This window comes from Chenopodium album, chromosome 6 (assembly GCF_948465745.1).
Source record: "Chenopodium album chromosome 6, dcCheAlbu1.1, whole genome shotgun sequence".
NCBI classification, from domain to species: Eukaryota; Viridiplantae; Streptophyta; class Magnoliopsida; order Caryophyllales; family Amaranthaceae; genus Chenopodium; species Chenopodium album.
The window spans coordinates 3,200,962-3,269,095 of NC_137839.1; the positions used below are offsets into that span (position 1 = coordinate 3,200,962).

A 68,134-nucleotide genomic window follows, 5' to 3' on the forward strand; every position below is an offset into this window, starting at 1 on the left:
ATACATCTCGGGATCATTTAATAATGTCGTTTGGAACCATATATGATCATTATTTGTTGTCATAATTGTTCATGGTAGGTTTGAGTTAATGAAATCGGTGCAGGTTGTAAACCGGTAAATTGGTCGTTTAAATGCAAATTGGATGGTTCCACCTACCCAATGGGACTCCCAGACGATATTAGGGATCATAGTAAACATTTCGTCAATTTTTATTTTCGGGTGAAAAAAAAAAGTCAAAAATTTCAAAATTGAAGGCTAATATATATCCGTGATTTTTGAGAAATTTTCGAGGATTCGAGGCCCGGTGTCGAAAAATCTTAAAATTCTAGGGGATACATCTTGGGGTCATATAATGCCATTTGGAACCATTTATGATCTATCATTATATGTTGTTATAAATGTTCGTGGTAGGCTTGATTTAATGAAATCGGTGCAAGGTGTAAACCGGTAAATTGGTCGTTTAAGGGCAAATTAGATAGTTTAATCCACCCAATCGGACTCCAAGAGGGCGTTAGGGACCATGGTAAAAATTTCGACAATTTTTATTTCCAGGCAAAAAAAAGTAAAAAAATTCTAAAATTGAAGGCTTATATCCACGTTTTTTGAGAAATTTTAGAGGTTTCAGACTTTCAGGGCACGGTGTCAAAAAGTCTTGACATTTTAAGGAATACATCTCAGGGACATATAATGACGTTTGGAACCATATATGATCACTATATGTTGTCATAAATGTTCGTGGTAGAATTGATTTAATGAAATCGGTGCTAGTTATAAACCGGTAAATAAGCCGTTTAAAGGCAAATTGGAAGGTTCCACCCACTCAATTGGACTCCAGAAGGGTATTAGGGACCATGGTAAACATTTCGGCAATTACTATTTTCGGGCGAAAAAAAGTCTAAAAAATCCAAAAATAAAGGCTAATATCCACGATTTTTGAGAAATTTTGGAGGTTTCGGAGCCCGGTATTGAAAAGCCTTGAGATCCTGGGAAATACATCTCGGGGTCATATAATGTCGTTTGGAATCATATATGCTCATTATTTGTTGTCATAAATGTTCGTGGTAGGCTTGAGTTAATGAAATCGGTGCAATTGTAAACCGGAAAATTGGCCGTTTAAAGGCAAATTGGATGGTTCCACCCACCCAATTGAACTACCAGAGGGTATTAAGGACCATGGTAAACATTTGAGCAATTTTTATTTTTGGGCGAAAAAAAGTCAAAAATTTCCAAAATTGAAGGTTAATGTCCACGCTTTTTGAGAAATTTAGGAGGTTTCGGAGCCCGGTATCGAAAATCATTGAGATTTTAGGGGATACATCTCGGGGTCATATAATGCCGTTTGGAACCGTATTTGATCATTATATGTTGTCATAAATGTTCGTAGGCTTGAGTTAATAATATCGATAAACTTGTAAACCGGTAAATTGATCGTTTAAAGGCAAAGTGGATATTTCCACCCACCCAATTGGACTCCAGAAGGGTATTAGGGATCATGGTAAACATTTTGGAAATTTTTCTTTCCGGGCGAAAAAAAGTAAAAAATATTCCAGAATTGAAGGCTAATATCCACGTTTTTAAGAAATATTGGAGGTTTAGGGGCCCGGTGTCGAAAAACCTTTAGATTATTGGGGATGTATCTCGAGGTCATATAATGCCGTTTGGAACAATATATGACTATTATATGTTGTTATAAATGTTTGTTGTAGACTTGAGTTAATGAAAACGGCGCAGGTTGTAAACCGGTAAATTGGCTGTTTAAAGGAAAATTTGATGGTTCTACCCACCCAAATGGACTCACGGAGGGTATTAGAGACCATGGAAAACATTTCGGAAATTTTTATTTACGGGCGAAAAAAAGTCAAAAAATTCCAAAATTGACAGCTAATATCCACGGTTTTTGAGAAAATTTGAATGTTACGGGGCCCGGTGTCGAAAAGCATTGAAATTTTAGGGAATATATCTCGGGGTCATATAAAGCTGTTTGGAACCATATATGATCATTATATGTTGTCATAAATGTTCGTGGTAGGCTTGAGTTAATGAAATCGGTGCAAGTTGTAAACTGGTAAATTGGTCGATTAAAGGGAAATTGGATAGTTCCACCCACCCAATTCGACTATCGAAGGATATTAGGGACCATGGTAAACATTTCGACAATTTTTATTACCGTGCGAAAAAAAAGTAAAAAACTCTAAAATTGAAGTCTAATATCCAGGTTTTTGAGAAATTTTGGAGGTTTTGAGGCCCATTGACGAAAAGCCTTGATATATTAGGGAATACATTACGGGTTCATGTAATGTCGTTTGGAACCATATATACCATTATATGTTGTCATAAATGTTCGTGGTAGGCTTGAATTAATGAAATCGGTGCAAGTTGTAAACTGGTTTATTGGGCGTTTAAAGGCAAATTGGATAGTTCTACCCACCCAATTGGACTCCCGAATGGTATTAGGGACCATGGTAAACATTTCGGCAATTTTTATTTCCGGGCGAAAAATAGTAAAAAGTTTCCAAAATTGAAGTCTAATATCCACGCTTTTTGAGAAATTTTGAAGGTTTCGGAGCCCGTTGATGAAAAGCCTTAGAGATTTTAGGGAATACATCACGGGGCCATATAATGCCGTTTGGAACCATATATAATCATTATATGTTGTCATAAATGTTCGTGGTAGGCTTGAATTAATTAAATCGGTGCAAGTTGAAAATCGGAAAGGCAAATTGGTTGGTTCCTTTTACCCAATTGGACTGCCATAGGGTATTAGGGACTAAACATTTTGGAAATTTTTATTTCCGGGCGAAAAAAAGTCAACAAATTCAAAAATTTAAGGCATTATCCACGCTTTTTGAGAAATTTCGAAAGTTTCGGGGCCCGGTGTCGAAAAGCATTGATATTTTAGGGGATAGATCTCGGGGTCATATAATGCCGTTTGGAACCATATATGATCATTATATGTTGTCATAAATGTTCATGGTAGGCGTGAGTTAATGAAATCGGTGCAAGTTATAAACCGGTAAATTGGTCGTTTAAAGGCAGGTTGGATGGTTTCACCTACCCAATTGGACTCCTGGGGGATATTAGGAACCAGGGTAAATATTTTGGCAATTTTTATATCCGGGCAAAAAAAAGTCAAAAAGTTCTAAAATTGAAGGGTAATATATACGCTTTTTGAGAAATTTCAAATGTTTCGGGTCCGGTGTCGAAAAGTATTGAGATTTTAGAGGATACATCTTGGGGGTCATGTAATGCCGTTTGGAACCATATATGATCATTATATGTTGTCATAAATGTTCGTGGTAGGCGGGAGTTAATGAAATCGGTGCAAGTTTTAAACCGGTAAATTGGTCGTTTAGAGGCAAATTGGATGGTTCCACCTAGTCAATTGGACTCCCCGAGGGTATTAGGGACCATGGTAAACATTTCAACAATTTTTACTTCCGGGTGAATAAAAGTAAAAAAATTCAAAAATTAAAGGCTAATATCCACGTTTTTTGAGAAAATTTGTTTCGGCCATATATGAATAAATGATGATGTTCACCTTAGAAAACTCCAACATTATTATTATAATATGACAAAGAAATGATTATGTTATTATTCATATGCAATTTTTTATATATATATATAAAAAAATGCATACAAAAATTAGCATGAGATAGTAGGCTAAATTAGTAGTAAGATTAAAACAACATTGACGTGTGGAGTAGTGGGAAATTGACCTACATTTTTATGTTAATTCTACACACCGTTTGGCACGCTGCGTTCTCATCGTTGTAGCTGGCACCCGCGCCTATTGGTCGCGTAATCTATTTCTTCTTTTGCGTGCCTCGCGAGGTCTTTAGCTCTACAATATCCTATACATTAGTTGGCATTCTTGGCATTACACCGGTCACGTACTTGTAGGACAAGGTCATTTTTAAGTCGGGTCAAAATTTATTATGGGTTTGAATTTTTTACCATGATTAAGAACGCTCGTTTACTAAGCGATCAATTAGAACAAGAATTTTTTTGCTATTTCAAAGCTTATATTTTTGTTATTTTTTTTCCTTGACATAGAAAAAAAAATTAAAAAAAAAAAAAAAAAAAACTTTTTTATACTTTAAACTACTCTTACTATTCTATAAAGATAGCTTGGTTCCAGTGCTCCACCAATGCACGATTTTTCCAATTCTATCACAATGTTTAAAACATTAATCAATTATCACCAATATATATATTAGAATAAATATTGTCAATGCACTTATCTCGTGTACTTTGTTAAATTTATCTCAAAGTGTCTTTTAATACTCTGATTACCGAATGTTATTTTTTTTCAAAATTTACCTACACAAATTTGAAGATATAGTCATTACACATGTCTTTTGTAGACCATAATGGGATGATCTTAATTCTAGAGCTTAATATATATGGTATAATCTTTCTTAACCGTGTTAATGTCTTTTAATTTATTTACTAATGATCTTCTAATATAAATCCACTGATTCCTCAATATGATGCAACGAATGATCATCGTACAACAATGAATAACTTGAAGCTTCAATTCAAACCAATTGGCATTCGCTTATTGACTAAGATTAATTATTGTTATTGAAATGCTTAATGAATGATGATTATAAATACAATCATTTCTTTAGCACTTGTGAAATTTAAACTGGTAGTTGGTTAGGACTTTTTTGCAAGTCACCTTTTTCTAATCCCATTTTATTTTACTTTTGTAATTAGTGAGATCAACTTAATCTAGTAGTTGAGCACACTTATGCTCACCTTATTTTACTTATCTTGGAAAAAATAAATTCAAGTAAGGGTCTATAAATCTTAATAAAGGCTATCAAGATTTAATTCAATTAACAACTTAAATAAATTCAAAAAAATTTAATAATAGAAAATCAAGTTAATATAACACACCCAATTACTTAAAACATACACATCTATAATTATAAATGTTTGATTAATACTTGTATAATTAAACAGATGATTAAAGAATGCAATCAAGGCTCAATTATTCAAACATCAATATATTTAACATCTAATATGCTTATTAACTATTAGCTTAATCATTCATTCCGATTGACATGTATCATGGGAATAAGATTATGATAAGGATTGAGTTAGAACAAGAACAAATTAAAGGGAATATAAATATGTAATGATAAGATGATTATAAAATAGAGACCATATGATATGATTTTGTTGAATGCGTATGGTAGGAATGTTATTGACAAATTGTGTGACAAATAAACCTTATGATTCGAAACCTCTCAATCATGGCATGTGCCTTTGAATAATATGATGGTCTTTTTAGATTTTGTACTCCTATTTTGTGGCATCCTTCATGCTTTTGGTCCATTCATAAAATTCCATACTTCAATATGTTTCATATAGGTTTGTACTAGCTTAGCCTTTTTTTGTTGTTGTTTTTGTTTGGAAAAAACAGTGAAAATGGTTTTAATTAAACTTCGTTTAACCTACTCTTTCGGCTATTAAAATAATCTGTAGCTTGAAATACGATTAGAAACATATAGCACGTGTAAATTTAGCTATATATTTATCAACGATGGATAGTTATTTTGAAATAATTCTTTGAAATAAAAATAACGGTTCTTCTAATTATCATTACCTATATAGATTGCATGTTAAATTAAGGTATTTAAATGAATAGTTGGGTTTGTTTAGGGGCTATTAATCATTAAAGATGGTGTGCCAATTATTTATCGATAAGCACATAGATTATATTTTAACATATGCACACCAACAAACACCTTGTGTTGTGTCATAAGGTTGACAAAAAGCTAAATTCTCATCCATAAGAGCTTCTCATATCCAAGCTGTAACAACATATGATGTGGAAGTTGGGGCTTATAAATTACCAATCAGGCAATCATACATAAAAAGAATAATACTATTTGCATTTTGACAACTTTTTTAGTCAAACCACATAAGGTGCCAAAACTAGGCCTTTAATTAACAAAGATATATTTTGCATATTATTATATTAAAGTAATTTACAAAAGTTAAAGTTACACCTCCTAAAACATATTTCTTTGATTCGAATTTAGTTGTTACTTTATATTATTATCAGTTCAAATTAAACTATCAATGTGTTAAATTCATCACTTCAAATACCATTTTAATCTCTCAATTGACAAAAAGAGAAATAAAATTGAGGAAGTAGTAAATACTCTTAAATGAAGATTTGAAAGTAATTTACTTTTTTTAAGGAAAAAGAGGGAAATAGTGATACGCAAACGCGTAGAAAATAGAGGGCGGAGTGCAGCACAGCTAAAAACGGGCCGAAGAGTATGGGCCGGTTGGGCTGGGCTTTAAATGGGCTCCACAGCATATTGGTCGCCGACGATCCAGCCGTGCAAGACGTGACATGTGGACCCCCTACTCTTTCTATTCTGTCTTCAATTTAAGGACTCATCCTCATACAGTCATACTCATTCTTCCTAGTTCCTACACCTTTTACGATTTTACTACATACGTACTAGTAATTTATCATCTTTGCCTTTTTTTTTTTTTTTTTTTGGTAAACATTTTTGTTTAAAGATATATATTTCCTCCATTCTTTTTTACTTGACCCGCTTTGACTTTTACACTATTCATCACCCCTTTTTTGACCGTCTTTTGTGAATAATATGTGAGGAAAAACATATTCATGTAGGATCTTTTTGAATTCATCTCAATAAGTACTATCATAGTATATAACTTTTATAATTTTTGTTTATGTAGAATTATAGTTATTGATCATTAAACTTTTGCATTGACAAACGTGATAAAAGAAACAGGTCAAGTAAAAAAGAACAGAGCAAATATATGGTCTGTTCTCTTCAACTTAATTTCAGTTCATTTTAGTTCAATTTCAATCAGTTCAGCTTCTAATTTTCTTCCCTCATAAACCGTTCGTTTCAGTAAATCAAAACAAGCCCTATCTCTGATTTTTTTTTTTTTCCGTAAAAAAAAAAAAAAACAATATATTACATAGTATTATATAACTAAAGTAATAGGAAGTACATACAAATTAAAGTTATTGCTAAATACTAATGCATTCGTTCTATTCGATCTACTTGCATTATTTTTTGAGTTTTAGGTTACTTTTTTAATTTAAAAATAAAAATGTATTTTCTCAACATATACTTCATATATACTAAAGGTCTGTTCTCATTGACTGAACTGAACTGAACTAAACTTATTAGAGCTGGACAAAATTGAACTGAACTGAATTGAGCTGAAATCAATATTTTATGAGAGAAGGAAATAAGGAGCTGAACTAAACTGAACTTATTAGAGATGAATTGAAATGAACTGAAAATAATCTGATGAGAACAGAACCTAATAGTGTTGTTTGAGATCACCTTGAGAGACATCACTAACTAAATTAACGAACGGTTTTTCTTGAATAAAGAAAAACCCGAAGGTAGCTAATCTATACTGTCTGTGCTAATATCAATTAAGACAAGAGTTCGTTGGGAAATTTTATTTGTTGACCCATTGAAATTGTAGGTGTAGTAGTGTAATAATATGTTCTTTGTAACGCTTTGCATGCATGTTCATCTTCCATATATGGTTTCTCGTAAAAATTATCAAAATAATTCAATGTTACAATTAAATAAGTGTAATGGTCTACGGGCTATAGTATTTAGTAGTGCATTTAGTTATAGTCCTTTTGATTTAGTTAAAGACATTTAATACGGGTCACTAAGATGGGATTGAGAGAAAATGAGAGTACTTACCAATTTGCTATAATTTCTCAAGCATTGAATCATACTGAATTTATTTGTAATCTCTAATAAATTTCACATTCATAATTATAAATAAATTCTGAATGCGAGGGACCATCTTACATATTCTAATGTATAAAAAAAAATTACACTAAACAAATACGAGTATTATAGAAATAGATTGATATCAAATTTTAGGTATCACCCTAAATTAATGAATTTAACCAAAAGGTGCTTGACATCTACTGATCTAAACCAACTTTCCCATAGTGACAAAAATTGAAAATTGTAAAATGCGAGTAGTAAAACATAAACCCTTTTATATGATTCTATATATAGACACTCCACGGAGTCCACGCATTCACTTCATTATATTTTTCCATTTACCTAACGTCTTTGAGAGATCATTTGGATGGTTGCACTGTCCACTTAGCTTTTATCATTTAACACTCAATTTATTGGTTTACGTAGACACCCCCCATTCATAAATTCAAAGCAGCAACAAGTTTTTATGTGTTCGACTAGTAACTAGTCAAATATGTATTACACAACATATTATATGATCCCATGATACATTTCTCTTAGCTACTACCTCTTAATAAGTTTTTAGCACTGTATTAACTGCAAAAGACCAAACTATAGCATTTAAAAGAAACTAAAGGAGTATGAGATAAGAGGTTTGTGGGTCCGTTCTTAATAATAGAAAATTATTAATTAGTAAAAAAAAAATCAAAATTAGAATACACAGAAAGAAATTTGAAAAAGAAAAAAGTCATAACAAAAGAGAAGTATCATACGTTCACACTAGCAACTTCCTAGACGCGATATCTTTTATCAACAACTTTATTATCTTCAATTTTTTCCGTAAATGAAGCCTCAATGCAATTAAATAAATTGAGGACAAAGATTGGAATTAACATCTTTAGAGTTATATTATTTTACTAGTAACTTAGATTGCGTTATAACAACCGTATGATTACGTTAGGAATTGGGAATATAAAGGAAATGTAGCCTTTGATTATGCCAATATATGAAAATTATAAAATTATATCTTCTCATGGTTTCTCTTACGTACTTCGTGTGCTTTAGAGTTTAATCATCAATGCTTAATATGAAAGATTAAGAATGTTAATACCGTAATTAAAGCCATTGAAAAAGTTTGCTTGAGAAGAAAGATAGTATCTAAAATAGTTTGTCTTTTTTAATTTCTCTAGAGATCCTCTTAGATTTTACTTTAAAAGTAGCTCATCATATACCCCTACTACATAGTTTGGGAAAGATTATTTGTATATTTACATGCATGCATGGAAAAAAATACACACACACAATTTTTGATACTATCTTAGCTTAGAAAATCGCTTGTTTTTTAATCCTCATGGTTTGTTTTCATATACTATATAGTCAATGCTCTTATGCTCATCAATTTTTGTTGTTTACAAAAGTCGTCAGTTGTGATGGCATTTTTTTTCGACCTTTCATAATTGTTATTATCACATTATTATAAATTTAAATTGAAAATTGCGTCTAACTATGAGAAAATAAGTGAAAAATAATTATGAAACAAAGAGTGTAAGTTTTGAGATCAAACTTATTAGAGTTGTCAAGCTTTAAAAATCGAACTTCATACTTTGTCATCACTGTAATGTCACAATCTTTTGAACGTCTAGGTAGAGCAGAATAGAGTTCAACAGAGCGAATTTCAGTATAGTAGAGTAAGTGTTAGTAAAGAAGATTGAATTAGTCGAGCAGGACTCAACAAACTAGATTTCAGCTAAGCATAATATATAGCTCTAGAAAACAGGGCCTTAAGTTTATCTTAGAATTGAAGTTGAAACAAACAATTATAATCATAAAACTCACTTAGTATAATATGATCATCAAGCTATCTGTAAATTTAGGGTTTGTTCTCTTCAGCTTAATTTCATTTCAGTTCATCTCCAATCAGTTCAATATAGTTCGGTTCAGTTCAATTCATAATTTCTTTCTCCCATAAATAGTTCAGTAATTCAGAACAAGCCCTTAGCCCACAAATCAATTTTTAAAGGGGGTACAAATAGAAGCATATTGTCCATATAAATTTGTAATTGAAAAGCTTTTCAACCACCAGACACACTCACCAGTCATCACTCTTTCACTTGTACCCATTGAGTAGGGGGGTACTTTGGAATTTAGGAGCTGTTCATCTTAATTTCAGTTCAGTTTAATTTAGCTCCAATCAGTTGAGTTTAATTAGCTCCTAATTTCCTTCTCTCAAAAACAATTCATTTCAGCTATATTCAGTTTAGTGCAGCTCCAATCAATTCAGTTTAGTCTGACCCCAATCAGTTCAGTTGTTTTCAGTAAATCGGAACATGCCCTTAGACCTTGCCTGAATGCCAATGAGTTGATAATGTGTTTTTTTTTCCTAATAAATGACTACACTTTACTTTTCCTATTTTTAAACATGAGATTTTACAAATACGAAGTATAATAGCAAATAATGTATTATTGTATACGGAGTATATTTTATTGGTAAAATTGATTCAAGTTTAATGGATCAACATAAAAATACTTTAAGTTCCATCCTAAGACTTCTCCCAGCCAAGCACGCTTAACTTCGAAAAATCTTCGCATATGAGCTCCCTAAAAAGAAGATGCATTTTGTGGATATGAGTAGTATATGAAACGCTCCTTTAAAGCAATCATTAGGGGTAATACAAAGCATGAACTAATAACAGCAACATTGATAGGGAGAGTTCTCCCTTCTTTGAAGTTATGAGTAGTTCATAATTAACTAAATTGATGTGACTATCAAATAAATCTTATATTTCCATTAACAAAACAAATTTATAGAGCTTAAATAATTGTTTTCATTACCGTTCATTAGAGGTTAATAGTCATTAGTTAATTATTTCATTCATTAATAAATCATGTCTAAAATGCCACAATAAGTATAAAAATTACAAGCAAAAAATATCATTTATTGTACTCCAAACTATAAACTCCAACAGAGAGTTTCAGAGTCCCAAACTAATTTAAAAAATAAATAATTATTTAAAACTTAGCATTTTGCTAGGTACTTTGTATAATGATGTGCATTTGTATCTGCAGATTAAATAATTATTTACAACAAAAATTCATGGCACACTGATCACATTTTCTGACAATAATCATCCAAAAAAAGATGACTGTTTGTTTAAATTTTATTTATAAAAGTCATTTGGGTTAGGAGTACATGAAACTGCTATGAGTTGAGCATGTGAAATTGGCAGTGCACAGTCATGAAATCGCAATATATACATTCACGCAGGTGCAACACTATTTAAGAATATCACAACGTCAAATTTTCATTCTCCGAAACTATCCGTTTGTCACCTCTTAAGTAAATATCGCAACATCAAATTTTCATTCTCCGAAACCACTCCCAACATATATATCATTAAGCCATATATAGAGCACAATATTAAAAGTATTATCATTAATTTATATTTGCTATCCCTGAACGTGAGGAAATTAAAGGTAGAGGCAAACAAGTGGTGAAGTTATATACTCGTACATATTAAAAAAAATACACATACACAATTACACACAAAAATACTCATTAGAAAAAATGGTGAAAATATAATAAATACTCGTACTTTTGTAAGGGAAATTAAGGGGAGCGTGGCAAAAGGCAACGTTAGGAGAAAGGTTAATCATGTGAATTCAGTAGACGTTACTATTTACTAATACTGGCAATTCATTGACTCTACTCAGCTCCTTTCTTTTGACAATTGGCGCCTCTATTCTCTCAATTTTATCCATATTTTTTTTAATTATCTTTTCTTTTCTTTTAACGGGCAAATCATCCTTAAATGGGCTAATTTATTTGCTTTTTTATGTACTCCATCTGTTTCGAATGGTTTGACCTCATGCTGTATTGATGAGAGAGCTTATTGTTTGTGCTTAGTTGGTTTCGTAAAAAAAAAAAAAAAATGACAAAAAATGAGATATTTTTACCAATACATATGGTTGAAACATACACGTACTTTAGTTGTTTAGTAAAGAACTAATTTGTGAATTTGTTGTAATTAACCTAATAGAGTCCTCCGTGATTTGAACAAGTTTTGGTGGAAATTTTCATATGTCATGGCTGAAGGTTACTTTTTTATAGTGCAAACGAAGCAGCACAATCTTTGTTAGCTAGAGTAGCAAGTGTAAATACGCCCTTGAAGAGCTCTTTACAATTGTACTACTCCATTTACTATCTTTGTAATTTTTAAATTTTAGTATCTTGTGTCAAAGATATAAATTCGAGTATATTTTGAGTTAAACCGCATTATATGTTAAAATTCTAGATAACCTTTTTAGATTAACTAGCCTTTTGGCCCGTTCGATGCACGAGTTCATATTTAGGTTATTTCATATGTAGGTATGTTTTTCAATAGTTGAAACTTTTGATATGAAATACGAAGTAATTGTTTCATTGCTAAAACTTAAATGGAAAAAAAGAATGAGGGTAGAAATGGGGAAAAAGATAAAGGAATTTAGTTACATATATATACATGAAGATTATAGGATATGAAATGACATATTGGTTTAAGTTATATTTTAAGTCTATTAGTTGAAAAGACAATTTTAATATAATTCAATTCATATGTTTATGTGATGTATATTAATTGGTTCAACTTTATTTTATTATGATGGAAATGAAACACTTCATTTTCTTAATTGAATTTGCAAGTTATAGAATGTATAAAGACTTAAACAAAAAGATTAAAAGGGGTGACATGTGTCATATGTGGTAGTGAGTGACTTGTGATGACATGTGTCATATGAAAAATTATGGTTTGTGTTTTTAAATACTAAGTATAGATATAGATATATACCCTTAACTCTTTTCTTTTATGGAAGAATAAAATCCTTTTAATAAAGCAAGAAGCGCGAATTTTTGACAAAATATACTACTACATTGAAAATGAAATTTCAATGCTGAGAAATATTTAATAACGTGGTCCTTATCATTAGTAGACAAAGACTTCACTAATAAAATGATTATGATGATAATTACTGAAGCAAACAGAGTGATACATGCATTACAAACAAATACTAAGCCTCAATTCTAGGAATAAAACTCTTTAGACGCGTAAATTAAATAAAATTTGGCACTTATACAAGAAATTAGAAGAAAAATAATAAACCAAAAAAGAAAGAAAAAGATTTTTCTTTTTGAAAATGCTAACCAGCTAATTTCTTGGTGGACAAAGGTTTATTAGTTCTTGGAATGTTTCATTACCATCTCCGCTAGTTAGTAGTGATAAGACTAACAAACATGTATTATTGGCAATCATAATTCTAACAAATTCTCTATAATCATGTGATTAGTTTATTTTAGAACATTTTATTACGTGTTTGACTTATTATTACTATTATTAAGGATTATAAAAAATTACTATTCAACTCTACACTTTTTTTTATTTTTCATTTTTTCTAGCATCTAAACGTGAAAATTTCAGCCTTCGCATGCAATTATATGATTGGACAGTTTTTCACGACCAAATTGTTTTAGGGGGCCTAACTACATGATTCTTCTAACTTATTTCATGGAGTAAGCATTTCTAACCACAATTTTTTGTAAAACAAAAACAAATAATGTTCTTTTAGAATATAAAATTTGTCTAGTATTTTCCTCAAAAAATAATAAAATAAAATTTATCTAGCAAGATATTTTTAAAAATGACGAGCATAGTTAACTTATCCTTACGATGAAACCGATAATAAATTAGTAGAAATTATATATAAACAAACTGAATTTTCATAAAAATGCCACCTTTCTAAAAATTAAATTCTTTTCTTCTCCTTTCGGTTGGAAGGGGATTAGAGTTATGATTAGATTTTGTCTTAATATCTAGGTAGCTCAAGTTCATAATTCTACTAAAACATTTAAGTAATGTACTCATAATTCTACCTAATCAAATTTATCTAATTAAATTAAATGAAAAGGAACAATATTTTGTCTTCCTTCGGTTGGTCCAATATTATTTTATATATCTCATATTCCATACACCCTTAACTTCCAAGAGCTTTGAATACCAAAACCAAAGCTAAAGAAGAAAAGAATAAAGTCGCCAACCTTGTACTATAAATAAATATATATTATTAATTTAATTAAATTAGATATCAATGAAGTACCCTAAAAAAAACTACTCCCCCTAACAAACACGTCCTTAATTTTTTTTTTTTTTTATAAAAAAAAAAAAAAAGAAAGAAAATTCAAGTGGGCTTTGAGCTGTGATTTAGCTGGCCCTTGATGTAATATTTTCTCTCTCATCCTCACTAAATATACACATACAACTCTCCTCACATTTCCTACACTACCTACATTACATAGAAACCCCCAAATTTTCCCTTACATTAATAAAAAGGAAAATTCATTACTTGAAAACACAAAAACAAAAACCCTTCTCTTCTTCTTCACCTCACACTCCTAAATCAAAATCTCCTCTCTTTTTTTTTTTTCTCTCTTGTTTCTCTCACTAAAACAAGAAAACAAGAACAACCCACATTATTTTTTTCTTCTCAGATCTGACTGCTCATTACCAAAACCAAAATCAGTGAGAGAATTTGAGAGCAGCTCACTCTCTTTCCACACATCCTTGTAAAAAAAGGAAGACTGTTCATTTGATTCTATAATTTTATTCTGGGTTGTTTTATAGATGTCTCATATGAGATGATGAAGAAAACAACCCATATTTCAAACCCTTTGTTACTTTGTTCTTCTTATTTTGTTATCCTTCTAAACATTGTTTCTTTACTATCGGACACCTCCTCAGCTTTCATCGGACATGGGAGGCTCAGCGAAGCAGAGGTGAGGTACATTAGCCGACGGCAGCTTCTGTATTACAAGGATGAGTTTGGCGACAGGGGTGAGAAGGTAAGCGTCCCGCCTAACCTGAGTTTCGCCAACCCAAGGTTAAGGGACGCCTACATTGCTCTTCAAGCATGGAAGCAAGCCATCTTATCCGACCCATTTAACTACACGGCTAATTGGGTCGGATCCGACGTGTGTCATTACACAGGTATTTTCTGTGCTCCGGCGCCTGATGATCATAACATTGTGACAGTAGCCGGTATCGACTTAAACCACGCGGACATCGCTGGGTACCTCCCGGAGGAGCTGGGTCTCCTCCGTGACTTGGCGTTGTTTCACATCAACTCGAACCGATTCTGCGGGACTGTCCCGCAGAGGTTCCGCAACATGAGATTGTTGCACGAGATAGATCTGAGTAATAACCGCTTTGCTGGGAAGTTTCCGAGGGTTTTGCTATCTTTGCCCAGCTTGAAGTACCTAGATCTAAGGTTTAACGAATTTGAAGGTACTGTTCCACGAGAGTTGTTTGATAAAGATCTTGATGCTATTTTCATCAACCATAATCGGTTCCAGTTCGAGCTTCCGGATAACTTTGGGAACTCGCCGGTGTCCGTCATTGTTTTGGCGAACAACAAGTTTCATGGGTGTGTACCTGAGAGCTTGGTTCACATGGAGAATTTGAATGAGATTATTATGATGAATAATGGGTTTAGATCTTGCTTGCCGAGTGACATGGGTTTGTTGCAAAATCTCACTGTTTTTGATGTTAGTTTTAATGAGTTGATGGGTTCTTTGCCGGAGTCGATTGGTCAGATTACGACTTTGGAGCAGCTCGATGTGGCGCATAACATGTTCTCTGGGTACATTCCGGCTAGTATTTGTAAGTTGCCCAACTTGCAAAACTTTACATACTCTTACAACTTCTTTACCGGCGAGCCCCCGGCTTGCTTGCGCCTGCCTTCTACTAGTGATAGACGGAATTGCATTCCCAAACGGCCCGTCCAACGCTCTGCTTCTCAGTGCAGAGCGTTCTTATCACATCCTGTTGATTGTACCTCATTTGGTTGTGGCTCATCTACACCTTCACCTTATTTTCCAACTCCCTCTCCATTTTATCCTTCACCACCTGTTGTGGTTTATCCTTCACCACCTCTTATCTCGTCTCCCCCACCTCCCGTGTTTTCGCCCCCACCTCCACCACCTCCCGTGTACTCCCCACCACCGCCTCCACCTTCTCCACCACCGCCTTCACCTCCACCACCACCTCCACCAGTTTACTCACCACCTCCACCCCCACCCTCACCACCACCACCTTCACCACCACCACCCCCACCACCATCTCCACCCCCACCATCTCCACCACCGCCACCACCACCCTCCCCACCTCCACCTTCACCCCCACCTCCCTCTCCTTCACCGCCACCGCCTTATCTATACAATTCACCTCCCCCGCCCCCGCCATACGTTGAGCTTCCACCACCTCCAGCACCATTATCACCGCCGCCTTGTCCCGAACACCCTCCACCATTTATGCCACACCCTTCGCCGCCTTATGTATATGTATCACCACCCCCACCTTCGCCGCCACCAGCTCCAACCTATGAAGGTCCATTGCCACCAATCTTTGGATTGCCATATGCTTCACCTCCACCCCCACCTTTCTATTGATGATTCTTTTGTTGAGATGAAAATTCAAATTCTCTTTCCTCTAACTTCCCCTCTCTTGTTGAAAATCATGATCACATTCTTAGCTACTACCATTATTACTATCATCATCACATTTTACTATTTCGCTTCTTCAATTGGTGTTTTCTTTTGGGCAATAAAAGAGGTTGTTGTAAGCTTGTATCATAGCTTATATAGTCGTCTTGTATCAACGGCGATAACAACGACGGCGACGAGTCAACAAAGAAGTGAAAAACAAAGAGGAGGAACAAGTCTATATTCCACAAAATTCATTCATAAATTGTTATGGATAATCTGAGTTTGTCAAATAAAATTTGGTGCAGCGGAAGTTCAAAAAAAGAACCAAAAAATTCTCAAAAAAACAAAAAAAAATTAGAAATTGCAGGGGAAAAGTGTATGTATAGGCTTTTGTTATGCAAAAATTGAGGAAACAATCATAAATGTGGATGGATTAAGGGGAAAATTTGCAGCTATAACACTTATCCCTGGTGTTGCTGCTGCTGCTATGTGGGTTTGTTATTAATTTCTTTTTTTTCTTTCTTTTTTTTTTTTTTTTTTTTTAATTTATGATCATACCTTTTTTTTTTTTTTTTTAATTTCATTTTGATTCTCCATTTATAGTATAATTTTGGAACAATTTTTACTTTGTATTCATTTTTCAGAATTCATATCACTTTTGTCTCTCTTTTCTTTCATTTGTTAATTTATGTTCTTATAGTTCTTTTGAAATTGGATTGTTAATATGAAATGGGTATATATGTGATTGCTATGTATACAGAAGAGAATTGATTGATTCGATTTCGATATGGTTAACTCATATATGCATGATATTCTGCAGAATTTTGCAACTTTTAGATTATTGTTATAGTGCTACATTGTCAACCAGAAATTGAGCACAAAATTGGGTGCTCCATTTTAGTCCAAGAACTAAAGTCTACATCAAATTCCCAAGATTGGGAATCCACATGGGGTTGGTTATTTGGTGATCCAATTCTTTTCAACAACTTGGATCAATCCATTTTGTTCTAGGATTAGGACATTTGAGTACATTACATACTCTGCTAGTTGTTTACAGCTTTTCATGTTCGCGTCTAATTAGTGTAATTTTATTCAATTCATTCTCTTGAGTGATTACGATATGATTTAGGTGAATGATTAAGGGAGGAGTAACATGAAGGGTGTTAGTATAGAATTGTGATCCGGTGATCCATAATTTTCGACCGAGGCGAGCAATGGGAGAGAAATATAAGTAAGAAATGAAATACTAAACATATAGTAGTAGTAGTTCTGGATTAGAGTCAGAGGTATAAAGTATTTAGGTTAATTAATTAGATTAGTGTCACGAGATCCCACCATTATTTGTTCAAATTTCAAACTTGTGGTGAGTAGATAGTTGGCCTTGACACTTCTTGCTTCAACTATACACTTTAAACACCTCCTTGAATTTCGGGAAATTATGACCCCTAGAAAAGATACAGAGAACTATGGTGCACATTTTTATAAGAAATCTTGCCATTTTTTTATCTTTATTTCAAAGGGTTAATTATTCTCTTAAGTCTTCTTTTTAAAAAGGGTTTATCTCTGTTGATTATTCAATTACAAGTTAGGTTTGAAATTATTTACCGATTGAAACTTATTTTTACTTTTACGAGTTATACTTAATCTCACAGGGCCTTTATTTACTCAATGCTTTTGACTATTGTTAAAAGTAAAATAGAGGGTTAATTTTCTTATAATTTTTGTTAAATTGAAATTATTTTAACTCTTCTAAAGACAAATTATTTACTTCTACTTTTAGCTTCTTATACTTTGTCAATAAGAATACAAATATTCTTTAAAAAGTCATTAATTTACTCAATGCTTTTGAATGTTAATGAAAGTATGAATCTTGTTTTTATATATGAAGATGTATTGATTATTAAAGTAGGAAATGAAATAACGTGAAAGAGTTCACAAGTGGAGGTGTAAAAAGTCATTGCTTTCATGTTTTGTTGTGCTCTTTAGTCTTTAGGAGAGCATTATAAGGGATGGCTAGGTAGTGAAGGAGAAAAGCACAGTAGTACAAAGAAATATAATAAAGCAAACAAATGGTTTTCAACAATTTACCGACAATAGGGGATGGGAGTTTGAGAACTTAAAAATTTTCTTTTTCTTTTTTTTTTTTTCTTCTTTTTTGGGTAGGCTGATTGACGTCTTCTATTTGACACTTGTCATCAATCAGTTATAGAATAATAAACTATGGAGTAGCTAAAATGTCCTTTATAAATACACAAATTTTTAGGTAAAATAGCTGTATTGTGTACATATGGAGTATAAAATACAAAGAGTAATGTATATTAGGAGTATATAATTTCAAAACCATATGCAATAGGAGGAGTAGCCTCTTACCTTTATAAAATGTTTAACTCGTTTTTTTTTTAATGTAGGACATTTATATGTGTCGTTTGAGAAGTTTATATTTCAACAAGTTAATTACCACTTATTTTTACTGAAAACGATTTATCATGTATTATACATACATATGTACCAATACAACAATAACAAGTTAATTAAAATTTGAGAGGGTAGTTAATATGGGAGTCTTACTAGCTAGAATAAACCCCTCAAAAAAAAAAAAAAAAAAAAAAAAAAAAAAAAGCAAGAATAAACAATGGAAACAAAAAATGGCCGTTAAAAATGGAGCGGGCAAACGACGCACCACCTTATCTCTCGTGCAACTGATGATCTCTTTGAATAAGTCACTGCTGATCCCCACTAATTAAGGGGTAGTTGGATTTGCCATTCACTATTTCTACTTCTACTATTTTGCATGTGACCTCAATATTAATTTCTCCTTCAAGTGTCTTTTTCTTTGCTACAAAATATTAAAGTATAAAAGTAATAAACAATGAGTAAATCAAATTATATTACACGGCTATGCAACCCTCTCACAAGTCACAATATCAGATTAAGGGTCTGTTCTCATTTACTGAACTTAGCTGAACTGAACTGAACTGAACTGAATTGAGCTGAACTGAGCTGAACTGAACTGAATATTTATAAGTGAAGGAAATTAGGAGCTGAACTGAACTGAACTGAACTACACTGAACTGAGCTGAACTGAACTGAACTGAACTGAGCTGAACTGAACTGAACTACACTGAACTGAGCTGAACTGAGCTGAACTGAACTGAACTGAATTTCAACGTAAGAGAACAAACCCTAATAAGAGAATTTTAAGAAATTAATCCAAATGATCGAAAATTAATTTTAAAATATGGTAAAAAAAAAAAAAGTGTGTAAATAGTGCTAAATTAAAAAAATGTCAATTAATTAAAAAATAGAGGTAGTATGGAGTATTATACAAGGGTTGTGTAAGATATTACTGCCTATTTGCATTTCATTTTCCTAATCTTTCGTACAAAGTTTGTGTAAAGTTGCACTAACGGTTCCAAGCCGGCATTGGCCAGAAAATTGTGCCAAAAAAAACAAAGAAAATAACGTATTATTATCTGATTTAATTATTTTTTTGAAAGAAACGCATTAGATAACTGAAACCACATGCATTTTTAATTTGCAGGTGTCGCTTTTTCACATACTAGAATGATAAGATAATAAGGCTTTTATTTTAATTTTCCAAATGACTTGAGATTGAACATGACTTTGTTATCATTCCTAATCATTTGTCTATATTTGATGTTAACGATCTCCGATGTGAACCTTCCTTTGCAAAGGGTGATACGATAGTTATCTTATAAGTTGCATGAAAAAAGTTTTTACATATTTATTTTTTGGAGTAGCAAAATTAATAATATGGATTTAGAAATTTAAAATATGTTGAGCCTATAAGAAAATCCACATGTGAGTGAAAGAGTTGTCCCACATTAAAAAAAAGTGTAAAAAGTAAAAAAAAAAAGGAATATTGGGACGGGTCTGTATCCCACATTGAAGAAAAGAAAAAGTCGTATCAACTTTATAAAGGTAAGGGGCTACTCCCCTCATTGTCATATAGTTTTGAGGTGGGACCTCCTTCCTTGGTTGTATAAAGTGGACACTCGTGACGAGTGTGGCCCAAGCCTGTTTATCAAAATATTATCTTACATGAGGAAATTACAATACTCATACAGTCATACTCAATACTAAAATGTTTCATTAATTTTTTTTTACCCTTGGCGCATTAATATATAATGTGTCAAAACCAAAGTTAAATTTGCATTATTATGTTCTTAGGAACACCTAATTAGATGTTTCAAAGACTAAAAGACTATTTCCGATATACATATGCTCGTCTAGGTATACTTTTTGCTCAATATGACCATACCATATTTGTAAATTTATAGCTAAAATGCACTCTATGAAAGTTAAAACAAAGTCCCTAATTGATTACAAATAACAATTAGAACTTTTTTGTAATGTAGACATATTCCCCCGGCCCAAAATATAAGAAGTACAAACCTAATTTTAATATACTCCGTATTATTTTTGATCTCATAGACTTTTAAATTTTTAATCTCTCAAACGTATTCAAAACCCTATGTATTTGCATATTTTTCCTACTTTAATTTCCATCTCTTATTTCACTTTTTAAAAAAAAAAAGAAAAAAAAAAAAGAGTTGACCGATGTACCAATTGAATGTGAAGAACCGTACAATGAGTTTAAAGACGAAATGAAAGTTGACCGATATGAAGTAGCACATAATGTCCATGATTCAATTCAGTTGTTCTTGTACTTACTCAAGGTTAAATGCAACCTCTTTCAGTAAACGAATCCTAGGAGTTAATGAAAACATTCAATGATATGATGATGGTTATTATGCTCACAAATAATTGATTCAAAACTACATAAAAAAAAAAAGTACAACTTTTATTTTTCGTTAATACTCTATCTTGATTATAAACCAATCTTCATGTGATTTGCTTATTGATCAATGTGAGTATTATGTACGTATTTCACAAGTTCACAGACATCACAGTGAAAAATAAAGCAAAAAGTTTGTATGTAATTCAAAATGGCTATTAAGGTATATTCTCTTCAGCTTTATTCCAGTTCAGTTCAATTCAGCCCAATCAGTTCACAGTCCAGTTTCTAATTTTCTTCTCTCATAAAATATTCAGTTTAGTAAATCAGAACAAACCCTTAATTATTATTTGGTTTGAAGGTTAAAACCGTTAAATAAACATCATTTGTTATTTGATCTATGATAGTGGAGTCTTTTTATAATCTTATTAGTTTCTCTCTATCTTCAAGATGTTATAAATAAATATAAAACAATACAATATATCATGCCTAATGACAAAGTAAGTTTATAATCAAACTATGCTTACTTTACAATTAGAGTGAGTTTCCTCGGCTCACCATTAAATAGACCCCACACCATATATACACGGAAAAATTGACTCTATGATGTATTCATTTGGATTGAGTTTATTGTTTTTGAGTTTTCTTTTCAAAATAGCTCATTTATTTTCCATTAGTAGCCTCTCTTGAACATTTTCCCATAGACAAAAAAATCCATCTGTCTAGTGTAGAAAAAACTAAACGAAAAAAGGGCCCCTTAAAACATAGCTTATCACATGGGTTGTTAGATTATTTCTCAACTTAAATTTTAATATCATAGAGTATATATGATGATGTTTGTATAATCATACAATATATTGAAAAATGATGCACATATTTATACAATATAGTTTGTTTTTGGTATAAAATAATTTGACTTTTTTTGTTCCAACGCATCACAAAAAAATTGATTACTACTACTGTATATCATTGATACTGTGTAGTCATGTAACGTAGCTACTTTCATACATTAAATTTGTAGGCTCATCTTACAGCCTGTTAGTGTGAGTTAGTTCGAATAATTTAATGCTCTTTTTTTGTAATTGGTGATGCTCATGCTATTGACGTCAACTTATGTTTGGTCATGTACTAACCACTTTATTCATCACTTTGCATTTACCATTTTCCATTTACCACTATTCATATTTTAGAACCTCATTATCTATTTTAACCATATACTATACATTTACTACTGGTAATATAATAACTGTTATGCTTTGAATTTGTTGTTTTGGGCATCATACACCAAGGTGGTTTGTAGTCTTTGATGAAGAAGTAAATTAAAGCACCTGTGAATACTGAATAACGGTCTGTTCTCATTGACTGAACTCAGCCAAACTGAACTAAAATAAATATTTTATAAGAGAATATAATTAGGAGCTGAACTGAAATGAATATTTTGTAAGAGAAGGAAATTAGGAAATGAATATTTTCAATATAAAAAGGGTAATGTACTCTCTCTATTTGGTAATTAACATATCAAATTGGAAAATGTTTGTTAGATCATAAACATCTTTTTTATGGTTAGTGAGCTGTTGTGGTGACTACAATCATGGATTTAAGTTCCATAATTCCATAAAGGTCAAGGATATAGTCGAGGATGTAACACTACAGTAAAAATAGGAAAATGATATAGACAACCTCAAGAGCTCTCCACATATAAGGAACTAATAAAAGTAGAAAAATAACAAATATACAACATTTATTACTTCGGTTTAAGCGTACGTGATCATATACTGTGTATCATGTAGTCCTAAACTAATATTGTACTTTACAGAGATTATATATATCATTACCCTAATAAAATCTTTGAAGTATAAATAACTTAATAGATATTCTTTAGAATAAAGATCCATGAACTCGAGACATCAAATTATGCATAAATATTTCTATGATGTCAACTTATCCCATAGAGTATTACCAAATTTTTTGTTGCTAGAATTGTGAAGACAACGTTGTCAACCGTAGAGTGTGCTTCTAGAAATGTGCAACTTATTTAGTAGCTAGACTAGTTCCATACTCCCATACCAAGGCTATTATAGAGTCATAGTTTCCACTTTCCATAAAATAGTCTATACGACTAGACCCACCAAATCTACCAAGTTGTTACGTATTGTATTGTTCAACATTCAAGTTTTAGCATAACTTAAAATAATATGCTATCTATCAACCAACCATTCGTATTTTTCGATCAGATTATATGAATTTTGCAAACTCCCAAACAACTACCTAAGTTAGCTAGCTTAACTCACATGCACGAGGAAAATTACCTAGAATTTAGCTCATTAATCTCCTAATTAGGGTGTAAAATAATGCTAATTAAATTGTTTGGACTTGTAGGAATGTCAATGGCCGGTTGTGAAAATTAGAGGCCAATGCATACTGCATACATTATACGTTATTGCATGCATAATTGTTACATAAGTACATAGAAATAAGACTAATTATAGTAGCATCTATAATGTGAACAAAAATATATTAATTGTCTAATTGAGTCCGAATTTATTTAATTAGTGATCAAACATGCATGATTAATTATTATAGTAGTTTAGAGAGATCATAAGTCAAAGAAGACTATTAGGGGACTTGAATTAAGAGGTGGATCGAAGTGAATATTCCAATGTCATAGTGATTGGTATTTTTGAGTTTTTGGATTTTCCCATTCGAAGTTTCAAATGAGATCAGATGACAAGGATTTTCAATGGTATTAAAAAAAAAATTAAAAAAAATAAATAAAAAATTAAAAAAATTATATTCTATTTCCTCTATCCCTAAGAAAATCCTTATTTAACGCTTTAAACCATTACAGTCTGAACTCCAAACAGTAAAAGTAATTAGAAATAGAGGGAATATCATGTTATTTTGATAGCAATTAGGAAGTAGATTTCAAAAAAGACAGATTTATACATACACATATCCTCCAAAACTTGTCTCAATTCTCTCAAAGGTATATATATATAGGGAAAAAAAATTAATTTCGTTAAAAAGTGAGAAATTGTCCTGAAATGTTAATAATGGTCCTACAAATAGAAGGCAATTTCGATAATGCCCCTCCAATGTTTAGTCAACTCTAAGGTGAGTTTCTAAGGTGTGATTAATTAGTGAAAGTAACCTAAATAAAAGAAATGACTACCTATTTATAAGGGTAATAATGTAGTATATACTACAGTGGATTCAAGGTCGTCATTGCACTAATGTATCCATCTTAAAGTTTATATAATTAGAGCATCTTACAATATTATTGGTTGGTAAAAGGTGAGATTAAGAAATTTGTTTAAGTTGGATTAGTATTAATAATACGTAAAAAGGTGCGGAGGTAAGGGCTTAATTTGCGGAGTCCACATGGCCCACCTTTACTACTACTCCTTTCGGTCATCCTCATATTCGCCATTTCCTTGTTTGCCTTATTTTGCATGTAATAATAACGGTGAAGTATGTGAAATGTGTTCCCTCAAAAAAAAAAAAAAAAAAAAAGGTATGTGAAAAATGTACAATACGGGGTGTTTCTATTTTATTTTATTTTATTTTTGGCTAAATTTAATAATTTAAAATTTAATTAGGTGGTAAGATTGAACTTAATTTCTAAGATTCTAAAAAAAGATTGAACTTAATTTCTCTTTATGTTTACACCGTATTGAACTTAATTAATCATCATAAAGGTGATGATTATCCATTAATACATCCTAATGTCATATACTATTCACCTTAAATCATTTATTTCAAGTCTATAGAAATCTAGATAAGATAAGTTTAGGAAAAACAAGTTACGATAATAGTTATCTAAGTTCAAATTGTAGCTATGGATGATTCACCTGATTTTTATTTTATCAAAGCTTATTTCATCTTATTTAATCTTATTATACAAACTCTTAAGTAGACCTGGTTTACACTAGTTTATTCTGGACCACTAACATTAGAGACACTATGATTGAACTTGTTTTATTGATTAAAAAAAGATCACAATAAAAATAAAGGTTATTTATGTTGAAATAAAATTCATTTTGGTGTTATAAAAGTTATACAAGGTTAATTATTTTTTATTTTTTATGAAATTTTTTATGTATTGGTCAATATGTTAAAATTAAGGTCACTATGTTTAACGTAACATCGTACTTCAGATACACAATAATATCAAAGGCCGCTCAAGTTTTAAACTTTTAATAAAGGCTATCATGTTAAAATTAAGGTTACTATGTTCAATATAAAATCAGTTGCGTGCATATAAACCTTAAATCTACAATAGTATTGTTGTGAATCAGGTATACCGTCTACACAAGATTTTTCCACCGTATTAAAACTTATTTTGGTTGTATGTAATTAAAACTTGAATATTAAAGTCAAGTGAATGGCTAGAACACACTAAATTATCCAAAAGAGCCAAAGCTGCATGAATACTAAATATAAAATGATGTCTATATAAGAACTACTATGAATTTTTATATTGATCTCAACGTACCCTAGAAGAGGATAAAAGTATTGTAGATTAAAATATACTACGTACCACATGAATTTTATATTTGTATTTGTTTGATTGTAATAGATATAATAGATTAAAATCATAGACATTCTATCTTAACACTTGAAGTATCTGAATTTATTGCAACTTCTGAAATCTTATTTATAAGAAGTATGAATGAAATAAGCATATCATAAAATTCACACACGTATTGCTTAAAATATACTCCAAGTCTATGATTTATCGCAACTTCTTTGGAAAACAGCATAGTTTGTTTAACATTCAGTGATTCATGACTTATTTGTTTACCTCTTCAACGGCCTTTAAAATTTGTCAAGAGGATATGATGCCATCATGCCATTTCGGATCACATAATTGGCATATTAAATTTTCATTATAGACACACAAGATTGTTACATATAAAACCTCTACGGCACATTTTCACTTGATTACATATAGTCTTAAAACTATTATAAATAACATACACTGTTTGGGTCCAATTTATGTCAATTGGGTCCGGTCTAAAAATGATTCAATTTCAAGCCCATGGTCAAAGGTTCAACCTTTCAATCCATGTCAAGTCAAGTCAAGGGTCCGGTCAACGTGGCAAGCCCACTTGGCTCCAAGCCCATTTCTCCTTATTGTGCTAACTGCTAAGGTATAAAAGCCTTCACTTCTCTTACATTGCATCCATTCACTTCTCTTACATTGCATTCATTCACAAATAGCCTCAAGCAATTAATACTCTTGCATAGCATTTTCTCTCTCTACATTGTACTGACTTCGGTATCGGAGGGACCTTCCTCGGCACAACCCCCGAGGCTAGTTTACGTGTGTTTGCTGTGCAGGAAGCCCTCGGCCCATCATCACTTGGATCGAGTTCAGCCTTCGGCCCACTTCAAAGGACCTTACCGAAGGTCCCATTGTTTTACCCGAAACATGCACTATGACAAATCCAATAATTAAATAATATATTACGAATTTTTGGCTTGGTATTTGCGATTAGACACTTTGAGAGTAAGGGTAGAAGGGTAAGGGATCTCCAGCCTCAAAGTATTTGCAGTTTAGACACTTTAATTGTAAGGGTAGAAGGGTAAGGGATCTTCAACCTCAAAGTATTTGCGGTTTAGACACTTTAAGAGTAAGGGTAGAAGGGTAAGGGATCTCCAGCCTCAAAGTATTTGCAGTTTAGACACTTTGTGAGTAAGGGGAAAAAGGTAAGGAATCTCAAGCCTCAAAGTGTTTCTAATAGGGTTCAATCCTTATCACTAAACCAAATTTAACTTGATAATACATCTCTTTTCATCTTATACGAAGTATATTGGTAAAAAAAAATCCCGATAAAAGTCGTGTATGTAAGTAGTATACAAAGTGAAAGTGACTTACAACTAATACGAGTTGGACAAAGCTCAAGGATCTGTTTGAATCTGCCTTGTTTTAGGCTTTTAGCAGCCTTATTCTGGGCTAGAAATCAACGAACAAATTTGCATAATGGGCCATACATAGTGAGATGCTCTTTCTTCATATCAGCTCAGATTTGAAAGAAAGGCCTATTAAAAAGCAATTTATGACCCAAATTTTAAAAACAGTTTTGTTTGGGCCCAAAGATCTTTTTAAGTTCATTTTTCATGTTCTCCATTTTTGCAATATGTTCCGATATTTGTCAAGAGTATTTAATTTAAATGCTCGAAGGATCATCTTTAGGATTCATAGGATCGTGTTCGCGTTATTATATAAGAGCCAAGGTTTGGTGCATTTATTTGGATATGTGTGATAGAGTATAAAACATATTCTTGAGCTTCAACCATCAACTTAAGCTTTTGGTTGAGTAGGTCCGTTAACATGGTATCAGAGTCAACATGATATAGAGTTCACGGGTTCGAATCTCATCCACCCCTCTTTTAAAGTGGAATTAATTCGCGCCGGGTATGAGAGGGCCTGTGCTGCATCCACATTTCAAGCCCAAAGGGCCTTTCATGTGAGGGGGAGTGATAGAGTATAAAACATATTCCTGAGCCTCAACCATCATATCAGCTTAAGCTTTTGGTTGAGTTGGTCCTCTAACAATGTGTATTAACAATTTGATACTCATTGGTCCGGTCCATCGAGCAAAACTCTCCAAGATCCGCCACTGGGTACATGACAAACTCTTGGGCCGGACAACCTACCTTAGACATAGAGGCTCAACCTAGTTACATAATTCATAAACCACCTTACCTTGATGAAATGTAACCTAATGGAAGCTGATCGAACCCGTATAAGGTCCCTCTTCCTGGTTCTATAACTCTATAAGAGAGAATTAGTCCTATTGGACTAGGCGTATAAAAATTTACATAACTCGTGAAACTGAAAATCACTATATAATGAATAGCTAATCAAATGTTTATAACTTAATGCATTCTTGAGACGCATAGGCTAACAAGATTACCATAAATAATAATACCTCAGATTCTCAATACACGCAACAAATTCTCTATAACATTTTACTATTTCTAAACACTAATATTAAAGCAATTTATTTTCCATATAAGGATATAACCTACCCCAACCCATCCAATTAAGTAGGGGAGTTTGCATCTAGAGAAAATGAAGTTGGTACGGTGATGTTGCCCTAGCACTAAAATTTCATGCCAATAATATAGTATATGCTTTTCATATGATTGTTGGATGTGCTTTAATAATAGCTCCTAATAGTGCTTGTTATGGCCAACTTATCGTCACCAACAAAATCCAAGTAGCGTAGCTACATTAGAATCACAAGAACTATGTATTATTTTTCCTTTTCCTATCTTAACCCCTTTTTGATCAAGATAATGAATAGCTACCGTACGCATTCTTTTCTCAAATAACGTAGTTGACTTGATTTTGATGCCCTTTTTAGTCCATAGCATATAAAGTCATGACGCATATTGTAGGTTTGATCTCAACCAGTAAAATAACATACATACGTTTCATGTGTGCTAGCTAGCTAGCTAGGACTCAAGTAATACCACAATAATGGATTCGTATATATATGCGACTTTTCCTAGTCCCGAAACAATAATCTGTTATAATAATTAATAACCCATATGCGAGTTGAGAGTACTTGTCTGCACTAATGAAAAATAAAGAGGAAGCTAGGATGACATAATTATAAGCCTAATAGACAACTTCTTCGATAACAAATTATCTTAGCTAGGATCGATGATAAATACTTGTTATGGCCTGTTCTAATACGATTATTTTCAGTTCAGTTCAATTAAGCTCTAATAAGTTCAATTTAGTTCAGTTTAGTTCAATTCAGCTCTAATAAGTTTAGTTCAGTTTCTAATTTCCTTCTCTTATAAAATATTCAGTTCAGTTCAGTTCTGTTCTGTTCAGCTCTAATAAGTTCAGTTCAATTCAGTTCGCTCTAATAAGCTCTATTCAGTTAAGCTCTAATAAGTCCAGTTCAGTTCAGCTCAGTTCAACCAATGAGAACATGCCCTTAGTCTAGCTTGTAGAGTATGTGGTCAAAATCTCTTCTGGTGTGTAATATAATGTGTTTAAATTAGCGCAACAAAGATTTATCAGTGTTGTTAACGCGTTGATCTAACTCGATTTTCAAGAAGGGTGTAAACTAGCTTGAAGCTTAGAACATAATCTTACAAAAATCAGTAACATAAATATTCATGTGTCTGTTTTCAGACACATACAAAACATACAAGATTATGTTACAGTAATTTTATAATGTATCGGGGGAAGTATGTAGCAATGTAATATTTTAGTTTGTGTATTGGAATACGTATATATACATATACTCTGTACTTTACGATCAATCATTAATATTCATGCACGTTAATTATTTAGGACTAGTAATAAAAAGGCAAGTAAAATATACGTCATTCATGATCAACTAAGCAACTAGTTTCTGAATAGTAAACATCTATCTTCAATCCTCATCCTTTCTTTAATTTAGTGCAAGGGAAACTATGCCGTTTAAGCTTTTCTTGTACACAATTATTGACTCAGCAAGTTACAATAGAAGAAATAAAGAGATACACGTATAATTTTTATGTTAATTTGTTTTGCGATTTTTTAGCTAGGAAGCTTAATTAACCCTACACTTATAATAATTGACATATGTAGGTTTGCCTCGCCACGCAAGAGTTTGTAAGCTTGTATAAATGTGCTTATGATATGATCAATAATAAGCTAAGCTTTACATGCCACCTTAAACTTAATAATCTTGATTAATTAATATCATTAATTAGTATCGCTTTGCCCTTATTAAATTCAATTAAGTTTTACAATGAATGAAAGTGAAGCTAAGGTCAAGTTTTCTATAATGTGATTAATGATGTATTATCATAAACAATTCTTTAATTTAGAAGCTTTGATGACTAATAATGCTCCTTGGATCGGAACTCTTAATAATGATAACTCCATGATCTAGCTTAGAGCTAGTGGCCACATGTACTATATCCATTTTGAGCAATATAATTAGGGTTTTTACTACTCTTAAGTATAACGTCTTAGTGATGAGTTGATGATGTAAATCATTATTTAACTTAGAAGTAAGATCACATTATAATTCCAAGTTATGGTATAATGTGTAACATTTCATCAAGGCTTGGAGAAAGAAGTTATCCATCTTTGTTATCTATCAATTATTCCAAATTAGTGAATAATTTTAGTGGTTGCTAGAATATGATGCTAGCTTAGCTTGATATTTCATTTGTCCCATAATATCTTCCAATTCTCAGTTTTGACCATTATTTAAAATGTTTCAAGTTTTTTCATAGAAATATTAATTGATGCAGGTGAACTGAAACTTAGCTATGTAATCGAGTTGATTAACATTAATATTGTAGAGTTAATCTTCTTAAATTATACGGTACATATTTTTTTGGGACATATGTACATAGTATATTTCATATCATGTGAAGTAAAATGTCACTATCGGGCAAACAAATGATCATCATATAAAACTGAGCAAACAACCTTGCATTATGTAGGTTTGCTAACTTGCTGATATAGAATATACGTAGAATATGCTCCTCTTATATAGGTTTAGGATACACGTAATCAGTTGTAAGATATGTCGATCAACAAGATAGTTGCAATCTTAAGCTAGCTACGAGCTGCAACAACTAATTAGAGTCGTCCTATATACGAGCTATATATGGTCCTACCTTATGAACCATCTAGTGTGTACATGTAACAAAAACCCTGAAGAACATTTATTAGCTTTTATCAATCTAAATGCCAAAAAAACATGCACAGAAAGTCAAGCAAGCAGTATCCATCTATTTGGCATTGCATGCGTAGGTTATGGGCAATCATAAATTGCGTCTGATCTTTTGCAATGATAGCTTAGGTCGGAGTGTTTATATAGCATTATTAGTATATGTATCAACTAATAATCATCTAATTTGGTAACACGTTATAAATTGGTGGTTTGACATTTATAAAGTTTACTTACTATATTAGAAACAAATCATTATGTATGGCTCCTTAAAGAGAATGTGGAGTTAGTTGGTATCTTAGTTAAAAAAAAGAAAAAGAAAAGAAAAGGTCCTTTTGGAGAAATGGGATAGAGCTTATATTAGCTTCTTCATGAGAATAAACATGGTATGATTGCTCCATGAGACAATGCATATGATTATGTAATGTTGTACTTATCTTGTATATACTCGATTTGTCTAGCTTATACTAGCTCAATCGAGTTAACTGTTACAACACAACGAATAATAATATGTTTGATATCTCTATTCTATATTAACTGTCGCTTTTAAGTTTTGAGATCAAATATTTTTGAATATCAATTTCTCTATGGATAAAAGAATCAATGATCAATGTGAATATATATTCAACTAAAATGTTAAGTGAATTCACATGTAACGTAAGAATTATCGGTTAATGTTCAGATAGAGTACATGTAAGGGACAATAGATTTACTTTGGAATTGAGGGAGTAAAAGATTTCCATGGTTGTAATTTGATTACTCCAGAGTATAATACAATACTGCTAGCTGGACCTTAATAATAAAGTCAAAATTTCTTGAAATCTTCGAAGCTTTAGAAAGAAAAAAGACAAGCTTGCGACAAGCAACATCATCAGATATATATGGTAGAAGTGTGAAAATTTAAAATTTATTAATATATATTCTGATTTGATATACTATATGCAATGAATGTTAGAATTAAATTACAAAATTTACGATAATAAGAAGCCTCTTTCAACCACTAGACCTAATACTACTTGATACGAATTAAGAACTTATGTATACTAGTAATATGTTTAGTACTTTAGTTGTTTACATTATAGTACTATATATAATCGAATAGATATGTTTATTTTTCTTTTTGACAAAAGACATATACATAAATAAGTGAAAAATTTGTTAAAAATAGCTCTTAATATACAACAACTAAACAAATTCCTTAAAAAGAGAGAAAAGAAAGAACTTTAATGATTAACAGTGAGTCCAACTAAATGACATCTCATCATTAACATCGTTAATAGGAGAACAATCAAGCGGAAAAAGTGGTAAAATAAAGATGCAAATCCCTGAACCAATTAATTAATTATTTTGATCAATCTTTGATTAGTTTATTAAAGCAACGACATCTTGTCCTTTGTTTCTTCATTACTTTGGACTTAATTGTCCACTTACTTTATATTAAGATCATTTTTTATTTTTTTAATACTATACTAATTCTACTTTTATGTACCCATTTTAAGAGTATTTATCTATGTCTCTCTTTATTATTTATCTGGGGTCTTATTGATAGAGCGCATTTATATATTAGTTAGTATAAGTTGTATAACTGTATATGAAATGATATTTAAAGCAAAAATAGTTTCTAAAAGAATTGAAAAAAGGAGCATAATGATAATTAGTATGGAGTATTCTCTAGTATTTCATACTCAGTAGTAAGGGTCTGTTCACATTTACTTAATTTCAGTTCAGTTCAGTTCAGTTTAGCTCTAATCAGTTCAGTTCAGTTCAGTTCAGCTCCAATCAGTTCAGTTCAGTTCAGCTCTTAATTTTCCTCTCTCATAAAATATTCATTTCAGCTCAATTCAGTTCAGTTTAGTTCAGTTCAGCTCCAATCAGTTCAGTTCAGTTCAGTTCAGCTCAGTTCAGTAAATGCGAACAGACCCTAAGTTTAGATACGATAAGAAGTAGGTAAATATAATATAGAACGTACCCTAACTTTAAATTTATTATTCGTAATTTAGATAATTTACTTTCCTCCAATCCACAAAAACATTTTTTACATTCTATATAAAATATCAAAACTAATGTTTCGCATGATTTAAAAAATTATGTGTATGTACGGTACTACATTGAAAAATATCCTCTAAATAATTAATAAGTTTATAAAATATGAAAACAAATTATGTACACATGCAGTCTGGATTTGGGATCCATAAAATCATGAATTATTGTGATTTTGAAAGCTTATCATCAATAATACACCATATAATTATAATGTGATGTCTTTCAATTAGTTGAATTATTATTGAAAGTTGAGCATCCTCGTCGGACTTACAGTGAAGTCATATGCCTTAGTGCTTTATCATTAAATACAGTTCAATTTCCAGGCAAATGCCAAATCTAGTACATCTTACAACTATAGTCTAAACTGTTACGTTGAGGTATTAGCACCATACATTATTTGAATGGAGTATTAATTTATTCCTCTTCCTGTGTTAGCGGTTTTAAATTTTTTATGATATATAATTGGGTAAAACTACTAACGGAACACCAATAGCTAGATTTTAATTTCAATTATATTGTTATGCACGGATTTGCATTATTGTAATCTATATATTGCGCTGGGTTAAGTTATACCATATAAACATACCCAGCGTCCTAACATTAGGGCTACAACTAGTGCGTTGTATGTTTGGACCTGTTTAAACTCGATTTTAATATAATAATATATATATACACAGAGTTATACAGAATAAGTAGTTATTTGTATAAAGCTAAAAGAATATACTTCGTATATAACCATTCTCTTGTCTTTCTCAAGTGTTCAACATGCATCTAGATCTGTATTAATTTTGTTATTGCACTTAGCTAGTGAGGGAGCAGGAAAAGAACACGTTGACTAATTAATTTGTTTAATCTAATTAGGCGGTTTCGTTTCTTTCACATAATCTATCATTATGTCTGTAATCACCTTACACTTAATTGAATAGCAAGTTACTTTCTAGACATACATGGATATAGTTTATATTAGTGAGAACAACATTCACTATTATTACTAAGTGCTTATTAGTGCATCTACTCACAAACAATTCACAAATTTCTAAGGTTTTAGATATGTTTTTTTAAGCTTACAATTGTTTAATAATCTTAAGAGAAAAAAGAGTGGAATGTTGATGTAACACCTAAATCAAATCCCTTAATTCTAGCTCATTAGTAGTTAAAGTGTATTATTCTCAATTTTTTTTAAGTACACAATGACAATGAATAAGTTAAGATGAGATTATGAAAGTCCTGATAATATAAGGGCCTGTTCTCATTGACTGAACTCAGCTGAACTGAATATTTCATAAGAGAAGGAAAATAGAAGCTGAACTGAACTGAACTGAACTAAATTGAATTTCAACGTAAGAGAACAGACCCTAAGTTTACATAATACTCTGTATAAGTTCAAGTAAACATATGTAATTAGTTAAACCGTTCTCTTAGGCTTCTTTGTCAATATTGGGATGAAATTTTTTATGTTTTCATTTCGTTGCTAGTGATCATACATATAGTTATGCATTTTCTATAAGTAACAAGAAAATAAATACATACAAGTAGATGTTTTCAAATAGGATAATGTATACTAATTATAAATAAATTATAAAATATATTAAAAAAAATAGTTATTTTTTGGTGTTTAGAGAAACAAAAGGGCGGGGTGAAAATCAATCCCAAGACTTAGGGTCTGTTCTCATACGTTTATTTTCAGTTTAATTCAATTCAGCTCCTAGTTTCCTTCTCTTATAAAATATTCATTTCAATTCAGTTCAGTTCAGCTCATCCAGTTCAGCTCAGTTCAGTTAATGAGAACAGTCCCTTGAAACCGATAGGAAGTCTAACTATTTAACCATTTGATCTATTTCTCACTCTTTAGAAAAAAGAAATATAAGTGAATTGATACTCATTTCATAAAAGCTCATTATATTCCATATTTATCACAATATAAGTGGATGCATGATTATTTAAAAACAATGTTAATATATGAACCCTATCAAACACGTATATGGTCAATATACTCAAATCCACCAACATACTATTCTCTTTATACATTCAACCGAGTTGATCTAGATACACATCAACTATTCCAATTCAAAATTCCAATCCACAAATTAAAAAGCAAGTGCATCTCTCATCATCTTCTTATCTAGGGACCTCCATTTTAAATAATTTGGTATGTGAAACTATTCCAACTTATCACAACTCTTCACCATATAATATGACATAAAATAAAGGTGTAATAATATGAGAAAAAAATTGGCCACAAGAGAACTCTAAAATGCCCTCTTTTATTTGGTACTATTGCATCTTCTTTTTAGTGGGCAACTCTTTTGATTTAAAGACAAGTGCCCCAAAAATAAAAATAACAACCCATTTTGAATGGACTTTCGTCACTCCAACTTCAAATACGATGCCGTTTCGTACAATCACATTCAATTGCCTAAAAGGCTCAAATCTTTAGTTGATGCTACGGCGGGAAAAACAATAATTAATTTATAAAATAAAATAATTAACATTGTATTTTGTGTATAGCGGATCGTTTGTAAAATAACAAAATAACTTAACACTGACCGAGTAAAACCCCTATAAATTTGTAATATTAACCGAATAACCACTGTAATATTATATGAGTAACCCTTATAACACTGATCGGGTAGTCCTATTAACAGTAACAGAGTAATCTCTATGACACTTATCAAGTACCCCATTAACACTAACAACATAATTTCAATAACAATGACCAAGTAATTCTAACTGGTCACATATAAGAATTTGTAATTAACTTATTAAATAAATAAATAAAAGCAAAAAAATAAAGTTAAAATAAAAGCTACTCAATTCAATAAAGCTAGCCTATATATAAAAAGAATTTGCAGAAACAAAATCATAAACAGAAACAGAGAAAACTTACTTATAACTTGATCTTTCACACTTTCTCTCTCCTCATTTTTTTTACCCCAGATTACCAAATTGTCTTAATCGCCGAAAGTGAAAAAGAGATAAATAAATTGAGCTGAATGAGCTGAAAAAGGTTGATTCTTGAAGATACTTTTACAGAATTACTGCATAGATCTCTGTTTTCTGAATGGCTCATTCTCTCTCCTCACATTGCAATTCTTGATTTCTGGTAATACCCAATTCTAATTTACTTCATTTTTTGCAATCACTTAATTTTCATGTTAATTACCACATTTTTGCTTCTGGGTAGTTCAATTTTTGTTTGATTTGCAATGCATGTTGCATTCATGAAGTTACTCTGTTTCTGGGTTTTGGGTTTTTAAGTATTTATGATTATGATGTTTAATCTTGTTTTGAGTAAGAATTATGGTATTATTTTGTGCTAATATGATCTGATACCTTTCTGGGTGTTTTGGGTTTTACTGATTTTGGGGTAAAGTTTCAATGGCTTGCCATCTGTTTTTTTAGATTCTATTTTTTTTTTAAATAATAATAATGTTGATAGAAATGACAAAAAAAGAATCTAAAATATCTTTTGAATCATAAAATTTGTTACAGTAGATTTTCTCTCCAGGTAAATTGGGAAGAAATTTTACTGTTTTTGTTTTTTGTTATGAAAATGGCTAACATTTGTTAATGTAGTGAAATGTGAATTAAAGGGAATAATTTTTATCACACTAATAATGTTTGAAGATGAATTAGTAAACCCATGAAATTATTATTTTTAGAAGGTGTTCCTTGAAAGCATCTCACCCAATTTAGGGAAGTCATTGGAAGTGCCTTATAAAGTAAGCAACTACATGAAAATAGTGGTGTAGGATAAAAGCTTTATCAACTAGGAAACTATTCTTGCATACCAAATGTATTTTTTTCTTGTGAAATTGTTATATAACAATGTTTTGTTTGAGATTTTTATGATTAGGTTGATGATATGCATGATATGCTCTTAGGTAAGCTAGGGCTTAAGAATATTGTTCAATGAGTCTTGATTTTCGTCTTATTGTACTAGTTTGATGTAATAATTTGTCATTAATTAGGCTCTTAATTGTGTATGTTTGTAAGGAAATTCTATGTTTTAGGTAACATTAATTATGAACCTCATTCGATTTTGCTAGATCAAGAGAAGGGGAGTTGTGGAGGAATATATTGGAGTCTTATTTCTTGCCTTGATGAAATATCAGATGTGAAGGAATTGTTGCAATGGCAATGGATATGGAGAGTGGTATGAGCACGAGCACTGCCACCGCCACCCCCACCACCACCGCCATCATCACCGTGAAGGAAAAGTATCCTGGAGTAATCAAAGACGGGTCTTGGTTTGCCCAATTTCGTTATGGTTGTAATCCATGGATGGCTAGATATGTATATGGATTCATTTTCCTCATTACAAATTTTCTAGCATGGGCTGTTCGAGATTATGGCAAAGGTGCAATGAAAGAGATGGCAAGTAAGTCATTCTTTTGATCCTTTCTTTTTTCTTCATTATTAGGGGAATCAATTTGTGTCCAAGTTCAACTAGCAGCATAATTTGCCCCTTTTATTCACCTCAAACACTAATAGTATATCGATTTACATTAAGAATGTCCAATAAAATCTTATGTAAAAGCATAAATTCGAGCTATAAACAATAATCAATTCATCTGAACGCGCAAACATGCTGGCTTGTATGAAAACTATTTATGACTTCATTCTATTCATCTGAATTTTATCTGAATTAGATTAGCTTTGTGTCTCAAACTTGGCTAGGCCTTATCTAAACATTTTGGCCCTTGTGTGAACTTACTTTTACATTCAGTTACTCTTTCAATTGAAATGTCATGAAATAGCTGAAGACATATGTGATCTTCAAACTTCATACCAAGAAATTTTCTAATCCTTTAACCTTTATGTGTACACAGGATTGAGAGGATGCAAAGCCGGTACAGACTGCTTGGGCACTGAAGGAGTATTGCGCGTGAGCATGGGATGTTTTGTATCCTAATCAACCTCTTTAGCTTCTTAAAAATTATATAGAATTTGAGAATGTTCATTCTTCTTGCTTTGAGTTTGTCTAAACTATTGTTTTCCTTAACCACAAATTAGTTGTTTTTCTTCGCAATGTTCCTATCCACTGTCGGTACCTCAAAAGTGCATGATCAAAGAGATACTTGGCATTCAGGCTGGTGGTCTGCTAAATCTAGCATGTTTTTTGTGCTTATGATTATTCCATTTCTCCTTCCAACCCCAATCGTTGAGATGTATGGTCAGTGCTCTCAAATAACTTTTGAACTACCTTGTTTTCACAATTCACATCTATGTACTCTTTTTGCCAAAAACTTATCATTTTTTTTTCTGTATGCAGGAGAGATCGCGCATTTTGGTGCTGGGTATATATCTTGTGCCTGTATAAGTAATTTGTGTATCGAAATATTTTTATTGAACTTTCCTTATTCTTTTCTTTATGTTCTTACAGGATCTTTCTCTTAATTCAGCTTGTAAGTGTGATTAGTTTCATTTTCTGGCTGAATGATAGTTGCCAGTCAGAGAAGTATGCAGATAGATGGTGAGTACGATTTTTTTGATCTTTTGTCCTCATATAACAAGTAGAGATCATTAGATTGTTCTTAATATGACCACAAGATCATTTTGACCTGTGATCCTACACTGGGGGGAATGACAAAGGGGAGTGTTAGTAATCTCCCCTGGAGGAACAAAAACGAAAATCCTGTCAATTTAAAAAATGCACTCCTTAGCTTCCTGGTGGCATTGAAGAAATATTTTTTAACATATATGCTTGCTTTTGCAGCCGTGTCCATATGATGTTTACTGCCACCACCGCGTATGTTCTAAGCATAGTTGGGATAATTTTGATGTACATCTGGTATGCACCAGAAACATCATGTCTCCAAAACATTTTTTTCATCACTTGGACTCTCGTACTTCTGCAGTTGATGACAAGCGTCTCCATGCAACCTAGAGTAAGTTATTCAGATAAAGAATAACTAATGCTTGGAACAGTAATACAATATCTAATGCATCTAATATCATAGCTTATTTCCAAATTCTGCAGATCAGTGCTGGATATCTGACTCCTGGGTTAATGGGACTTTACATTGTGTATCTATGCTGGGGTGCAATCCGAAGGCAAGCCCGATATCTTAGTATATAGGTTACTTCTGATTACCAAACTTGTGCTTAAAACTCGTGTTCTTACACAATTACATTGTTTTGTTTACAGTGAGCCTCCAGGAACGAAATGCAACAAGAGGTCGGAAGGTTCAAATCAAACTGACTGGCTTACCATCATTGTAAGTTATCAAGAAATTCTTGACATCTCTAAATGACAATTTCAGAATAAAACTGCGAGTTATAAACTCAAAATTAAAGAAAACAATACTAAGTTTTGTTTGTTCATGCAGAGCTTTGTTGTTGCACTACTCACCATAGTGATCGCAACCTTTTCAACAGGCATTGATTCCCAATGCTTTCAGGTCATTATCTTCTCTCATTTTCCCTTAATTAGCCGGAATCAATAGCTATTAACTTGAAAATAACAAAACAATAATGAACATATGCAGTTCAAGAAAAAAGATAAACAACCAGACGACGATGGTATTCCATATGGTTATGGTTTCTTCCATTTTGTTTTTGCGACTGGAGCCATGTACTTTGCAATGTTGCTCATCGGTTGGAATACACATCATGCAATGAAGAAGTAAGTTTTCTTCGGTTATTTTATTTTTATAATGTAGTTTTTCTTTAAGTTGTTTTCTTACAATAACTTGCAATCAACAATACTTTGATCTTGAATTGGAAACAAATAAGTAAAAAGAGTTTGTAGTGACATTTGATTGACCTTAATGATATTACAAGTAAGCTTTATACATCTCATTTGTTACAAAACCTACCTTAGTAGGACAAACGATGGGTGTAATTTTATGAGGGCGGACTTGCCCTAACAATTTTTATAAACGTAATTTCATGCGACATAAATCTTTTATTAGGATGTAAAAAGATGACTTGTTTAACGGTTAAGTCATGACTTATTGCGCGTCTCACTTAAGACAAACAGGTCCGGAATCAAACCATTGTTCAAATTTCAAAAGAGACTAATGCTTGTTTTGCAGGTGGACAATTGATGTAGGTTGGACAAGCACTTGGGTCAGAGTAGTGAATGAATGGATAGCAGCTTGTGTATACAGTAAGTATCAGAACGGCAGAACCCTTGACATTGTCTTAATTTCTGTGTTTTAAATAATTCTTTTTCCAAAAAAATACTACGTATAAATATTCTTACAAAATTTAAAAATTAAAAATCATGTTTTTGATGCAGTATGGATGCTTGTAGCACCAGTAATACTAAAGAGCAGACAAGCAGATGAATTCCCCTGAACAAAAAAACAGCCTTATTTATTCTTTATCAAGACAAGATCTGCCCATCTAAAGCTGTCTTCATTTGACATTGACAAGAGAAGAAAAGACAAATATCAGAATTCTGGAGGAATTTGACTATTTGTGTTGGCAATTGGTATATATACAGCTCGTGGGGGTGTTCAAAATTACCCGACCCGATTGACTCGGTATACATACAACTATACAGTATCAGTAATTTGTACTCTCCTTGTGACTGATGAAATGACTCTAGTACAAACTACAATTCTACAAAAGGGTTTCCTGATGATTTTTGTGATATCACAATATTCATTTGTACATAGGGTGCTATATTTATTCTTATTTAGAGATGAAAGAAAAATATACATTTAGTGTTAGGTGTTACCAAAACAATTTTGATCTCCCTTTCTTTTAGAAGCTTAGATTTTCTAGTATGGGATGAGAATACATGTAAGTCTGATTCAAGAAACCGAGGATGCGCATACCAAAATAAGCATTAATGATTTAAAGATGGTTAGGAGGTGCAAGATCTCTCAAAGTCATCAAGCAAGCCGGGGAACAAACCAAAGATCAGTAGTGACAATAAAATTTTCGAAAAACTTCAGTAATGAGAAATCTCAGCTGTTTATCCCCTGCATACGGAAGGATGTGTGATTCTGAAGGGCGTAATGGAAGCGAAAGGCGAGGAATGTTGGAAATAAAGAAAGGAAATTCAAAGGGTCATATATGGGCGCCCGACCGAGCGAGACCCGCCTGATCGGGCGCGAGAAGAGTCGTAAAATTCTGGAGTTCTGCCGCCCGATCGGGCAAGCCCTACCCGACCGGGCGCGAGAAGACGTCCGGAAAAAGGGAGTGCCCGCCCAATCGGGCGAGCTCCGCCCGATCGGGCGCGTGTTTGTCCGTTGGACTCCAACGGTTCCCTTAGATTCCTCTTCTTGTTTGATTTCTTGTAACCCCCCATTTAAGAGGTTGATTATGGTGTTTTTAATCACCATAATATTTCTGATTTTTTTTTTGGTTCATAGAAGATTCCTCCGTGATCTTTCATCTTCTTTATTCATCTTTAGAAATTGGAGGATGTTTTCTGATTTTGAGATATACAAGAAATACTTATCAAACACAAGTTTGCTTAAACACATACTCTATATTGGGCATAAGTTACTTGGCTCCAGCCTTCCACCCAAAAGTGCCTTTGTGTGGAAGTGGTGTGTTAACCTTAGGAAACGTGCCAGCGAATACAATAATGCACCCCGGTTGCGCCAGAATTTCGTTTTCAAGTCAGTGATTTGCATCACGACACACCGTACTCTTTCATTGTCTCAAGATCATCTTTTCGATCTTCTTATTTTAGAATATAGCCTTGAAAATACTTCTTATATTACAACAAGGAATAATGAGCAGATTTCAATCTTAACTGATTCAGAAAAGATCTGCAAGAGTGCAACTTAGTTAAGTCTAGAGCGTTGGGATCGCATGACATCTCCTCACTGCAAAATGATGTTAGAACAATAGGAAGCTCTTTCTCCTTTTGCTCGCTGATATTTGTTAGCGAAGAAAATAATGTTAGTCCATGAATTTGCAGGAAAGGCTGAAGCGGTTAATACTCTTTTTACTCCTTGTTCTGTCTTGCTCTTTCTGTTAAAAAAAATAAAGATGGTCACATTCCTGCTATCGTTTGAGCACAAATATGGATGTCAATGAGCAAAACCAAACCAAACTTCGATCAAGCTGTTCACGAAAACATTGGCTCATTGACGTCCCTGAACACAAACAATTTCGGAGGCGGATAACTCTTAAGGATTCAACCATCGTTATGGGGCTGGTAGAGTATTTATTCTACGAGACTACATAATAACACTGTGAGCCTATAACAAAGGTCAGGGCTTGGGGTCGTCGTCTTGCAAGGAAACCCTCGGTCCAGTCGATACCGACTGCAACCAGCCAACAATTCCTTCCCTTCCCATATATATAGTTTAAACCTTGCTCACAAAAAAAAAAAAAAAAAAGTTTAAACCTTTGCCACTGGGTGGATGGCAAGAGTCTAACCAACTCAGGTAACCTTCAACTTCAACCGATAAAGACTGTTCTAGTGGAGAATAATTTATCTAGAGATACTACAAGTCTACGATATTCAATCAAATTTTAACACAAAAAGAACAAAAGAAAAAGAAAAATTTAGAAAAGGTGTGGCTAATATAAGTAAGAATTAAGAAATACTTGTATGTGGTTATTGCACGTAATATTCAGATGCTTCAAAATGGAACACAACCAGAAAGTCTCATATAATGATATGCAAGATATTTATTCAAACAAAACATCTATATTCACATAAATAAATTGGAAAAAAAAATAAAAAAATTTAAAAGGGATACAAAAAGAGTTCTAACAAGCCAACTAAAATATATTTTTCACAAATGGATGCCGCTTACCGGTATAAAAGCAGTAGACTCCAAACTAGGTTACAATAAGATTAAAAAAAAATTGTTACAACTTAGAGTGCAGAAGCTTAGAGCAATTGCCAAAGGCTAATCCATCATCTAAATGAACGAGACTCCAAAAATGGTAAATATGGCAATTCCGCAGTCTTTCATGCTTCTTTTAAATCACAAGATTTACTCTTCGTCTCTTCATATTCTCTGGATGTATTCTACATACAGGTGCAAAATATCTTTGCATGGGAACAAGGCAAATGAACCTACGCCCCAAGACCTCAAAACTTCCTATTTGAGGTGGAGTATTGATGTATCTACTCTACACAAGGACTTAGCGTTGCCACAAAAGAATTGTTTAAGGGGGTGCAGCAAGACGGGTTTTTGCTTTTCAGCCAAATGGGTTCCCACCAAGGGAAGGGTTTGGCATGGCAGCAGCCGGATTCAATGAGGCAAAAGCAGGAACTTCATTACCAAAGCTACCAAATCCCTGAGGCCTGCATAATTAACTCCAATTTCAATGAATGCAATGTGTTTTATAGGAAAGGAAATCGAAAATTGTATAGGAATTCAAGCTACAATCTACACTAGATTTCATATACTTCTAATAACTATAGACAACCATAAAGTGATGCTCAAACTGAAATCTTGATGTCATATTAATAATTAATTTGCATAAATCTACTCATTCAGGAAATGCGATATTGAGCATTAACATAATTTTAAGGTCTGATATAAGTATTCACCTGGATGATGCCATGTTAGGGGGTAATTGCTGGCCCATGTATGTTCCTGGCAATATAAAGCAAATGTTAGAAGCTAAAACAAAGCACATTGGGCCTCCCTATGTCCACAACGACCCACTTTCTAAAGCAACAGTAAAGTAACTCTGTTCCATTTGAAAAACAAAGACAATTTAGATTATGGCTGGAAGACTGGAGGTTGCATTAAATTACCGCCTGGCATGGCTGATCCGAGAGACGGTGCAGCTGGATGCACTGTTGACATCTGAGGAGGAATCGAATTAGCACCTGGCATGGCTGATCCATAAGGCATAGCAGTACCGATGTTGGAAGGATGCACTACGCCTCCTGGAGCCGCTGCATTGGGAAGAGCAGCATGCAAAGTTGACATAGAAGGGAACTGCATCAAAGCATTTGTTTAGGGTTTAAAATTTTCAATACAAAATTACATCCTCCAGTTTAAAGCCACATGTAAAAATCAGATTAGACTTTTTCCTATCTTGATTTTTAATGCATTTACTGTGTAAATAAAATATTTACAACAGTCAGCAATACATTCCACTATTCTAGCACCTCTTCATGGCTACAGGTCAGACACAAAGTGTGTATAGTAACTAACGGCAACAACCAACCCAATTTGAACAATTTGATTGCACAAAAAGCCTACGAATAGTAATGAAAAACATAGCAGTGTCACAGGGGCCTATAGTTTATATTAGAAAAGACTTTTCATTCAATAGAACTAAAACCTTAAAGGTGAGTCAACTTTACAGACAGATCAGTCAATCGACAAAAAGATTGACCGAGAGGCAACTAAATTGTCTAAACAGCAACAATTTGGTAATATCATCATGGGTATATAGGACCTTTGCTTGAGGCCCCACAACAAAAAAGAATATTTTTAGGAATCATCAACATAGTTACAAGTTAAATGCTTAACCGTCCCCACTTCCCACCCTAAGAGGGTACTGGCAAAAAATTTAAATAGGATGACCGTACTTGTTAGAAGTGGGGAACCGGAAATCAACAATTCCACAATGTTAGTGCCAGAAAGCTTTTGTGTATGCAAGGATGATAATTAACAAAGTTGTCCTTGATGCCCACTACAAGGGATTGCAGTGATTTCATAAACTGGGTTGTGAGATTGCAGTGATTTCATAAGAACCACAACTACAAGGGATACAAATCTCCATAGTTAACCTCTGATTAAAGCTCATCTGCTTCACCCAAAAAATTTCAAGTTTATCTAAATTCATCTGAACTTCTATATTAGCTTATGAGTACTTTCCTGTACTTCTGAAAGTAATTTTATAACCAGTTTTGAATTTATGTGAAGAGTTTTAAAACACACACACACACACACACACACACACATAGACGTATGGATAGTAAGGTCAAAAAAGGTTCACGAAGGCAATAAATCCCTCTCAAAATTATCACTTCCTTGATTTGGACATGATAATCACATCATTTCAAGCCCTCGTACATAAGAACGTAACATGATTTCACTATGAACTCAATAAATGAGTACAGACCCCGTCCTCACCCTATCAATTATAGTATAGTTTGGAAAAATGAAAAATTCCGATCATAAAGCATTACTAATTAAGAAAGGTGATAAACATCATACCATAGTATATGCGACTATTTTATAACATAGCATATAAAACATACATGAAGTATCACTCAACAAAAGTCGGCTACTTTAGATGGTAAGATTTTCAGGTAGTCATTCTCAAGACTTGGATACTCAATCCATTTTGATGAATAATAATTGCCTTCTGTGACTCTCTGGAAAACAGAATACAAAAACTACAGGTGACTATATCTACTTTTACTAATGTCCACCCTAAACCTGAATCTTTCCACAATTTCATTTTATTTACTCATTTCTTTATTTTTAATTTTATTTCCACAGTTTGACCTAAATGCACACAAAGAATAGTTAGTTCAAAGTAATTTAATGGCCTACCGCTGCAGGTTGCCCAGAAGATCCTTCAGCATCAAAAGGATTAGATGATTTGTTTGGCTGCGGAAATGTTTGCTGCGGAAATGTTGGCTGCGGAAATGTTGGCATAGACTGCAACATGCACGTACCAAATTAGCATATTTGTAAGCACATGAAAGCATATGTTTGTTTAGTAAAACCTATAAAAAGAGTAATTCAAATATATGGGTTTGACATACCATTGCTGGGTTATACTGCATCGGATATTGCATGCCAGGATACATACCACTGACACCAGGTCGCCAACCAGGAGCTTGATAAGGTGCAAACGAGTATGTAGCAGTAAAGAGATCCTGTAGAGAATTTAAGAAGGCATTATGAGATAATCTACTACTGAACATTAAAAAGATCATAAAAAGCAAGCACATCTATACCGCAGGAAGTTCTCTTCTATCATTGGGTTTAACTTCAACTGTTTGTGACTGAAGAGTTGCAATAACTTGAGAAGGTTGTGCAGCAGGATTGCCAGCCACACCCTGAGTAATTAAGGCAAAATGTCAACAACACGACCTCAGCATCTTTACAGTGAAAAGGTTAGGATTTGTAGTCAATGTTACCTGACTACTAAAACCATTAGGAAAACCTGAAGCCGATTGTGCTGCAGCAGGCTGACCTCCAGCATTATGGGTGAAAGCCTGTTGCTGATGCTGTATCCCATACTGCTGATAATTACCACCATTTGAGGGCAATGTTGGTGGCAAGTTAGAACCAGCCACAGCACCTCCAGATGGGAAAGATGACAAAGTGGTCAATGGTGAGGATGCAGGAGCAGCCCCAGGGAATGCATCTGTTGGTGTACTACCCACAGAAGCAAAAAGCAAATCGCCACTAGTTGATGATGGGAACACGCCATTTGAAGGCATGGGAGCAGCATTGCTACTAGTGGATCCAGATGAATGGCCAGGAATTGGAACTGACAACAACGTAAGAGAGTCCAGTGGATTCGTACTTTGAGGTGCTTGAGACACCTTATCCACCAGAGCACTGTCGAAACAAGCCCAATCATTATCACTTTGAGTACTTGTTGGCTGGACAACCGATTGATCAGCAGTTGATAGCTGAGCTTGTGTTGCAGCAGCAGTCACGGGCGGTTCTGGATCAGCATCAAAATCAATCAATGATGTTTCCTTTTTAGGTTCCACGGGATTTCCATTGCTGGATGCCAAACTACTAGAAGAGGCAGTTCTCTGCAAAATAGATTATTAAAGGTGTTCAGTATACATTGGTTGCAGCAATACAGTATGGTAGGTATAGAGATGCAAAGTGAGCCGTTATTGGCTCTTGGAAGCTCACTAATGCGAAGAGGTACAACATTATGTCAATAGTATCATCACCTGGGTAATTTTAGGGCCATCAACAACCCTGCCGCTATTGGCTCTTGGAGGCTCACTAATGCGAAGAGGTACAACATTATCCCCCAATATCTCCCCAACAGGCCGTACAACAGGAAGGCTGGGGACAACAGAATCCTTTTGGCTATCAGGCGACTTGATTTCAGGCTTACCCTCCCCATCAGAACTATGACGATCATCAGATTTCCTCCCATTGGAAAACCTGTCTTCCCGTCGCCAATTATTGATAATCCCAGGGCGGACAGGACTTCTCCCATAGTCACTGTGCCTCTGGTTGTCTTGATCATATCCTGGACTTCTTGCATCATAGCCAGGACTTGACCTGCCACTAGAACGGCGTTCATATCTATCATCGTACGGTGGGCTTCGAGATCCACTCTGATATGCATCCGATCTCCTATTTTCATTTGGTTCTCCTTTGTCACCCTAAGAAGCATACAAACCAAGATTTAAACAATACACAAGGGAATGCAACAACATATTACAAAAATTATTGTCAGACTTCCTTCAAAGAAACACCACCTAACCTAAGCCAATCTTTTATCTTCTAAAACACCCCAGGGGCCCAATATCCCACCCGGCAAGACATCAAGATAGACAAAGTGCTAATCCTACCCCTGACCAGCCAAATTTACAAGAATATGTTAGTCAACATGTCAGAGAATCTAACCAGCTTTCCACGAGGAGGTCTGTCGCTGCCCCTTTCACCACTATATCTCCTATCCACATACACATGCTTGATAAAGTCCCGAAGTCTGTCCACGTTGCTGCAAGGGAGTAACATAAATTAAGAAATGACCAGGATAAAAAAAAAATAAAAAAACATAGTGAAAACTTGTTATTTTCAGCATGCAACAGTCCTTTCATTCCAAAGATAATGTCCTAGTAGTAGGAGTTGAAGTTAATAGGATGTAGCCATTCGTGTATCAGCATTATGTAACTGGAGAAGATGAAAGTGAGAATATGCATTTAACAAGGAAAGATGACAATAAGATTGGACAAACCAAAATAGCAAAGAAAACATTAGAACTGCTCACAAGCTGAGTCAAACTCCAGCATGACCTGATTTTTATTTTATTAATACCACCAAAATTGGCCGAATCAAACTACATTGACTAGGCTTGAGCTTTGCTAGTAGAAAATTTTCAAGTTTTGCATCATCTCATTGAGTTTGAGCTTGGCAAGATAACAATGTTCAAATAATATAATAAAGTACGTGATTTTCTTTTTCTCCTTCCCTCTAGGGTAATGTTTGACTAGAGAAACTTGTGCTAAGAATTACCTTTTCTTTATAAGTTTAAGCTTTGGAGGTAATGGGGCATAGCCGTATAGGACATGAAACAAACTCACAAAATTTGGAAGATATGTATTATGTTTCTTATATTCACAAGCAGAATTCAAGTGATATTGAGTTGAACTCATTTCGAACTCAAACTATCATATTCAATTAAAGCCCTGCTCATTCACAAAACCAGTCAAGACAAGTCAAGCTTCTTTGCAATATGAGTCCAAACTGTTTGTGAGAGGATCTATTCGTGGCCATCCCTAGAGGACCAGAGGATAGAAGGCACTATCAGAAAGAACAGAGGGAATATTTCTTTGTTTCCACTATGGTTCATAGATCATTAGGAAAAAAAAAAAAAGTGGAAGCTCTGTAAACACTGTGGAGACAATCGCCAACCCAGGAAGATAGTATAACAAATACTTCTCGTCCCCCACCCAAAAAATGGCATTGATCACAAATAAGATTACACTTGCACAGTCCAGTAAAACCAATAAGAACTCACCTGCTATCAGGAGCAGTTTGCCGCTGAGGGTCCCATTCTTTGAAGTGTATTTCCTTTGCCCGCTGTGATGATAATAGGTGGTATAAGGACCTCATGAGAAACCTCAAATGATCCATGAGAGAAGAAAAAAAAATACCTCATTTCCTCCAGCTTGAAGTGCAGCAATTTCTTGCGGTGTAAATTTGGCCATTGATACTGACTTTACTCGGTGTGTGAATTCACGGCTGAAAAAATTTTACATTGGGCAGAATAAATAAAACACCCTTGTTGCACCTCTTGACTCAACAAGAGCAAAAATACATAAATGGAGAAGATAAACCAAGCATCACTGCTGAACAAAGGAGCACTTACTGAATCCCACCACAAGTAGTGCAAACAAATGTCGAGAAAGTGATGCAAACATATTGGGGACCCTGGTGGAAAAATAGAAATCAGTACATTACTACACATACAAAAGTTTGTTCCTTGGATGAAAATCTTTATAGATACATAGAATTTACATAATCAAAAGAACATGATTAAAATCACAATTCCAATACAGCCAATTGAAAATGAGAAACAAATCAAACTGAGCACACCTCCAACAGATAGAAACTTAAAGAGATAATCTTGAAGCCTGCTTTCTTTGGTATAAGAAGCATGTGAAGTATAAAAATGAATCTTACAGTATCTTGGCTCAATGGTTAATATTGAATTCCAGCATGCAACAGAATATAATTCAACTCCCAAATCTTTGGAGAAGTAGCAACAAATCCAATGGTTATGCATACCGTAGATGATTGCCTAATACTCCCTCAGTTACACATTATAATGGATGGATAGAGTTTATTTTAAGCTATTACCAATGTATAAATATGCTCAAGGGTCAAGGCAATAGCGATTTTCCTGCACCTCATTGAAGTGAGACACACTTAATATGAAGTGGGAACATATCTTGGAAAAAAGCTGTTTGACTCACTAAGATCACTTACTTAGACCCAAAAATTAAAAAAAAAAAAAAAAAAAAAAAACTACCTCCGTTACATATTATTCACAACAATTTGACATAAAGTAGAGAGAAAAAATGTCTAATCGTTGCACATAAAATGTAACGGAGGTAGAACATATATGTACCAAAAAAAACTGCTGCAACGCATACACCTAGGTGCGCCTTTTTTAGATATGGGTCATTTCTAATTTACCCGTATGGTTACAATTAACTTTATCTGCTTTTCGACATTTGACATTATGACCCACAATATTACATTACTTCTTCTCCATTTTTTCCCAATACCTTATGCTATCATCTTTTACTTACAACATTGTAGACAATATATTGTAAAACTTTTTCTTACAACAGTTCACTACGTAAATTACTTTTTTTTTTTTCTTACAACATACAAATACTTACATTACTTTATTATCAACTTTTTTACAAAATGCTTCCACTTTTCTCTTTTACTTTCCAATCTTTTCCTTAGTTCTTATGAAATGTGTTAGTGTAACCATAACAATGAAACGGAAAGAATATTACATAACAAGATGCGAACACAGAAGGTAGGTAGACAGCAGTCACATCACTAATGAATCACACAGCCAGATCCTAGGTTATTCCTCACAAGCACACATAAATGTGAAAGTTGAGTAGGAAAACAAGTCAAGTTGAGGCATAAGTGCAGAACACACAGGCCAAAAATTACACTCCTGCCAACCATTTAGTGTTCAAACTATCAAATATTCGATTGTATGATAAAGCCCCCAAAGAATCATAATAGAAACTAAACTAAAATAAGTACTCCTAAATATTACTTATAAGAAACTGGACATCCCCCCCGTATGGAAAAAAAAACACATAATCACTCTCCATATAGAGCAACCTAAACATTCAAAGATGTACAAAGACAAGAACACATATTTGTGTTCTTTCCATAATGTAGAATTTAACATGTCATACATGAGGTCAGTTCACAACAGATCTAACATGTGATCACAACGATAGTAATGACCCCAATACAACTTAAATAATAAAGAGGTCATGTATAAGGTAATAAGTTGCTACCTAGATAAACAAATACTTCGTATTATATTTTAAAGAACGTACAATCATGTACAAATGTTGGTTTGGCCTTAAGCATTTATCATCAGAAGTTAGTATATATTCTCACGTCAACTACTATTTTAAGGGCTAAATTTGAATTATGGAGTTCAAAGGATAGTCCCTCTTCCCCTACTCCATATTCAACGAGATTTCTATAACAAATCAATAAGTAATGTCACTCCCCATCCAAAGGGAAATTCCTAGTAACTTTCCAAGCATGTCGAGAATTGTATTTAATGAAGTCGTGACCTAAAGATTATGCCAACAATCCTATGTTGCAGAACTACCAAATAAAGTTCATAGAAAATACAGTTACCTCCTATTTCCTCCACCCATTATCATCCATCCTCATAACCATCCTTTTATCACTACTCACCAAAAATATACCAACGAAATAATCCACTTAGTTTCATATACCAACACAATAAACCAACGATTTGCAAGTCCTTAATACACGTACGTAACCGTAAAAGGCGCCTAATAACTAAGTAACTACTCATTCTTGCCGTGTAGTGCTAATTGGAACTCTCAGCATGCAAAAGACATCAATCTCCACACTAAATTTCCTAAGAACAATCGATACAAGTAGCCAATTTTTCAATTTCCTAGCTAATCAGAACAATGCAAAAGCCTAAACCTCTTCGGCTCGAACAACAAAACAATTGCTACAGTATTAACAATCAGCATTCATCCATTTAAAAACAGTTCCCAAACATATAACTGTATCAATTTCAAGCAATTTCACTACTCAAATAACATCAAACATTACCAAAGTATTGCAATTAATACACTTGCGATTTCCAGGTTGCTTCAGAAGACCTCGTATAATCTTCTCATTCTTCTCATCTTCTTTCCGATTCGCCATCTCTCTCCAATTCAATCACTGCAACATAGTCAAACTCATAATCAAACTCACCACAAAAACAAATTAAAACTGAAATCAAACATAACAAAGTGATCAAACACAAATTAAACTTCAAAAACAAGATCAAATACCTAAACCTTAGATCTAAAAACAAAGTCAAATTCGATTCAAACACAAGTCCAGTAAAATCACAAGAACCCTAAAAAATCAAGCAAACAATAGCAAAAACTGACCTGAATCGTTGAAGTGAAGGTTTGTATCAATGGAGGAGAGAGAAAGAGGAGGAGAAGCTGGTGAAGTTGATGCCGACAGTGATGATTAGTTGTCGAAGAAGAAGGGTGGAAAGTGAAATATATTTGATAATTTGGGAAAATTATTTGCAGAGGAGAGAGAAAAAAGAGGGGAAATTTACTCAATAAGAAGATTCATTAATCCAAAAATGAAGAATAAGAATTAATAATAAAGTTATTATATCTATTTAATACAAGTTGTTGAATTTTGTAACTACAGTTTTGGGTTATCGTGTTTTTAATTCGACCATGACTATAGTACAGCTAAACTCTAACTGCACTCTCTTTTTTCTTTAGGTGAATAAATGAAACTAAATAGGGAGTATGAAGTATCAATAAAATCTAAGGAGGAGATCATGTATGTGCTAATGTGCGAGGTATAAAATTTATAATTTATAAATATTGATTATCGGCGTTCATAAAGAAAACCGTATAAGTAATAGGAATGTGTTAGTAAATAGTTGCGGAAACAAATCCTCTAGCATTGAATATCCGGTGTATATTTTGTGATTCTGTATAGAATAAACTAGAATTTATTTTGCAAGTAAATGAATAGGAGTGCAAAAAATAGAAAAAGGAAAAAGATAATTCTCCCATTTAGGAGGAGGAGAGAATCTAGAGGTAATAGTGGAAAATGATTATTTGGTGTCTAAAGTTGACGCAGTATTATTTTGACCATGATATTGCTTGCATGCATGTTGGCTCTATTCTTGATCTTCTCAATCCCCCGTTTTTTACTTCTTACTTACTTCCTCTTTATCACGTTTGCCAATGCAAAACTTTATCGGTTAATAACTTTAATTCTTCATAATTAAATAATATAAAAGTTATATATTATGATAGTACTTATTAAGACGGATTCAAAATTATCCAACATAAATTTGTTTTTACTTACATATTATTCATAAAACACGGTCAAAGGAGGGATGGTGAATAGTGTAAAAGTCAAAACAGGTCAAGTAAAAAAGAATAGAGGAAGTATGTGATTTGTGTGAAACTTCATTGGATTCTGCCCAGAGTAAACTTATTTTCGATCATTTCTAAACAAAAAAATAAATAAATTGTTACTGTATAAGATTAGTAATGTACTCCATATAATATATCTTTATTTTCAAAACATATCATTTTTCATAATTTGTAAAAATAAAAAATTAAAAATAAATAAAAAATTAAAGATATAATAAAAAAAACAAAAATCAAAATACTTCTCTCTTTCTCACCTAAAATCGCCGGTCCATAATACTCATAATTGCAAAATATGTTATCATTAACTATTCATATATTAGTGATATAATTATCATTTTTATATAATTTCGATCTTTTTAGTTTTTGAAATTAAGTTTGTCAGCATGCATGATATGATACTATGACTACTTTTTTTTTCCATTTGAAATAAGAACATAAGGTGTTTGTTCAATCTACTTCTGTAAAAAGCGCAAACTTAATGGTGTTCTCCTAAGGAACCATTTTAAAAAACGGTTTTACCCTCTTCCTTTTGTATTACGTTTTTTCCTTTTCCGTAGTATTAGAAAAAACTTTTAATTCTAACATTACTTTTAGTCTTTTAAAGAGAAAAAAAAAAATAAATAGAAAATTTTCCTTGCAATCTCTTTGCTTCCTTGGCCATCCCTTTCCCTTTCCCTTTCTACAAATTAAAGTGCAACTTTTTAACTTTTCCCTTGCTTAAAATTATTTCAATGTCCTACCTCCTACTAGTTCTACATAACCAACTTTTTTTTTTTTTTTTTTTTTTTTTTGACGGGTATATAACCAACTTAGGTTGAACTAATTTTGATTTGACTCATTTTCAAAGTGTTACCATTTTATATATGGTAAGATTCTACATTTAAATGTTTGTAGATTTTTCCTCCAATAGTTTTCAGTTTTACATTTTTACTTCTTACTTGTATTAGTTATCTTCTCTAACATAAGATATACTATTTTTGAATATATCTAAACAATAATCCTCACTATATGGTCCACTATATGCATTTTCTTACAATTTTAACTATTTCAATTACCCCACTTGTATCTTATTATAATTATTACTAGTACATGCATGTCGATATTCTAAAGTATGTACATGTCGATCAAAGTAATACTTTAAATTCAAAACTGAAGGATAATTAAGATATGCTAGACTTAGCTAAGTTGGTTTATTATTATTATTATTATTATTTTTAATAATTGCAAAATTGCAAGATACATACTGCATAACTAATTTGACCAGTTTGACTTCAAACGAGCCTAAAGTTGGAAGAATACAACTGCATGGAATGATGGAATTCTAGTCTTCCGTTGCCCAAAAGGATTTTGAATGGTTTTCAATTTCAACAATTGATATGTCATTGTAACTTTTGAATCTTAAACTGAAAGCCTAATTATGTCATTGAATAGTTAAGCGTTTTAAAAGTACGTACTTTAGTCTTCAAGGGTTCAATAAGAAACATATTTGAGAGGATTGGCTAATACAAATACTAGTAATTGCTCGTAAATAAATAAAAATAAATACAGTTTAAAAGAAAGTAAAGTCCTTTGTTTTAACATGCCTTAAAAAAATAAGTTGATATTACGCTTAATATGGTATTTTCAAAATAGTAACTATACATAGAAAAGTCTTTCCTTCCGCGATAGGATATATGATATAACGTCTCTTACTTTTTAAAGATAGAACTCCTTCTTATATTTAAAATGATTATCACATAAAGTCCATTACAAATTTACAATTGTATAAGGCGAAAATCCTACCAACTATACACTATTAAACGCATACACATGTTACACATGAAAACATCATATTAAATACGAATGTATATTGTTTGGACATGAAAACATGATTATTTTTTGGCTAATCACATGGACAAGACTTTCATGGTTCATATTGCAATGTTTGGGCCGGCCTTATATATTATGGCACATTACTTGCATGTGGCCTTGTCTAATGCACATTTGCATTTGTACATTTCTGCTAATTCTGCATCATTGATTTTTATTTTTAGGAATTGTTGGCCCAATTGTGGTCACTTGTAATCAAATTCAGTCCCCCTTAGCAAATTAAATGTGGTTTTTAGACTTCATACCAAATCTTAATTTTTCTTAATATAGAGTAATGTTTATTAGGGATTTTGCTGCGCGTGTCCAATGTATGTATCCTTTATACTAGAGTTTTGAAAAACATAACATTAGCAACAAAATTCTAGCAAATTAGCAATCTGGCTAGTGACTTACATATCAACACGGATAACATGCATCACCACTAACATGAATGAATCATTCGTCAGTAGCAACACCCCCGGAAGGCGGCAACGGTCTTTAGAATGTCCTGTATTATCCTAGACAAATCACTAATGTTGTATGAAAACACAATTTGAGCTCCTTATTAAAAATTATTTAAAGTAATAATTTTATCTTGCAAAATAGATGGATTCATACTTTTTTTTTGAAACCGGAATCATACTTAGTATTAGCTATTTAACTAAGGATGAAAAGAAAAATAGTAAGCTTTTCTATAATAATGTCATATGATTGGATGTTTTGCATGACATCAAATTTTCAATTAGCTATTTTTATACCAATCTAACACATGTATTGTAGTATTTAAATAATTAAATCCACTTTTAGGCTACTGTCCTATTTTTATCAACTAAAAGCATGTAATACACTCTTATTAGCCTTTGAGAACACCCGATTAGGCAATACAAGCATTTAGAAGACTTGAAAGTTGAAACAATAATATCTTCATAATTGATCGATATCACTCTATTAATTTATTGTATCAAAAATATTGAAAGAGCACATAATAGATTATATTATATAAACATGATATGATCTTTATTTTACAAGAATGTTTATTAAAAAAAAAAAAAAATACTTGGTAAAAAGTACACCAAACAATTATTAGAGACCAAACTAGCAGTCTTGAATTATTAAAAACAAGCCAAAAACATGAAACAAAAAAAACAAACATTTGAGGCTGGCAATTATTTGTCATGCACTCACGTAATTTCTGCAAATTCCACTACATATAATTTTGTCATACCCAAAATTCTAGCTGTAACCAATCACAAATTAGGACAAAAAATAATATAAAGCCTTATTTTCATGTTTTATAAGTTGTAACCCCCACAAATTTAAGGCACCGTTGCCAAAAAGCAGAACATATGAAACCAATATTTTACAAAATTACAACCCAATTTATTTATGTTGTTAGTTCATCCTCATGACTCTTGTGACTCACACGTGCTTTTCATTTTGCCCTTTTTCTTTTTTCTATTTTGTTTTTGGTTTTTCAACTACCAATATTGTTATAACACAAGATAATTCCATTTATGGAAATGTCCATTGATGTTGAAATTGATTTCATGTTGGATGGTTGCTTTTTATTTGAGATATATATATATATATATATATATATATATATATATATATATATATATATATATATATATATATATATATATATATATATATATATATATATATATGTTGGATTCATAATTTTGGCTATCATGAAGATAATAATATGGTTGATATTGGAAGTAGGAAAATTGGTTTAATGTACTCTAGGATATTTGCGCGGGTGCTTAATAAATTAATAATTAATTAATAATCTTAGTTAAAATTAAGGGATACCTTGGAAAAGTTTTATTGGTGTGTAGTGAGTATATATATATATATGGATGGCCTATATATGGGTCGGGGAGGGAATGCTCCCAGGTTCGGGAATAGATTTTCAACATCTCATCCAATTTGTAGGAAATACAAAGAAAATCAATTAAAGGTGGTACTTATTAACACGAAATACATTTTATTATAACCTCATCATCAAGATCGACGAATGACAGATGTCGTAGTGAGGTGGGTGGTTGGTGATATAAAAGAAGGTCAAAGGGAGAGTTATGGGTAAATAAATAGAGATTGAGTGTAGAGTGGCCATGACTCCATGAGTCCTCCTAAGTCCTGAGAAAACAAAGAAAGTGGAAAAAGGGAGGCACAAAATTTAAATATGATTGACATATCTAAAATCAAGACAAGGTTTAAGGGTCTTTTCTGATTAACAACACTGAGTTGAACTTAACTTTACAGCTGAAATGAATTGATCTGAATATTTTATGAGATAAGGAAATTAAGATAAGAACTGAGCTGAACTGAACTGAATGAAAATAAACTGAAGAGAACAGATCCTAAGTTTAACAAGTGTTCATAAATTTGCATCTATGAATTTATGTAAATACAAATATTGATGTACTTAATTAATCTCCTAGGTAAATTCATGCCTAACTAGGTTAATTAGTTCTTACATTATAAATAAATTTCCGAAATAAATCACAAATTGATGCTCACTTCAACTCAACTCACCCCCACAATTTTTATTTATTAAATTTAAGAAGGCACATGGACCAACCTGTAGAGAATAGACACGTAACCCATAAGCTCAATAAATAATTTACGTTCATCCAATAATTGAAGAGCATATGATATGAGCTCATACTTGAGGAGTTGAATTGAGGGCCTACTAAAATAATTCATGTATTGAAACTATTGAAAGTACTTTAATTAGGCACTCTGTTTACTACCACTATATACTATAACAGTTATATGCAAGAAGATGAATTGACAATAGCAGGTTCAACCAAAAATGAGCATGAAATAATGTGACAAGTTAAATTGATCATCAAATCTATCTACTTATACATATAACATTGCCATTGGTACATATACTTTCCAACTTCATGCTTTGCACTTCAAATGAGCATTTCTTGTCGCACATGATATGTTGTTTAATTTCTAATAATTCACGGTTCTTATATATTGCAATGCAATATTGAAACTTTTACCCTAGTCACATATATGCTGTATTGGAATACCAACTGTGATTTATCTTAATATACATACTTTCAAAATACGCAAGATTTAAATTATGCTCGATGAAAAGCATACTATCCATCATGCATGTTGCAATAGATTAGTAATGGAGGAAGTAAAACTAAGCTTTCAATTTCTTAATACTATTTTTGTTGTTGCCTCACCATGCTACTAAAAGGTCGTGTACAAGCTAATGAGCTATATATAACAACAAAAATCAGCCGTTCGTTAATCGTTATCTGATCTATTGATAATTTAGGGTTAACATTTTTGTAGTTTATAAATTATGAATAGTCTATAATGCGTGCATGACGCTTGTAATCAAGATATATTTAATTTTTGTACCAAAAATAATTGGGGTAGCTTAATTATAAACAAGTAGGACTACTATTTGTTGAACTTTGTGTACGTAATGGAATCTTTAAGTTAGATTATTTGCACTTGTTTTATCTCGTGAATTTTACAATTTAGTATGAAATTTTTAGAATTCAGCACCTTATATAAATGTTAAGATAAAGTTAGATAACCTTGTAACTAGATCATTTTCTCAATGTCTTAATTAAATAATTAGGTGTTGGACGTTATAGATTGGGCATATTCATTTAGTAAAAACAAGTTAAAAAATAAAAAAATAATAAAAGAGATAAGTTGTAGTTGTTGTAGTAGTTGCTATCTATTATAGATGAGTTAGCCAATGTTGTGATTATTATTTTTTTAAATAGGTAGTATTGTTCCAAAATAGCTATTAATCTGAGTATAAATAAAAACGAATAACAAATTAAATTAGTTTTTACCTTAAAAAGCTAGTAAAAAGGGTGATGTTGATTGCACAAGGTAGAACATATGGGAGGTTGAGAACTTGCATGAAGGAAAACATTTATACATGCACATAAGTCACTCCTAACATCAAATATTGTGATTGAGTGTATGAATTGTCAATTTGTCATGTATATTGTGATGAGAATTTTGCAAGTTTACTTGTATATTCAAAACTACTACCACATACTAAAAAAAAAACCCTAGCCTCCTTTTCTCTCTCCTAAACCTAGTCTCCATTGTCAATTTTAAAGGGGCTTCCATCGGATTTCACCGGTGGAAAGCCCCAATCTTTATTTTTCTTTTAAGCCTTTTGTTTTAGGTTACAATAATGTCTCCCTCGAAAGAAAGGGTTTATCTCCTTCGAAAGACAAGGTTTTTCCGATCTCCTTCGAAAGACAAGGTTTTTCGTACTCCTTCGAAAGACAAGGTTTTATTTGTGCTTAATTTGGTCTCCGGTTGTACGGGGCTACTATTGATTGTGGCTCAGATTCGGGTTAAGGAATCAGCACAAGAATTGATTTTCTCACAAAATTGCGAAGCGACGACGGATCCACTCAAAAAGTTGTATGAGACAACGAATCGAGAATATGCCAAATTGTTATATTTATGCATTTGGATTCTTAGCCCTTTCCCGATTAATTCTTGTTTGATTTTGTTAAATTCGTTTTCATTATTGTTCATTGTCAATTGTAGATGCCGTATGGCTTATATTAATGAAATTTAGTGTCCTTTAAGACTTTTTTCAAAACTACTACCACGTACTAGTATATATTAAAACCAATTGTTTGTAAAAATCAGATAATAATTATATACTTGGTACTAAAGAATAAATAATGTTGTTAATCCATTTCAAGCTAAAATTAATTAGAACACATGATTTATATACTTTGAAGAACAAAGTACCATAAACACTAGTCTCTTTCAAAAATGACCTACTTTCTCAACAAATTCAACTTTTTGAACCATGCATGAAGACATTAGCCCATAACTCTCTAGAAAAGTGACTACTATATGTGCAGATAAATATCCACTAACTTTGAAAGTCTTCCAATTTTAGTGGATATTGATTAAATGTAGAAAATATCACTTTGTGACAAAGTATTCTCTTTCTTGTAAAAAAAAAAAAAAACAAAACCACTTATCAAATAACTCAAGTATAAACCAAACAACTTTATTCATCAGCTCAAAAATACGTATAAATTTAAATCAAACTCCCCACTGTACTTAATTATTGTATTATTTTCTTAACCAAACATATACGGAGTACACATTAAAGCTAAAATGACTAGTATACCATTATAATACTACCTCCGTTACATATTATTTGCAACGATTAGACATTTTTTCTCTCTACTTTATATCAAATCGTTGCAAACAATATGTAACGGAGGTAGTATAAAAAGTTAAGACAATGTGATAACCAATTCTGATCCAACCCGTAAAAACCGGGGACTAGACATATACATCATGGGCAAGCTAGTAGTCTAGTACACAGCACTTGTGAATAAGATGCAATACATGACATGTTTGACCAATGACAGAACAGAAATCTGAAGTATGCATGGCCCCTGAAGTTAAATTTATGAGGTAGAAGTAGTACTTATCTTCAATATTAGATCAACCCAAACTAAGCCAAAAATTGGTGGCATGACAAGACATTCTCTCTCCAATTTTATGCATATGATGCATGCAATGTTGGAGGCCAAAGATTCCAAAAATAATAAACAAAAGATATGAATTAAGAGGAAGTTGTTTGTTTTCTTGACCTTTTATATGCCTTATTCCTCAACTAACCCATGTTCCTAAATTTATATACTAGCACTATATTTTGCACCTCCTTAGTTGGTATTTCTGACCTTTGTTTCCTTTGCTTCTGACACTTGTAGCTCTACTCATGTAAATATTTGCTAGCCTTACAATACTGTATGTACCACTCTGTCTAAATTCAAGTGTCCTACTATATTCCCATAAAATATTTTTTATATATTTTTTATATGTAACTATGACAATTGACAACCCTTTAAGGGCATGTTCTAATACGTTTATTTTCAATTCAGTTCAGGTCCTAATTTCCTTCTCTTATAAAATATTCATTTCAACTCAGTTCAGCTCAGTTCAGTCTATGAGAACAGGCCCTTAAGTATACATTTATTCGTAGATGTTAACTAATTTAGTCAAAATACTAGCATAGTGCCCGTGCGATGCACAATTTATAAATCAAATTATTAAACCCGTAGGAAAAATAAAAATAAAAACAAAGGTAATTCATTTACTATTAAAGGACTTGGTTACTAATGGTCAATAAAAAAAAAAAAATTAAAGGAACGTTATTTGAATAGTATTTTATGTTATTTGAATTTCTTTTAATTTTTTATAATGTTATTTTATTAATTGAAAATTAATTGAATAATACTCCACATAGCTATATAAGAAGTGGACTAATTTATTTATATCTCCCGTTGAGAAAAAACTAAAATTTTCTTATCATGCCATCCGCATCAGTAGCTACAATCAATCTAATATATACATATTTTATTTACCCGTCGCACTCATTAAATCTATAGACACAATAATAACCTTATATGACCTACCAGAACATATATTTTCCTAAGTTAACCATTGTGCCAAAAACTATATATTATATAATAGTCACATATATAACCAACAACTGATTAAATATAGTATACAACACAAATACTTCGTATATAGGTATGGATACTGATAATTTTATATAAATAAAATATACGGAGTATATATTACTAAGATTTATCCCTACCTTAATTATAAAAAGGTTAATAAAACTCTTATAATAGTGCATGGACATTTATATATCTAAAAATGTTCTTTTTACATATATTTTCCCCCATTTAATTTTAAAAGCCTTTAAATTGTCTCTTGAATTCGCTAAATTGATTTAAAATGTTAGGTTTATTTCAATATTTAAATCCATTTACTATTTTTCATTTCCTTTTGTTTTAATTTTTCTATTTAGAATTTATTAGACTATTAGGTTTCAAGATCGAAGTCAATATCTTTATACCGTACAATCACTAAATCAAAGTCGCTCAACTAAAGTTTTAGACATTGCATAGCTACACAACATTTAACACATTTAATGATTACATGCAAATAATTTTAATAAAACTACGCATTCGATATAAGTTATTAAAAAATTTAACTGTATATACATTTTGATAGGTTTATATCTTTCATATTAACAAAATTTTACAAATGTAATTATTATATTTTGAAAAAAAAAATTAGACTTTGGAGTTTTGTATAAGATAGATAAAGGATAAGTTAATTCCCGTCATATATGCATTGAGTTTTGGGTGTTCTATCCGGTTCACCCTTTGGGCTAATCCAGATTTGAGGATCAGTTCTAGGATATTAGGTTCCATTCCCCTTCCGATTGTTGTTGCAGGGGAGCGAACACAGGTCCTGCCTACCTAGTGTAGTCTCAATCACCACTACACCAACAACCAATTGGTGTAGTGGTGATTGAGACTACACTTGGTATGGAGGACACGTGTTATAAAATATTATATTATATACATATACTTTTTTATATTATAAAAAATATTATATTATATACACATACTATTATAGTTAAAAGTATTATTATGTATAAAACAACATAAATTATTGCACATGATTGTTGTATATCTAGTATAGTTTATGAGCAATGCATGATTTTTAAATCAAAATGTTAGTTTTTCTAAAAAAAAATTCATAAGTAATAGCATTGTTAATACGAATATTACAATTTAAAACACGAGTAATAGTTATAATACATTTTATATCTATCCCTTTTCCGTCAAATGTCTAATTCAATTTAACTTTTATTGTTTTTGTTTAGATTGGTTATATATTGGTTCAGTTTTTTTTAATGCAAGAAAAACAAAAGGTCATTGTAAAAGACATTGTATAGAAAATGAAAGGCCGATTAAAATTAAATTTATGTTCAAGATTATGTATTTTTTTCCAAGACAATATTTCAGCTCAGCATTCAGTATTTGTCAAAGAGTACAACAAACGATAAAAGTAATGTTTACACTATTTTGTATCTTTAGCAAAAAATTTTGTATTCATCTATCCGATTACTTGAATTGAATTTAGGATAACTTACCTTGTAGACTATTTTGGGTAACTTTTATCAATAAAGCATAAATAACTTTCATTCATTACAGGGTAGCTTTTATAATAGGTGCACAATATTTTATTGTACATCTGATTTTTTAAAAATGTTTGTATTGATTTCATAATTGACGTCAAATTAAATTCTATAGATTTTATTTAATTTTCATAAAAAAAAAAAACAATATTAGCCTTTCAAAATACGAAATATTTGTTTCCTTAATTATGCCACTTTAATCATATTGCTTCAAATTAATTATTATTCTTTAACTTGACTATAAATAAAGATTGGAAAGACTTTATGGATTATTTGTAGTATTTGAAAATATATATTTATTATAAAAAATTAAATAAATATTTATGTTAGGAAATCATGAAAATCTTATGCATGTATAGAAACTTGCTTTTATTGTTTGAAGTTTAACAAAAATAAGTATGCTTGAATATGTAAACAGTAATTATATAGATATATTTTATACATAAGATAAGCCAATGAGAGAGTGACATTTGTCATCCTCACATTGAGGCGCTTGTCTTTTAGTATAATATATATAGATAGATTAAAGTGACAGTTTTTAAAATTTGAAGTGAAATTTTGTTTCTATTTTCATAATAAGATATGGATGTGTTTCATAATCAAATCTTAATAAAATTGAATTGGATTGAATTGAAACTCTTGATAAATAAATCCAAATAAGTAGACCTAAGCGTTCACTCAATCATTGAAGTGTAGTCTTTTGCCTAAAGTCATTTTGTAATGAACAATAAATTATTATTATTATTATTATTATTATTATTATTATTATTATTATTATTATTATTATTATTATTATTATATATAAAAAAAAATAAAGTCATACAACCTAAAAAAAAAAAAATACTCCGTGTTGGGTAGCTGAGATTCAATTTGAGCCCCCACTCATCTAGCTAAAGAAAAACCTACTCTAATAAAAATATGAACAATAGCACAAGCCCCGATGTCTAGAGCCGTCAAGAACTTCTGAAACTGCTTCAACAACTAACACAACAGCCTCATATAATCTTTGATAATAGCTATAGAATACTCATATAAATAAAGTGAATTATAATACATTAATACGTAGTAAGGGTCTGTTCTCATTGAATGAACTCAGCTGAATTGAACTGAACTGAAATGAATATTTTATAAGAGAAGGAAATTAGAAGCTAAACTAAACTGAACTGAACTGAATTTCAATATAAGAGAACAGGCCCTAAGTTACTATAAACCGAATTCCTAAGTTTATTTAGCATTAATATTTAAAAATATCATATTAATGCATATGGTAATGAAGGGTATCTTTGAAAAAAAAAAGGGATAAATAGTCACATGAGAGTTAACTGTGAAGTGTGATGCTCATTCTTCCATTCCCACTGTTAGATCTGACATCAATAACACTTCCTTCTTTTCAAAGCTGCTCATCATCTTCTTCCTTTTTTTTTCCAACTAAATATTTACAAGTATATTGTCTACTCTTTCCTCCAATCTTTAGATAGAAGCTCAGATCACCTAATGACAAATATTACACTATAGTCAGTACGTATTAATGTATTATTAGTATACCCTTTTTTTAAAAAATAAGATTTATTTATTCAAAGTGTATTATTAATATCTTTATATCCTTACCTCTTGGATCTTTCTACCATATACACCCAATACCTTATAATATATAGCTAGTATTATTTTTTATTAGTAGCTCATCAAATTAGCTTCCTTTCTTCTTCATTAATTTATTGGGTCTTGTGAAAGTTCATTTTTTTAGCTCCCCAATGTATTGACCTTAAGCTTTTAATCACTTCTACTTAGTTTAATTCAATTTTAAGCATTGTTTAAGCTTTAGGTAATCTATATTATTATCAAGTGAGATGAGCTAAGCTAGTGTATTACATATATGTTCCTCTCCCATATTATACATACACATATATTAAGGAGGAATAAACCTTTTTTTTTTTTTTTTTTTTTGCTCACCTCATTTTTTTTGGTAAAATTTTGAGGAATTTTGGAAATAAGTAAAGGCAAATTGAAGAAGATGAAGTTAAGTAGGATGTTGGATTCACTTTGTCTTGCTTTTGATTCAAAGACATGTTTTTGTATCAACTCTGTTGAAGCTCATGAAGATGATGAAGAGTTTGAACAAGAAAGGAAACCTCTATTTGAAGGCCAAAAGAAGCAAGTTTTAACTCTAAAAGATGCTATTTCTGGTACTCAAAGCTTGGCTTTGCTCATGAAACCTAAGGTATGTCCATGTACTAATATGCATATTCATTCCTCTCTCCTTTTCAAGTCGTATGTAAATATATTACAGAACAACTATGAGGTCGGGTTTGGTTTTTATATAGGTTAATCTTGTCTATGTCACTGTCCTTCTTTATGATCAACTGACTTATGAATGATCATACACGTACTTATAACCTTATATCACTATAAGAATGTTGATATGCATTATTTGTTTGTGTTTGTTTAGACAGTGGTACTGAAGGTGTCAATGCATTGCAATGGTTGTGCAAAGAAAGTGGAGAAACATATCTCAAAAATAGATGGTATGTTCCTTTTAATTATCTTAAAGTTTCATGTTTTTTTTTTTTTTTCATCTTCAATGTTAGATTGTAATCTCTTGTTGATCGAGGATTGTAATACCAAAGCAATTGTTCAGTGTTGATAGCCTAGAATTACGTCTAATTTCAAATATCAAGATAGGGACCATACATGGTTTAGTAGGTCCTAATTACAATTAGATTTGGTATCTTTAATTAAGTAAAAACAAGGCTAATCTACAACTACTAGTAGTATATTAGCATGTTAAGAGTGGACTGCTACATAGTTAATTAGTTAGGTACATAAAAATTTATGTTTACCCTTTGAAAAAAATAACAAGTTATTTATTTAATAATATGCTATTCACTATGGATATAAATTAAATTTATATATTGAATTATTGATAAGTCTTAGTGCATATATTTATTTGGTAAGGTAGGGTCCATTTAGGGATTAAGGGGGGAAACCATATAACCTACAATAATATGAATTTTCGCATTTTTTTTCTTAATGTTGGATATCATGCATTATTATCAATCTCCCAATCTCTTATTAGATATTGAAAATCTTACGAGATTTTGATAGGAAAAAAATGTGAAGAAAAACTGTAAATTCAGGGACTACCCGATAGCTTCTCTTATATATCAAGTATATAAATCCCGTTATTTGTATAGCTTATAAGAATGACTTATGATATATACTAACTTGTTTGTTAAATATTCTTTGTCTCCTCCAAAAACCAAATTTAGGAGTGATGTCTTACAAAGTAGACTTGGAAAGCAAGATGGTGGTGGTAATTGGTGATATCCTCCCTTTTGAGGTATTGGAGAGTATTTCCAAGGTTAAAAATGCCCAACTTTGGACTTTTGGCATCTAATAATAACCACACAATTAAGAGCAAGGATCACAAACAAGAGGAGAAGGATTATGAAGAAGATCAAAGCATATTGTACATTTGATATTTTTGTGACCCTTGATTAATTAAGCTATATTACTACTTAATTATGGCATATAGTATGATTTGTATATCGATCGATATGCCAAAAACTAATGCATCCATCTTAATTTCTCGTGATGCTTAGTAGAGTAATTTGCAAGGGATATTGCATTTTGAAGAAACCTTGCAAATTCTTAGTAGGAAAAAAAAATATATAATATAATATATATATTCCAATGTATCATTTTTATATGTATTGGTTATTAAATTAGTATTATTAGAAGACCAATTTTAAATTTCTTTGACTCTTTGCGATCTTTGCACGTCTATTTAATATTATGGATCTATCTTAATTGTAAGATTATATTAATACATAATAATTAATTAGTATGAATTTATAACAATGGCATACATGATCCTTAAACTACGTATATGGGAGTATATATGCTTCAAGGCACCGGCCAGTAATATAATTGCCTGCTTTTTTTCGTTGCTTAAAAAATTAGAGAGATTGAGGAAGGTGGATGTGGCGGTGGAGTTGCAAAAGCTACAAAAATTTTGTTTGTTATGTACTTTTAAACTAGTGAATTGACATATTTTAGTGGTATAATTAGTAAGGGAAAAAATAATGCATGTTACCTACATGTTTAATGTGAAATAGGTAGATCCATCATGTCAAATTATATATGATATAAATAAGAATATGTTGGAGAATAGTATAATCAGATTAATCATACATACAAGTTTAAATAATATAGTCATTTTATTATAGCAAGTTCAAGTTAATTAAGATTATTTTCCGAAGTAATCCACTCATCTTATCAATTTTAAATAGTGATGTGTCAAATGTGGTGTCATAATATGTGATCGATCTTTTCATTGATATTAATTAGAGTCCAACCTTATAAGACACACACTTGATACCAATTCAATTAGAGTCCAACCTTACAAGGTACAAAGTACAAGCAAGTGACAAATAGAGCATAAAGGGTTGAAATGAGCACATTAGGGAAATCTTAGCACATGAATGCAATTTCTTGTATAAAGCTTCAATTATTAGCTTTTGACAATCATTTCCGTTCTTCACAAGGAGAAATAATAAATGCGTCACCTCAAATATAATTAGAAGCTAGATAATGTGAAGTTCGACATACTATACATATATTGTATCAAGAAAAAGACAATAATAACGAGATAATATTAATTAGATTATGGTTACGGCGTGAGTTAATAATTACCTTAAAGTCAAACTTAGCTTGTACCCATCATAGGCATGCATAGTGTACATGACTTTTCAATGTATAGAGGTATTCATGCTCAATCTTCCATGCGAGACAAAGGAAGTTTTGGTTTCAAGCAACAATATCACACCAACATCAAAAGGCTATCTAAGCTAGATGCTACTATGCTAGATAGTAGAACAAGAATAGCTTAGTCGGCATTGTTCCATTAAAATTTGATAAGATAAGGTCACACCTAATAATCATAATCAATACTTAATTAGTGGTAAATACAATAATCATAGCTTAGACCTCATATGAAATAATCTTTAATCTATATCATATGATAAGATATAGGCCATATAACAATATCATTAAATTGAAGTGCTAGTTGGTAATGTGAGAACCATAGACCATGTGCTTCATAAATCCAAAATCATATCTATGTCGCTTTAGGTCCAATTGTATGTTTGTAGGTTGGGCCATCATTTGTCACCTAAACCTGGCTATACGTATATGGATCATTATGATAAAATTGGTCATGTGCCAAACTTTAATTTAACTTGACCCTTTTTATAATTTTAATATTATTATATGGGTCCGATGCCACTTGATTTATTAAGGCTAAAGAAGCTTATTTAATTAGTTCTTAGATTAGGATACTCACTTTGTTTTCAAATAAATAAATAAGCGCGTTACATATTTATGCATAGAGCTTTAGACAAGTAAATAGAAGTATTCTATAGTGTAACCAAGTCAAATTGAAATACAGAGTATAATACTTTGTAAAGTTAATAAAAGATGAGTGAGATCATGTCTATTCACATCTGATAATGCATTATTTATAAAATGAAGCACTTATTCTAAAACGAATGAATAACACAAGTGATGATCTACTTATTTAAGAATAGAGGGAGTATTATACAATTGCTTTAGGCTTTCAAATCTTACTCGTTTCCCTCTAGTCCTAAAATAATTGGATAATACTCTCT

The 68,134-nt window shown here is 32.0% G+C and overlaps 3 protein-coding genes and 1 pseudogene across 4 annotated transcripts; 3 read left to right on the plus strand and 1 right to left on the minus strand.

The window, feature by feature from the left end:
* The first annotated feature begins 13,988 nt into the window (after window positions 1-13,988).
* Window positions 13,989-16,928, plus strand: LOC145635586 (leucine-rich repeat extensin-like protein 4 pseudogene; annotated as a pseudogene).
* Window positions 16,929-35,498: 18,570 nt separating this feature from the next.
* LOC145635589 (uncharacterized) lies at window positions 35,499-40,422 on the plus strand. Of its 2 annotated transcripts, none has more exons than XM_081686896.1 (13): window positions 35,499-35,857; window positions 36,804-37,135; window positions 37,587-37,660; window positions 37,771-37,930; window positions 38,030-38,054; window positions 38,141-38,230; window positions 38,474-38,645; window positions 38,738-38,811; window positions 38,906-38,975; window positions 39,087-39,158; window positions 39,246-39,382; window positions 39,795-39,868; window positions 40,001-40,422. In XM_081686896.1, exons 2-13 carry the CDS (start codon window positions 36,889-36,891, stop codon window positions 40,057-40,059), a joined length of 1,254 nt encoding a protein of 417 aa, XP_081543022.1. In that variant the 5' UTR covers window positions 35,499-35,857; window positions 36,804-36,888; the 3' UTR covers window positions 40,060-40,422. The 2 variants fall into 2 exon arrangements, with proteins under 2 accessions (XP_081543022.1, XP_081543023.1); XM_081686897.1 differs by having other exon boundaries at window positions 36,870-37,135.
* Window positions 40,423-42,307: 1,885 nt separating this feature from the next.
* LOC145635588 (uncharacterized) lies at window positions 42,308-51,854 on the minus strand. The gene is made up of 14 exons (XM_081686895.1): window positions 51,554-51,854; window positions 51,225-51,338; window positions 48,730-48,791; window positions 48,515-48,602; window positions 48,379-48,440; window positions 47,262-47,358; window positions 46,574-47,017; window positions 45,797-46,426; window positions 45,614-45,715; window positions 45,419-45,532; window positions 45,204-45,311; window positions 43,445-43,631; window positions 43,235-43,280; window positions 42,308-42,985 (listed from the first exon to the last, which is right to left on the minus strand). The coding sequence occupies exons 2-14, from the start codon at window positions 51,318-51,320 to the stop codon at window positions 42,880-42,882; spliced, it is 2,142 nt and encodes a 713-aa protein (XP_081543021.1). The 5' UTR covers window positions 51,321-51,338; window positions 51,554-51,854; the 3' UTR covers window positions 42,308-42,879.
* Window positions 51,855-63,790: 11,936 nt separating this feature from the next.
* LOC145634286 (heavy metal-associated isoprenylated plant protein 35-like) lies at window positions 63,791-66,227 on the plus strand. The gene is made up of 3 exons (XM_081685708.1): window positions 63,791-64,686; window positions 64,915-64,990; window positions 65,735-66,227. The coding sequence occupies exons 1-3, from the start codon at window positions 64,480-64,482 to the stop codon at window positions 65,860-65,862; spliced, it is 411 nt and encodes a 136-aa protein (XP_081541834.1). The 5' UTR covers window positions 63,791-64,479; the 3' UTR covers window positions 65,863-66,227.
* The last annotated feature ends 1,907 nt before the right edge of the window (window positions 66,228-68,134 follow it).

Excerpts from the sequence above, each read along its gene's own strand:
- LOC145635589 (XM_081686896.1), top strand. The coding sequence starts at position 36,889 with ATGGCAATGGATATGGAGAGTGGTATGAGCACGAGCACTGCCACCGCC. Across the intron at positions 38,976-39,086 it reads CTGACTGGCTTACCATCATT|AGCTTTGTTGTTGCACTACT; the intron begins GTAAGTTATCAA and ends TTGTTCATGCAG. Across the intron at positions 39,383-39,794 it reads ACACATCATGCAATGAAGAA|GTGGACAATTGATGTAGGTT; the intron begins GTAAGTTTTCTT and ends CTTGTTTTGCAG.
- LOC145635588 (XM_081686895.1), bottom strand. The coding sequence starts at position 51,320 with ATGGCGAATCGGAAAGAAGATGAGAAGAATGAGAAGATTATACGAGGT. Across the intron at positions 47,018-47,261 it reads GACCTCCTCGTGGAAAGCTG|GGTGACAAAGGAGAACCAAA; the intron begins GTTAGATTCTCT and ends TATGCTTCTTAG. Across the intron at positions 46,427-46,573 it reads ATGGCCCTAAAATTACCCAG|AGAACTGCCTCTTCTAGTAG; the intron begins GTGATGATACTA and ends TCTATTTTGCAG.
- LOC145634286 (XM_081685708.1), top strand. The coding sequence starts at position 64,480 with ATGAAGTTAAGTAGGATGTTGGATTCACTTTGTCTTGCTTTTGATTCA. Across the intron at positions 64,687-64,914 it reads CTTTGCTCATGAAACCTAAG|ACAGTGGTACTGAAGGTGTC; the intron begins GTATGTCCATGT and ends GTGTTTGTTTAG. Across the intron at positions 64,991-65,734 it reads ACATATCTCAAAAATAGATG|GAGTGATGTCTTACAAAGTA; the intron begins GTATGTTCCTTT and ends AACCAAATTTAG.